This window comes from Aethalodelphis obliquidens, unplaced genomic scaffold (assembly GCF_003676395.1).
Source record: "Aethalodelphis obliquidens isolate GAN/ISIS:26980383/991018 unplaced genomic scaffold, ASM367639v1 scaffold16, whole genome shotgun sequence".
NCBI lineage: Eukaryota > Metazoa > Chordata > Mammalia > Artiodactyla > Delphinidae > Aethalodelphis > Aethalodelphis obliquidens.
The window spans coordinates 5,852,706-5,924,794 of record NW_020837960.1 but is presented as its reverse complement, the minus strand read 5'-3'; positions in this window follow the sequence as shown (position 1 = coordinate 5,924,794).

The window sequence follows — 72,089 nt, the reverse complement described above, 5'->3', positions numbered from 1 at the left end:
CTATAAAACACATTGAGTACATCAAAAATAAATGGGAAGATATACCATGCTCAGGGATTGGAAGAATTGATATTATTAAAATGTCCATAGTACCTTAAAGCAGTCTACAGATTCAATGCAATCTTATCAAAATACCAATGGCATTTTTCACAGAACTAGAACAAATATTTCTAAAATTTGCATGGAACCACAAAAGATCACAAATAGCTAAAACAACCTTAAGAAAGAAGAACATAGCTGGAGGTATTACACTCCCTGATTTCAAACTATGCTGCAAAGCTACAGTAATCAAAACAGTATGGTACTGGCACAAAAACAGGCACATAGCTCAATGGAAAAGCATAGAGAGCCCAGAAGTAAACTCATAATTATAAGGTCAGTTCATTTATGACAAAGGGGCTGTAAATTACACAGTGGCAAAAAGACAGTCTCTTCAAAAATTTGCAATATGCAAAAGAATGAAAGTGGACAACTTTTTTTATTCCATATACAAAAATAAACTCAAAATGGAGTAAAGACTTAAATGTAAGACCTGAAATTATAAAACTCCTAGAAGAAAACATTGGTCTTAACAATAATTTTTGGGTCTGTCTCCTCAGGCAAGGGTAACAAAATAAAAAATACACAAATGAGGCTACATCAAACTAAAAAAAAAAAATGTACAGGGAAGGAAACCATCAACAAAGGGAAAAGGCAACCTAGTAAATGGGAGAAGATATTTGCAATTGATATATCTGATGTGGTGTTAGTATCCAAAATATATGAAGAGCTCACATAGCTCAATACCAAGAAAAGCAAACAATTGAATTAAAAAATGAACAGAGGGGGCTTCCCTGGTGGCACAGTGGTTGAGAGTCTGCCTGCCAATGCAGGGGACACAGGTTCATGCCCTGGTACTGGAAGATCCCACATGATGCAGAGCGGCTAGGCCCGTGAGCCATGGCTGCTAAGCCTGTGTGTCTGGAGCCTGTGTTTGCAACAGGAGAGGCCACAACAGTGAGAAGCCCGTGTACTTCAAAAAAGAAAAAAAATAAAAAATGAGCAGAGTACCTGAAAGACATTTTTCTTTTTCTTTTTTTAGGCATTTTTCAAAGGAGATATACAGATGGCCAACAGACACAGGAAAAGCTGCTCAACATCACTAATCATCAGGGAAATGTAAATCAAAACCACAATGAGATATCACTTCACACCTGTCAAAATATCTATTGTAAAAAAGACAACAAATAACAAGTGTTGGTGAAGATATGAAAACAATGAAACCCTCCTGCACTGTTGGTGGGAATGCAAATCCATGAAGCCACTATGGAAAACAGTAAGAAGATTCCCCCCAAAGTTAAAAAAATAGAACTACAATAAGATCCAGCAATTCTCTCTCCTCTGAGTACTTTTTCCAAGAAAACACAAACACTAATTTGAAAAGATATATGCATCCCTATGTTCATTGCAGCATTATTCACAATAGTCAAGGTTTGGAAACAACCTAAGTGCCCATGATGATGGATAAAGGAGATGTGGTATGTTTATACAATTGAATATTAATCAGCCATAAAAAAGAATATAATTTTGCCATTTGGGACAACATGGATCTACCTGGAGGGTATTATGCTAAGTGGAATAAGTCAGACAAAGACAAATACCATACGACTTAACTTATATATGGAGTCTAAAGTACAACACAGAAGAATGAAACAAAACAGAAACAGATTCACGGACATCAAAAATGAACTGGTGGTCACCAGTGGGGAGAGGGTGGGGGCTGGGCAAATAGGTGAAAGGGATTAAGAGGTACAAATTTCTAGTTACAAAATGAATAAGTCACAAGGATGAAATGTACTTCATGGGGAATACAGTCAAAAATATTTTAATAAACTTGTGTGGTGATACATGGAATCTAGACTTATTGTGGTGGTCATTTTGTAATGTATATAAATGTGGAATCGCTATGTTGTACACCTGAAACTAATATAATATTGTGTGTCAGCTATACTTCAATTTTTTTTAAGGAAAATAAATTAATAAATGACATTTTTTTTGTGTGAGGCTCTTTTTCTGAATGGAAAGGTGAAGAAAATGTAAATAATCAGATGTGTGATGCCTGAAAAGTAAAGTAAAGCATCTAAATCTTTAAAAGCTTTCAGATCATGATTAATCACTCAAAGCAAATATAATTGTTTTTACTTGTGCCATTTCTTAATAGTTCAAATACACACACACAGAGCAAATGTATACTCACCATATCTTATTGTCAAACATCATATTTTAAGCAAAATCCAATTACTTCATAAGCATCTTCATCCAGCTCAATAGTAGAATGCTGTCACATGTAAGTAGCAAAGAGCTGATCAGAAGCTACAACACTATTCTAGAAGTGGCAATCTCTTCAAAAGATTTTTCTAGAACAGAAAAGCCTAAAGAAATGACACTACTAATTTTATAACGGATTTGCTGGCTAATAATAATTTATATTAAATATGCATTTTAGTTTCCCTTAGTTTTTCATTTTAATGGAAAACATCATATAACATTTTACATGAGCAAATTGTCATAAGCAAGATTAATGTCCTTATTTCTGGAATGTATATTCTAGAAGTTCACTTTTAAAAAGAAACTAACTTGATCACCTTGATTCATTTTATCATTTTCTTTTTCTTTTTTTTGTTATTTAATTCACAAAACAGAAAACATGGTGAAAATTTTATACTAATATACATTAGACATATAAAGTTTTTAAAATTTCATGAGATAAATGCATTAAGATAGTGTACATATAATAATAACTCTAGATAACAAGGAAGAAAAATCCTTACCCAACAGGAAAGTATAAGCAGAATTTTCATTACTGAGAGAGGAAAAAAAAAAAAGGAGAGAGGAAGAGAGTAAAAGAGGAAGAAAAAGTGAGAGAAAGTTAGAAAAAGAGACTGTGTGGAGGAAGGGGCCAGTATCAATTTCCCAGGTAAAAACTTACATTTAGGTGAAGACTTTAAATATCTATTTGGATATCTATTATAGAGAGAGGATTACATTTGCAAAAAATAAACAACTACAACAACAAACACACACATTATCATTAATCTAACCTAAATTATCCCCATTAGTTTTGGATCATACACTTTTATAAAATTTTATAAAATTGAAATAAAATAAAAATAAAGTTAATTGAGTATATCAAAATTAAAGTATAGCCAATGGTTCCTCAATAAAAATACGATAAAAATAATTATTATTCCTTTAATAGTTTTTAAAACTTGGTATCTAAATAAATACAAGTCATTAATGAAGGGCCTCAGTTACTAATAAACCAAAGTGGAGAGGTGGTCATTTACACTACCTCTAGGTACTCACTTCAACAGCATCTGAATTACCAAAATTGTTAAAATAATTTTATTGAAGATGAAATTGCAAGGAAAAAGGAAGAGATTCAGTAGCTTGACAATAATCCAACATTCAAAAATACAAATATAAATATTATATTGTTATAATTGTTCTATTTTATTATTAGTTATTTTTGTTGATCTCTTACATGCCTAAAATATAGATCAAACTTTATTGTAGGTATGTATGTATAGGAAAAAACACAGTATATATAGGGTTTGACATTCTCCATTGTGCCAGGCATCCACTATAGTTCTTGCAAAATATTCTCCACAGATAAGGGGGGACATTACATATATTTCAAAATACATGTGAAGAAATATTTTGTTGTTGAAAATGTTTCATACCAAAAAAGTATTGTGCATATGATTTGTAATTAAATAATATATTTATTATTTAATAAATTATTTAATAAATAAATAAATAATATATATATTATTAAATAAATAATAATTAAACAGTACAAACAATTTTGTGAGCCATCTTCCCACTCAAAAGTGGTGTTATTTTGACTTAAAAATTTAGAAAATGCTAAAAGTTAGCCAATTATGTATGCACTCTTCCCACATCAAAATCTGTTTAAATGGTTCTCAAAGGGTGGTTTGTGGAAACTTGGTGATCCATGGACCTTTCTGGAGGGTTTGTGGTGTCAAATATTTTTATTCTAATAATAAGATGCCTTTTTTAGTGTTTTGCAAACTATGCACAAAATTGCAGGTGACTTAGCACAAACAAACTATGGAAATAAACTGTATTTAGTCATATTTATTTTATTCTGTACCACTATGCATTCATTATAAGTAAAATGTGTTTTGCATGTCTTTGAGGTGAAAGTAAAAATTACTAATTAAATAATAATTACAATTAAAATTATTGACCCTTTCTTATTCGTCTTTTTAGTATTCTATGTAGTAAAATGAAAAGTACACATATCACTTATACTGCTTTATTTAAGTGGAATTATTCTGTTGAGGAAAAATATTTGTGAGCTTAATTAAAAACTGAACTAAGTGACTCTTTTCCAAATATAATGTATATGTGAAAATTTGAACTGTCTTAAACATTTTTTAAGAAAATTAATGCTTCAAATGTGAGCTTTCCAACATCACATTACATGGATTTTCTGCTGGGATTGGTGATGATATTAATCTTTGATTTTTAATATTATATGATAAAATGTGCCAAAATTTGAAAAATTTGTATCACTCTGTAAACCAATATTTTCCAAATGAGCAACGTATATTTGACAAAACCATAATAGGTAAAAGTTCCATTCAAGGTATAGAATAACACAATTGATATTAATAATTTTTGCATATAACTTTATAAGGGGTATTAATCATTAGCTTTCTTTTCAGGTAATGTATTTGGCTGTTCTTTATATCAAGGTTATTGGCATTATAGAATTAATTATGTATATCCTCATATTCAATTTTCTGGAAGATTTTACATAGAATTAGTATTATTTTTTCTTAAATGTTTTCAAAGAATTCATCAGAAAAGCAGCTGAGTTTACTTTTAAAAAGGTTTTAAACTAGAAATTCAGGCTATTCTGATGACTTTTTTTCTTAATTTAGCATTGGTAATTTGTGTGTTTAAAGCAATTTGTCCATTTAATCTGTGGGGTCAAGATTACTAGCATAAATTTATTAATAACATTCCCTGATTATATATTTAATAACTGTAGGATTCAGTGATTTCCCTTAATTCCTAATATTGGTAATTTGTGTCTTTTCTCTTTCTTTTCTAGATCAAACTAGATAGAGTTTTATCAATTTAATTGATCTTAGAAATACAGATTTGATTTGATTTTCTTTATATTTTTTCAATTTTCTGTTTCAGATTTTTCTATTTTGTCTTTATTGTTTTCTTTCTTCTTTTTACTTTTGTTTAATTTTCTCTTCTTCTTCTACTTTCTTATGGTAGAAACCTAGACAATTGATTTGGGAACTTTCTTCTTTTCAATGTTGGTATTTAGTGTTATAAATTTCCCTCCATGTAGTTTACTAGCTCTATTGCCCACAATTTTAATATGTTTTGTTTTCATTTACACTTTCAGAATATTTCTAATTTCCCTTTTGACATCTTTTTTGACTCATGGGTTTTTTAAAAGTGTGTTTTTGTATGTGGTGTTTTGGTGTCTGTTTCTATTGACTGATTTTCTCCTTAAAGGGCATTTTTTCTGTTTTTTTGCATACCTTCTGAGCTTTAATAGAATGCCAGCCATTATAATTTTTTTTTTTTTTTTTTTTACGATATACGGGCCTCTCACCTCAGCAGTCATGGCTCATGGGTCTAGCTGCTCAACGGCATGTGGAATCTTCCCAGACCGGGGTACGAACCCACATCCCCTCCATTGGCAGGCGGACTCTCAACCACTGTGCCACCAGGGATGCCCCAGCCATTATAATTTATAACTTGTTGGAGGCTGGTTATTTTTATGTTCCTTTACATGTTCTTGAGATTGTGTGGGATGCAGTTAAGTAACTTAAAAACTTTAGTCTTATCAATATTTGCTTTTACTTTTTGTTAGATTGGATCAGAACAGCTTTTCATCTAAGGCCAATTCCCTTTCATTCTTTTTTTTTTTTTTTTTTTTTTTTTTAAACCTTAAATTTTGAAATTTATTTTTGTTAAAAGACATCTTTAAAAGAGAAAACAAGGCAAATAATGGAAGAAGATACTAGCAATACATGTAACTCACAAACTTTGGTATCCATCATATGTAAAGTGTTCCTACTAATAATTAATAAGAATAAGACGGCCCAATAGAAAAATGGGCTACCAACTTGAACAGGCATTGCACACAACAGAAAATTTAAATGGGCAATAAACATTTTAAATGCCCAAATTTATTAGTAACCTAGGAAATGCAAACTAAATTCACAACGAGATGCCACTATACCAGGTTGTCAAAAATCTTGAAGCTTGATAATACCAAGTGTTGGCTTGGATATGAGGCAACTAGGACTTTCCTACACTGCTGATGGGACAGCAAACCAAGAGCAGGACGTTGTGGAAGATAAAAGCAGAGGGAGGTTTGAGACGACCTTTCTAAAAAACTTTAGCTGAGACTGAAGAATGGGGAGTTGGTCAGACCAAGTGACTCCAGGCAGAGAGAACACTTTGTACAAAGATCTGAATCGGAAAAGGACTTGGTGTGTTTGAGGACCTGAAGGACACGCAGCATGGCCAAGGCAGGAGCAAGGGGCACAGGACCAGAGCAGCACGGGATTAAGGCTGAAGGGGCAGCAGGAGACCCATGTCCCTTCAGGCCACCCTAAGGATTCTGATTATTATCCTGAGCCATCGGAGGTCATCAAAGGCTTTAAGCAAAGGAATAATGTTCTCAGATTTGCATTTTTTCAGGGATCTCTCTCTCTCAATACTAGGAAATGGGTTGAGTGTATGTGTGGGTACGAGTGGATACAGGAAAACCACTTGGCCTTTTGCAATAATGCAGGCAATCAATAGTGATGACAGGGGCTGGGGGGAGGTAATCAGATTGTGAATATTTAGTAAGTGAAATTAGCAGGTCTTGGTGATGGCTTGGATGTGGTGGTGAGGAAGGAGGGAGACGTAAAGGGTGACTTGTGATGTCTGGGGTCTGACTTGCATGTGGTGCTGTGCACGCACTCAGAGAGGAAACCCTGGCAGAAAGCCAGCTGGGTGTGGGGCAGAGAGGTCATTAGTCCAGTTCTGCACATGCTGTTTTGAGATGCTCATCTTGCCTCGAGGTAAAGATGTAAAGGGTGCATCTGACACATAAATCTGGACCCAGTGGTGTCCTGGAGTGGGCTCACACGTGCTCTGCGTCTCTTACCAACTCTGCAATCACTGATACTGTGTCAGTACCTTGATCTTGGCCGTGGTGAGAATACTTACACCATGGAAATTGGCAAATGCTACGATTCCGGGTTTTTCCCCTCTGGAGAATCGGCTGTTAACCATTTACCCGCACCCACTCTTTGCACCAGAGCAGAAGCCTGGTCTGAAATATAAAACTTTCAGGGAGGCCTCAGGGGCTCTCAGCTGGGCTTCATTAGCAGCAGCTCATTTTCCGCACGGAGCCCAGAGTCCAAGCAGGGAATGTGCTCCCGCCATCCCCGTAAAACTGCCTGCTGTTGACACACGAATGGCTTCCAGACAATTTGGACAGGTTGGGGATAGTTTTATAAGAAAAGGAGTGAAAAAGAAATATTTGTCCATGAAACCCAACTCCCCTCCTGGCTTTGGCCTGGTAGTGTGGCAAGGCACGTGGAAACAGTGTTATGGGTTTGCGTGCACGTTCCCCTTACCACTTTGGGGACCATCTGGGCCTGCTTCCTTAGGAGCCTCTGTGGCCTGATGCCAGCCCTATGGACACCAGCACCAGGCCTCGTGCACACCTAGCCCACCCGATCGCCCACCCAGGCCTAAGAGCCCGGCCAGCAGCCCATCTCCAACCACACAGCCTGCCCGCCAGCCAGCGGCACGGGGAAACACGGTGGCCGAGGCTCTGCCTCCTGGGGCGAGACGTGTGGCTCAGAGAAAGGCTCCCAGGGCTGCAGGGCAGCTGTCGGACATGGCTGGGATGGCAGCCCTGCCTGCGGGAAGTCGCAGGGCACCTCCAGAGATGCAGCCCTAAGACGTGACCGTAGCCGGCACCTGCCTCCAGGCTGGGACTCGCCGGCTTCCCCAGCATGGTCACATGCAGTCTCTCATCTCTGTTTTCTACGACAGCTCTGCTGCTGTTCACCGGCATGGTCCCTGCCACACGGAGCAGGATATTCCAGAAGTGACAGGTCGTGATTCCAAAGGCTGGATAATAAAAACACCACGGCTTCCTCCTTGCTCTCTGGGATCACTCCCTCCGAGGCAATCAGCCACCACGTTGTGAGGACCTGGAAAGTTACTTCAGGCTCCCACAGCATCAGCATCCAGGGACGTGGCTCCCTCCAGCGCACAATCCGTGTGGTCGCGCACAGATGCAGTAATAACCGGTTATGATGGGCTGAGCTGGGGAGAAGGTAGGGGACATTCCCCGGTTGACAGTCATCGGCTCATGGGTCTCGATGGCAAAAGAAGTTGTCACTTGACTGAGTGGTGGCTCCGTGGGGCAGTGTCAGCAAGATCTACAGCTTAGTTCTATCCCTTTACTTCTCTGAATCAGCTCAGCCTGCTGACCACCATCTTCAAATCTCATTCCTCAGCTGTGACAATACTCCACTTCTTCTGGACCTTAAATTGTGTGGGGCTCAGCTCCGGCCGCGGTCGGAAGCGCCGCCTGAGGCCCCGCGATTCAAGATGGTGGCGGCGGCGGGCCGTGTGCAGAGACCTCTCCCTTTCATTCTTAAGGCAATAGCATACTGAATACTTTAACCAATGCCCCATGTAGTATGATATTTTTACACTTTGACTGATGGCACACAAACAATTCTGGGCCTTGTGTGAACTCCTGAGATTTTTCTGCCTGCTAATCTCCCGTGAGACTTTCCCAGGCTCAGGAATTATCCTCATATGAATTTTCTGGTCTGTATTCTGTAAAGATTCTAGGGAACCCTCACCAGATGTCTGGTACTCTTTCCCTGTGTAGCTTTCTCTTCTTTGGTACTCTGCTTTATGGGGGAAGTCTTCTCAGACAGCAAGCTTGTGTAGGCAGTGAGTTGCCTTGTTTGTTTCCATTCACTCAAAGATCACTGTCTTCTGCTGCCTCTTTTCAAACACATGAAAACTTGTTTTATACTAAATGCGATCTTAGTGAAACAGAGTGATATATTGTATTTTGCAACTAATCCTGAAAAAAATATAAAAACAAAAGCTGTGTGTCTATTTTCTGTGTATTTGCAAGGAAAAATACCACCCTGCTTGTCCAGTTGGGTGTATTAACAAAGAATATTCACAATTTGCTAAAGAGTCTGTTGGAATACTGCTATCCTTTCAGTAAAAGACCACATTTCCCCCCATACTTCAACCAAAACGACAAACCTTAGCAGATTGACTCCAAAGGCAGAAAGAATAATTCAGATATCTTTTATCAAGCTAGATATTTTTTTTTAAAAGGGAAGAATGTAAAACAATTCCACTCATCACTATTCTGGGGAGAAAATATATTTTAATCTGCCAGTTTTGTGAGTATAATGGGCTTAGTATTGTTCGTAATAATTTCACAAATAAATAATTTTAAATATAATATTTTATTCACTAATGTGGTAGATATTATTACCTATAAACTAAATGAACAATATATCTTTAGGTTTCCAAGTATTAAAAGAAGTTAAATATTCCTATAACCAAGATTTTGAGAATTATTGATCTATTTTATTTTCTTAGACATAATTATCATTTTTACTCATTTGAAGCAAACTCATGACACTAATTTTGTTTTTTGTTTTTTTTTTTTTTGGTTCTCAATGTAAATGAGTTAAACATTAGGTTCAACTAAAAAAAAATTATATGAGAATTGTGTTAGTGCCAATATTTGAAGATATTTGCTCATTCTTTAAGTAAGTGATTCAACGAAAAGGCTAAAAATCATATGAGACAGAAACATTTTTGTAACTTCTCCCTTGGACTACTAAAATGGCTTCTTGTCAGTTAGGTTGTGTGTGTGGAATATGAGGGTGTGGTGACAGAGTTGTACAGGGAATCCCATTCATTCATACCTATCCTGAAAAACTCAAGGTTCTGCTTGTGTTTGAGACAGTTAGAGACACCTATACATGACACTCACCTATAACACCGTCTCTTTCTGAGCTTTATGTAAAAGCATCATAAAGGGGATATCCACTCACGACAAATGCTCAGGGGCCTGCACAAACCCTTATACCACTTAAAAGACCTGGCAATAGAATGTGGAACCATTACTCTATTCTTATTCCTAACAGCATTGCAATTTATCACTCTCCTATCTGTACTTCTTCAGGAAAGAAATATACGAATTTCACCTTGGAGGAATTAGCTGAGCTGCTTTCTGTGCATCTGTAATATATGCATGCATTCTGACTCTGCAGTTTTATTAGTGTGAATCATGAACAGTCATTTCTTTATTTCTTAGTCTTCTACATCTTCCACTCAAAAAAGACATTTAAAAGTCACGTAAAACGGCCGTGGGTCCCTTGAGACTAGTAAATCTCTACTCCTTAACTGATTTGCTACAACGTTAAAATCTTTTCCTGACATGCCTAATACTCTATATAAGAAAATTTTGTCCTTTTTTAAAAGTCTTTCATCAGGATGAGGATTTAAGTTGTATTAATTTAAAATATACCAAAACTTGATGTCATCTAAGATTTTTTAAAAATTGATTAGCTTTATATTAAATTTCTATAATGTAATTGCATATGATAAAATCATTTGTATCTTTGGTGAAAATGGTCTTAATTTATTGGCTTTACAAGAAAATCTAGTTACTGTTTAATTATTCTTTTCCTTGCTATTACAATCTTAGAAACTCATGCAAAGATACCATTTTCTAAATGTTAAATGAATCAAAAATATTTCTTGCAATGAGAAATGTAAATCAACTTAAGCAGTATTTTTAATCCCCTAAATATAAATTAATATATCTACTGTAAATAGCATAGAAGAACATGTTAAAAATGTATTACTTAACGTATTTTATCTTTAGTTTTATGGGAGTACCATACACAAATTTCTCTTTGTGTGTATATGTGTTGTGTGTTTAGGTAGATAGGTTGGTAGATATTCAGTCAACTCAACTCACCTAACCATAACTTCATGAGAAAAGGACAGAAATTATGTATTATGACACTTGTATCCTTTATATCACTAACCAACATATACTGTAAATAGTAGATGATTTGATTGATTATAAGAATAATAGGGCTTCTCTGGTGGCACAGTGGTTGAGAGTCCGCCTGCCGATGCAGGGGACATGGGTTTGTGCCCCAGTCCGGGAAGTTCCCACATGCCATGGAGCGGCTGGGCCCATGAGCCATGGTCACTGAGCCTGCTCATCCGGAGCCTGTGCTCCTCAACGGGAGAGGCCACAGCAGTGAGAGGCCCACTTACCACAAAAAAAAAAAAAAAAAAAAGATAAACTTATTAATACATTTTAAAAATAAATTTATTTAGTTTTGGCTGCATTGGGTCTTCTTTGCTGTGCGCGGGCTTTCTCTAGTTTTGGCAAATGGGGGTTACTCTTTGTTGTGGTGTATGGGCTTCTCATTGTGGTGGCTTCTCTTGTTGCAGAGCATGGGCTCTAGGCTCACAAGCTTCAGTAGTTGTGGCATGTGGGCTCAGTAGTTGTGGCTCGCGGGCTCTAGAGCACAGGTTCAGTAGTTGTGGCACACAGGCTTAGTTGCTCTGCGGCATGTGCGATCTTCCCGGACCAAGGATCAAACCCACGTCCCCTGCATTGACAGGCAAATTCTTAACCACTGTGCCACCAGGCATGTCCCCTATTAATACATTTTAATTTTATTCGAGTTTCCTAACTATAAGATTGAAGATTTCATATATGGATAAGCTAGAACCATTGCTCACTTCCAAAGTTTAGAATTTTTATACATTTAGAATGTTTTGATTACATTTATATTACTTTTACTAGGAAAAAAACAAGAAATATAAAAAATATTAAAGATAGTAAAATACTTGTCTGTTATGAAAAATATATATTATTTTCCCATCCAAAAATGTATTGAAACATAATAAAATTTTGAATAGAGTTTCTGCGAAAGTGGCAGTCTAGAAACCATAAAACCTCTCCCAAGACAAGTGACTAAAAAAGTACAATAAACATCTGTTTCAATGCACAAACGTGAATAAATAAATACATTTCCAGGAAATGTTAACAAAGAAATTAACAAAGAAAGAAGTGAAAATGAGAGCAGGAACATATGTACAATCACATCTAATATGATTCACATAAAACAAAATAGATGAAGGAGGCAATGTGCAAAAGGTAATGACTACAAATTTCTCAGAATTGATGAAAACAAGAATCCTTAGATACTGAAATAAATGCACCTAAGCAGGATAAATAAAATGTAACTCACAAACACATAATAATACACATGTTAAAAAAAAAAAACCTAAGGAGTCATAAATTAAACTATACATATATATATTAAGCTGATCAAATTTTCAACAAAAAATTTAGATTTGCAGATGATTTCATATTAGCAAAAATAGACATCACAAAATATTGAGAAAATATTATTTTTTAAAAGGGAAGAATGGGATATCATTAAATATTGAGAAAATATTATTTGTCCATATGAATGAAATATCATTACATTTATAATGAAATCCAGATCAAGTTACTTCCTCCTCATTTTTTATCGAGAGAAAATTATTCTAACATCAATGATCATGTCTACAAAGTGTATATCTGTGCTATACTATATATGTATTTACCCATGAAATGTTTGTTTCTTCATGCATATATCCTTTGGCATTTTTCATTATTTATTGTTAAAATCTATCCCATCCACATATATGGGATGTAATATTTATATGTTATGTAATGTTTATATTTATACGTTAATAGAGCAAATTGTTCTATATACATTACTATTGATAAAGTTTTATAAATTTATGAATAAGATTCTCACAAGTTTTTAGTAGATTTATTCCCCATACTTAACAGTTTGTTCCCTCTGAAATGGCTTCCTTAAATTATATTTTCCAAACTGTTGTTGCTAATGTATAAGAATGCTATTGATACACATATCACACACACACACACAAAAACATATATGAAAGCTAGCCCAAATTTGTTATTATAATCAATTCTCTGTAAATGTATTCTTTCTTGATAAATTATATCATGTGAAAACAATAGTTTGTTTCTTCCCTTTTATATCCTCATATAATGTATTATTTTCTTTTCTAATTTTCCTCACTAGAATTTTAAATTAAAATGAAAAGCATTCATCATTTCCCTTATTTTAAATATAATAATTTTATATTTCTTAAATATTATTTTCAGTAAGTTTTTGGTGGACAAACTTTATCAGATTAAAGCAGACCTCCTGTATTACTGGGCTGCAAAGATATATTATGAATAGACAAATTTTATAAAATTCACTTTTAACATTAATTGAAATAATTTAAAGCTATTCCTATTTTAATCTGTAAATGTTATAAATTACTTTGATAAATATTTTTATTGATAAACCTTATGCTTCTGGGATAAACATAATTTGTTTATTGTATACCATTGTAGACTTTGTTGCTTAAAATTTTACTTTGATAGTCATCTATGGTTTTTCTTACCTGTGCTATCCTCATTTAATTTATTAAAAAGTAATTCTAGTTTCATAAGGTGATTTAGAAAGTCTCTCTCCTTTCTAAAATAATGGAAATTATCTCTTTCTGGATTTATTTTTAGAATCCTCTTTTAAAACAATCTGAGCTCTTTGTGTGTGTGTATGTGTATGTGTTACTTGCCCAATATGTTTTTGTTGTGGAGTGGGAAGACACATTTTTCTCTTTACATACCAAAAACTGTACATAATTAATGTACACAACTTGATGAGTTTGGAGTTAAGTATACACCTATGAAGGTATCACCACAAATCTATGCCATAAACCTGTCCATCACCTCCAAAAGATTCTTCCTGTCATTTTTAACCTAACACTTCTGATATCACTTTCAGTACACTACATCTTCTTGAAATAATTTTTCTAATATATATATTGTTTCTATAGAAATTATTCATTGCATTTTCTTTCACATTTGTCATGGCATATAGCTGTCAATAGTCTTCATATATATTTTTAAATTGTTATTTTCTCTGTAATTGCATCCTCTTTCTCAGTCCTGACTTTACTTGGATGGTGTCCCTTTTTTTTTTTTTTTTTTTTGGTGAACAATATTTCCAATTTTATTTTATACATGCTTGATTTTGGTTAAATAAATATATTGAATTGTTACTTTAATATTATTTCACTAATTTATGCACTTTTGGGGATACTTTCTTGCAGCTACTTCCAGGTGCAGGTACTTGGTTAAACTTTTTCAAGGTTCCCCATGTGGATAATGATTTTCTTTTTCTTTTACATTTTTTCTTTCCTAAGATATGCATAGAGATAATAAAATTTCCATTTATATATTTATTGGCATCTCACAAAATGATGAAGTTTCCTCTTTTAGCAATGAATAAAGCTTAAAATGTGATTGGAGGTATTGTAATAGTAAAATCAACTGATCTTACTGTGTCCTGTAGATGCCAAGAAAGTATGAGACTCCCCAGAAGGGAGATAGGAAGGGGGTTTTTCACACTTACATGAAAATATATTTACTTTTCCCTTTACCTTGAATAATATTTTAGCAGTTATTTCCTTCTGCATTTTAAAGATAGAGATATATTGTCTCCTGACATATTTTCTTCTCCCTCGTTGTTTTTTAAGATTATTTTACTTGTGCATTATGTACAAAGAAAGATATAGGTACCAAGTGTGTTTATAGTTTCAGTTTTTCTTTCCCCCCAACAAGTACCAGAACAAATATTGTGTTCCTTGTTGATAATGTTTTGTGGATGGAGTTGTGGTTCTCTTTTACTCTTTTCAGTGCAATTATATTTTATAATTAGCATTTTGTTAACTGTTTTGGAGTTGTTTTGTAGTTCTTTTTTCTCCTTTCTTCTTCTTGTGTTATTTTTTCTTGTGATTGTATGACTATCTTTAGTGTTATCTTTGGATTCCTTTCTTTTTTTTGTATGTATCTATTATATATTTTTGGTTTGTGGCTACCATGAGGTTCATATATAGCAATATATATGTACTCATTTTAAATTGCTGATCTCATAATTTCAAACACATTTTAACAAGCCTGCATTTTTACTCTCCTCCCTTCATGATTACTGTTTTTGACATAATATTTTACATCTATTTGTTTTGTGTATCCCTTAACTGCTTATTGTCAATACAGATGACTTTACCACTTGTGTCTTTTAACCTTCCTGCTAGCTTTGTATATCGTTTATTTACTACCTTTACTGTATATTTGCTTTTACTGATGAGCTTTTTCCTTTCATAATTTTTATGTTTCTAGTTCTGGCATTTTTGTTTTCTCTTAGAGAAGTCCATTTAACTTTTCTTGTAAAGCTGATTTGGTGGTGCAGAACTCTTTTAGCTCTTGCTTGTCTGTAAAACTTTTGATCTCTCCATCAACTCTGAATGAGAGCCTTACCAGGTAGAATATTCTTGGTTGTACATTTTTCCCTTTTATCACTTTAAATATATAGTGTCACTCCCTTCTGGCCTGCAGAGTTTCTGCTGAAAAGTCAGCTGATAGCCTTAGGGCTGTTCCCTTGTATGTAACTTGTTGGTTTTCCTATATTGTTTTTAATATTCTCTCTTCATCTTTAATTTTTACCATTTTAATAACAATGTGTGTTTGTGTGGTCCTCCTTGGATTGATCCTGGGTGGAACTCTGTGCTTTCTGGACTGAGATGTCTGTGTTCTTTCCCAGGTTAGAGAAATTTTGGCTATTTTGTCTTCAAATATGTTCACTCCCCCTTTCTCTCCCTCTTCTCCTTCTGGGCCCCCTATAATGTGAATGTTAGTACACTTGATGTTGTCCCTGAGTTCTCTTAAACTCCCCTGATTTCTTTTTATCCCTTTTTTTCTGTTCAGCTTCAGTGATTTCCACTACTCTGCCTTTCAGTTTGCTGATCCATTTCTCTGTAACTTTTTCATTTCAGTTATTGTATTCTTCATTTTTTTTGATTGTTCTTTATACTTTTTTAGCTCCTTGCTAAATATTTTAACTTCTAGCTCTGTGCATCCATTTTTCTTTCAAGTTCTTCAATAATCTTTGGATCATTACCTTGAACTCTTTCTCAAGAGATTGCCTATTTCCACTTCACTTAGCTCTTATGGGGTTTTATCTTGTTTGGAACATGTTCCTCTGTTACCTCATTTTGCCTAACTTGCTGTTATCACTTCTATATATTTGGTAGTTTGGTTATGTTTCCCAGTCTTTGAGAAATGGCCTTTTGTGGGAGAGTTCCTAGGTGTCCCAACAGCACACCCTTCTCTGGTCACCATTCTCTGGTCACCAGAGCTGTATGCTCTAGGGGTGCCCAGTGTGTGGGTTGCATGGACTCTTCTGTTATGACAGGTTGACCACTGTGGTGGGTCTGGTAGGTCTGCTTGGCACCCAGTCCATTTGGTTGCCAGGCCCTGCCTTGTGTGGAGGTCACTTGTTGGTGGTGTTGGGTCATGAGGCAGCTGGATATGGAACCCTGGGGGGTCATGGAGCTAGTGCTGGCTCACTATTGGGTGGAATCATGGTCCAGAAGATCTAGGGCCTGGTGCCCAATGACTGGTGGGTGAAGACAGGTCCTAGGGCTAGTACTAGCCCACTAACTGACAGACCCCAATGCTGGGGTCTGGCTTCAAGGCTTAGGGCCCCATACCTGGTGACCAGGTCAATTCCTGAAAAAGTTCACTGAGGGGTCTAGGATGTCCTGAGGCTTATACTGGTCTGCTGGTGTTTAGGGAGGTTCCTGCCATGGCAGGCTGCAGGGCTGCGGTTGTCCTGGGGCTAGTGTCCACCCTCTGGTGGGTGAGGCTGGCCCCAAGTCAAGAGGATACTTGATGGTGGGCAAGGCCAGGGACCAGGGAGTCTTGGGCTGGTGCCTGCCCACTAGTGGTCAGACCTGGTTCTGAGGTCTCTGGTTGCAGGGCTCTGGGTGTCCTGGTTCTAGTGCCTGAACACTGGTATGTGGGGCTGGGTCCTGGTCCCTCTGTTGGGTAGGACCATGTCCAGTGGTGGCTGTGGGCTCAGAGGGTTTTAAGACAGCCTATCTGCTGGTAGGTGGCGGGGGGGGGGCTATGTCCCTATCCATCTAGTTGCTTGCTCTGAGGGGTCCCAGTACTGGTACCTACAGGATGGTGGGCTGGGGTAGAGCTGGGTCCTGAGGCTAGCAAGCTGGATGGAGCATTCCAAAATGGCACATACCAGCACCAATGTCTGTGTGGTAGAAGAGGTTCCCCCAAATGGCTGCCATCTGTGTCTACCTCCCCAGGGTGAACTGTAGTTTCCTCCTGCCTCTCCAGGGGATTCTCCAAGATCAGCAGTTAGATCTGACCCAGGATCCTTTCAAATTACTGCTTCTTCCCTTGGTCCTGGAGTGTGTGAGATTCTGTGTGTGCCCTTTAAGGGTGAAGTCTCCGTTTTCCACAGCCCTGTGGGTCTCCCAAATGTAAGTCCTGATGCCCTTCAAAGCCAAATGTTCTGGGGGCTCATCTTCCCAGCACAGGACCTTAGGGCTGGCGAACCTGATGTGGGGCTCAGACCTCTTGCTCCTTTTGGAAAAACTCTGCAATTGTAATTATCCTCCTGTTTGTGGATCACCCACAAATGGGGGGTATGAGTCTTGGCTATACTGCAACTCTGCCTCTCCTACCTATCTCATTGTGTTTCTTTGTTTATATCTTCAGTTGTAGAAGATCTTTTCTGATAAGTTATTTTCCTTTTCATCAATAGTTGTTCTGTAAATAGTTGTAATTTTCATGTGGCTGCAAGAGAAGCTGAGCTCAGGGCCTTTCTACTTCACCATCTTGGGAACGCCTCCTGAAGTATCTTCCTCGACAGAAATTTTTCTACTGGTTAAGAATTGGGATTCAGAAAATTTCTTAAAAGGTTGCCATTAGAGGAATGAGGAAAACATGTTATTTCTGCAGACCATTTTGAGAGAAAATAAATTAAATTATTAACTTAATTAATAGAGATTATGGCATAAAATGAAACCTTTTAACTTTTATATAAGCTTCCATTATTTTGATCAGATAATTTGCAGAGAGATGTAAAAATAACACAATTCAAAATGGTCAGTCCTTTAATTCATCCCAAAATTTTATATTTGTAGACCTACATGTTCTGGTTAACAAAATAAATATACTAAATTTAAAAAAATCTAGTTATATTAAGTCTGTTCTCAGACCACAATGGTAATAAATTAAAAATCAATTATAGAAATGTCTCTGAAAAACCCTGAAATATTTGGAAACAAAATAACACAGTGCATGGTTTGGAAAGTTGTCTATCTGGAGGTCAGTAAACTGCCTATGCCTTGAAATTTGAGGCCACTGACTTATCTGGCTGTCATCCTTCATGAGCTCTCCTAGTCTGAGCTTCAGTGTCCAGCATAATGCATTCTTGTACTGTTCCTTGAAGAGAGTAGCAATTGTTGACTGTCTTCTTTTCCTCAATTAACTAGACTTAGAGAAAGAAAACTCTTTCATTATATTATATTTTTCCTGAAAGGACACTCTAAAGAGTTTCTTTTTTTTTTAATTGAATTTTATTTTTTTATACAGCAGGTTCTTATTACTTATCTTATACATATTAGTGTATATATGTCAATCCCAATCTCCCAATTCATACCACCACCACCACCCCCCAAAGAGTTTCTGTGGTAACTTAATTAGATCTATTCTGCTTTTCCCTTCTTCATTTAATATTACCCATCTCTACTATTTTTGGCTTGGTATCATTATAACACTAATATCAATCAAGTGATATATGCTTCTTTATGGTGCTTAATTAAAACTCTGAAGTTTTAATCCCCTCTCCTCAATATACAATTGTACACATATTTAGGTACTGTTATTCTGATGCACATGAAATTGTAAACTATTGATGACTTTTAGATGATGGCTTCAGAGGCTTCATAACAGTTTACTTTACCTATCCGCACCTGACTCCTTTCATATATACATTTTTGCATCTCTTTGTGGTAATCCATCTACTATTTTAAGTCTTCAATTCTGAATCAGTCTCTGGCACTTCCTGAAGCTGTCCCCAGCAATTCTCTTGGGTATAAGCTCTACTATGCTTAAATGCTCTAACATATGAGACCTCATCTTTTCCGAATCAGTGTTACCCAAGACAAGATTGTGACCTCTGATATATGCAGACATAACTTTTTGACGTTGGTTTGCATGATAACTCAAACTATTCTATTGCCTGCAACATAAGGGAGGAAATCCTAGGACATATACAATCTCAAAAGTTTTTAGAATATTGATAATATTTTCTGTCTGAAATTTAAAGGTTGAAAATGCAATCTCAATTCCAAAATGATTTCCAATATTCACCCGTGAATATGCAGTAATGTTACAAAAATGAGTCACATATTATTTTTATTATTTCTTTAAAAGTAGGCATAGTGAAGATTCACACATGACTGTCTCAATTATTTAGATAATCAGTGAAGATTCACACATGACTGCCTTAATTACTTAGATAATAATTGGTTCAAGATACAGACTGTGCTGCATGTGGACTCATAAGAACTTCAAAGCTATCCAACAAAAGTACTTCAGAATGGTATTTCTGATTACTCTTATCTTTGATGAGAAAAATGTCTAGACTCTCTTATTATACTTTTCTCTGAAGCCTGGTGCTTCTTCCACGAACACTGCAATTCTAGGGGAGACAGGGAGAAGATTTGGAGCAAAGTTTATCTTTTCATCTTTTTTTTTTTTTTTTGCGGTACACGGGCCTCTCACTGTTGTGGCCTCTCCCATTGCAGAGCACAGGCTCTGGACACACAGGCTCAGCGGCCATGGCTCACGGGCCCAGCCGCTCCACGGCATGTGGGATCTTCCTGGACCGGGGCACGAACCCATGTCCCCTGCATCGGCAGGCGGACTGTCAACCACTGCGCCACCAGGGAAGCCCCAAAGTTTATCTTTTATTCCAGTATAGGGATGAGATGAATATAGAACAGTTTATATGTAATCTTTCCAATGTCCCTTTCTCTATGAATTTTGACATATGACTTTGTAGTTTTTCTTAAAATGAAGGAGATATTTGTCCCACATTTGAATCTGGGATTAATCTTTTCATTTGCTTTGACCAGTAAGATAATGAAGAGATGGAAGTGATGATATGCCAGTTTCATCCCTACACTTCAAGAGTTATTGCATGCTTTTTATTCCTCTCTTGCATTTTTGCCATCCTGAAGAATATGTCCAAACGTGCTCACTGATCCAGGAGAAGGATGAAAAATACCTGGAAAATAGCCAATTAAGTCTGGATCAGCTAATCACTGCTTATATATGAGAAGCAAATATTCATTTCTGTATGCCACTGAGATTCTATTGCTGTTTTTAATTGACAATTTTGTGACAATATTTAATTGGATTAATTGAGTTAACTACTCAAAACTAGCCAAGGAACGTAGCCCCTTTTAATTGAGTTTTCTTACACAACACTCACAAAAAACATTTACGTGCATATATTATATTTTGCTAAAGGTTTTAGGGGAATATACTGGATGTATACATGATTTCCAACATCAAAACCTTTACAACTGAAACTATTATGTAGTCCTTTAGTCATCTTGCAAATGAGTTCTCATTATCCATTTTCCTAGGATTTCACCTCCTGACATGGCTCCACCATTGAATAAGAGATTAATTTGCCTCTAAGTTCTCCAACGCTCAGTGGCTCCAGCTCCTCTGTTTATTTCATCATATAGATGAATTAAATCTCCCTCTTACTCCTCAGCTCTGGGTTTATTTTTTCATGTAGAAGGTATTTTTAATGGAGTTTGCTGAACAGAATCATTTAATCAGTGTCTCATCACTTCATATGTAAAAGACATGGCAAAGTTTAGAAATATAAAATTTTCTCTCTCCCTTTCCTGGTTCTTATAGAGAAAAGTGAGCAAAAAAAATATTTATTTTCCCACTGATCTAAAACTATGTAAGATCTTTAGATGAAAGAAGTATCTGTAATCATTTTTATCACAACAATATCACAGTAAGTTTTCATTCTATGACACTTATTTGTATAACACTGATGGTTACATGAATACTGTAATACACACACACCCTCACAGAAGTAATCTGTATTTGCCAATTTATTATTGAAAAGTTATTTGAGATATTATGAAAATTACACATATCAAAATTATGGTAAAGGAAAGTCTTCTGATAAAATTATGTTTTATTATAAATTCATTCCCATTAACTTAGAAATGCTAAAGTGATATCTAAAGATAGAAAAATATTAGAAGTAGAATATATGCATCTGGGGCTTAGAAAACAACTATGCTTAGAGTATTAATGTGGTCATGATTAGTATATGGTATAATTTAAAGAAGGTAGATTGATGTGCTATCTTGGTCAAATTCTATTTTTAAAAAATTAGTAGCAACATGAAAACTAATTTGGAAGGGATACAGGAAGACTCATTGGATGTCTACTATATTTATCTAAAAAATAAGATGGCTGTTGTAACGAATATAGATGAGTTAAATTTCATCCTTACTCCTCAGATCTGGGTTTAATTGAAAAATATATAGACTACATTAGGAAGAAATTTAGAAAGCAAAATTCATGGAAATTGGATATGGATTAGATGTTACTTGTGAGGAGGAAAGACTAGAAAAAGATTTCTCATGGTTCACACTTAAGTGTGAACTGATGGATAGATTATGATAATTTCTATGTTTCCCATAGATTCAAAATACAGTCAATGCTCTTTCATTGAATTAGGAACCTGGTGGTTATCATAGTAGGTCACCTATTCCTGAGAGGGAAAATATGGTGGTCCCACTCAAGATGGGTAATATGCTTGACAACAAATGGGACTTCCTGGAGGTACTAAATCTCATTACCCTGAAGCACTACCCAATATAAGATGAGAAGGTCAATGGCCTGCTAACTCATAAATTTCATCTATCAGATGATGACTCATATCAGTTACCAGAGTAACTTCTTAAGAAATTTTTTTTTTTATTAAACTAGAGCTAAGAGAAAAAAAAAATATATATATATATCTCCATCTCTGCTGAACTGTTAGATTTACAGCTCAAGGGCTGTCAGTAGTCAAAGGACAAAATCTGGCTGATATTGAAACCAACAGTCAGAAATAGACAGTAAAAGAGAAAGGGGAGAGCTGTTTCTGGTGTTATTCTTGTGTATGGATTGGGTTAAATCTACAACTTTAGTGCCATACATGACCGTGGGATCAATGAATTCCCATTTTTGGCCAAGCTAATTTCAGCTGGGCTTCTGAGCTCAAAGCCAACAGTTATGTTGAATGCTATGTGTACAAATAATTTGCAATTTTTAAAAGAGGGATAACATTCTGCTTATGAAATTAAAGTATATTTCAAATGCTTTGCCAAATCAATATATGCTGATATCTCAAGTATTTAAAACTGTTTTAAGTTTCTTCTATGGTTATCATTACCCTATATTTCACTGCTCCATATGTCTACAACACGAGTGTAGAATTTTAAATGCCACTAGTCGTGCCTGGTATTTATATAGCTGTATTTTAGAAAATTTCATAAAAATTGCAATAAAATGTAGAATTCATAACTACTCTATAGAGCAAAATTCCAAGCAATATAATCACGTCTCACTATAAGCCAGAGAATAAAGACAAGATTTGCAGTGAACAATAAATTTAGAATCAAGCTATTGAATCAATAGAAAAAAATTCAAAGTATTTTATTTGTGTGACCTAAAAGAACTTTTGGAATTATAAGGTAATATACAAAATATGATTAATCCATTATAATCTCAGTCTAAACGTATACTTTTTTGAATGGCGCTTAAGTGCTGGCTACATCAAAGCAGTTAATCAAGGGTCAAAGAGAGAAAGTCTGAAATACATAAAGAATGTTTTTACATTTTAAAGACTACATTTTTCAAATAATTATTTAAACATCAAAATGTTTAGTTTTGTGACTACTAATGCCAGTAGTATTCTTTCAGTAATATTTCCACCACTTTCATGAAGGAATTTAATTAAACACACACAGAGACACACACAATACCATGAATTGAGCATAAAAAAAAGAAAAAGTTGTGTGGAGCTTTGTGAATAGTTAAAAAAAGTCTTGGGCTTCTCTGGTGGGGCAGTGGTTGAGAGTCCGCCTGCCGATGCAGGGGACACGGGTTCGTGCCCCGGTCCGGGAGGATCCCACATGCCCCGGAGCAGCTGGGACCTTGAGCCATGGCCGCTGGGCCTGCGCGTCCGGAGCCTGTGCTCCGCGGCGGGAGAGGCCACGGCAGTGAGAGGCCCGCGTACCGCAAAAATAAATAAATTTAAAAAAAAAAATTAAAAAAGTCTTACACTATCATGTTAATAAATTTAAAAAGAAAAGAAAAGAAAATTATTTAATTATAAGTTCCAAAAATATTATTCGGTTTGAATTTTTCTTTTGGAAATATTAAGCATTTTTAAAATTTCAAACCCCTCAAAATACAGGTTACCATTCAAGAACACTTAAATATTACTTAAAAGTTTGAAGGAATCCAGAGTCAAGCCTTATGACTTTGTATTTATAACACTATACCATAATTAAATCTCTACCATTATATAGTGAGATCCTTAACAGGAGTACCCTATCTTATTGAGATAACATTGCAATTCCTATCATTCTGTTTAAAATTATTAGATAATGATCTTATCACTTGGCAGATGGTTGTAATGTCTGTACCAAACTTTTAGTAATGATGTAAAATGGGACAAGCATCCCCGTTTGTTCTGTAACAGTCTGCAAGTTGTGAATCAGTTTGCCAGTGAATAAAACCAGACTGATACTCTTCTTGTAATCTATTTGGCATTCAGTCTTTTTTAAATGTAAATTAATTAACAACACTAAAAATCAAGCTATTTCACACAAAAAAACATGCATTTTTGTTTCTCTCCAGAAGTTGGAGTATTTGACAAACATGGACTCACATTCCCAGAGAGTTAATAGTGCACTTGAGCAGAGTAGCAGAGCTGCCTGTTTACACAATGCACCACAATTTCCTATTTTTATTTCTTATACCATTTCCTTTGTTAATTTCTATCATGGAATGGCCCTTATAGTTCTTAGTATGTGATCTCTATTCCATAATAACTCATACAAGTCATGATGGTTTCTTAGATACAATAATAAAAATGTAATATAATATGGAAATATAACAGGCTAGCTTTTTGAACCACAAAAGTGGAGCTGACACCTTAACGTTGTAAAGACTGCTGATATTATGAGTTTCTAATAAGAAAAATAAATTCGGAGCACAAGATATTTTCATGGGGAACAGAAGATTGTCATAAAATAAACAATATTCATAAACTTAAATGACTGAAAGTGGAAAGCCAGCCATGTCTATTTCTTTGAGTAGACAGAATCATAGTTTTCCTTTTTAATACAGGATCTTATATTATACCTATGAAGTATTGATCCCTAGATATGAAATGCTATTAGAGCTCTTATTGGTGAAACTCAAAGAATACTTGAATTGCAATCAGAATATATATGCAATACAAGGAAATAACAGTATATTTTCATACAAGTTTTACTTATCACCTTAGAGTTTTATTTTGGCAACTTCAAGAAAGAGTATGTAAACCTATTATTATATTGTTTATCATATGATGAATTGATTTTGAAAAGCCTTTGTAAATAGTAAAATATGTGGAAAATAATGTCTTTTTAAAATCACCTTTAATCTTTATTGTACTCAAAGACTTTGGTGTATGTATGAAATTGAAACATTATATATATTTTAAAAAACTGAGAGCTTCTGACAATTATAATGATAAATACTATATCAAAGCACCACAAATTTTTTCTTATACTTTTACAGTTCTCATTAGATCATATTAGGATCAATCTTAAGATACAAAATCTGTATCAATATATTATGTTATTTTCCAATTTTCAGGGAATAGTTTTTCCCTGAATATCCTGTTAGTAATTCAAAGTTTTTCATACTTATAAAAATTTAAAATAATTTCACTGATCATTTAGATTTTAAAAAATATTATGTGCCAAAGCACAGAACTATCTATAGAACCTTAAAGAGGTCAAACATACAGATATTCTCATGAGATTGCTTCTGAGTGTAAATCTGTCCAGATCTTCTGGAAAGTAAGATATTAAAACTGAGTACCTTAAACATTTCCGGATATTTGAATAGAGTAATTTCACTTTCAGGAAACTATCCTATGGATTTTTTTATCATAGGCTAAACAAATCATGTATATCATTTTATAATAGAATAAAACTGGAAAATTAATTGTAAATAATTGCTAAGTAATCTATACCTAGTGATATATATATATATATATATATATATATATATATAAACAGTATGCCATAAAACAAAATAGATTTTCAAATATGTTTTGAACTTTTTCATGATATAATGTTAATGAAATGTCATTATTAGAAATATACACTTTTAAATTTGATTCACAAATATTTGCTAAGAATTTCTCATATGCCAGATACGTTTTGGGGATATATCAGCAAACAAAATAGAGTTTAAAAAGGTCTTTATTTTAATGGAAATTTCTATCTAACAAGCATTTACATTCAATATAAAAATTAAGGAAATTATGTAGCATTTTTGAAGAAAGAATGATATATTAATACCTAAATAGGATGGCCAGAAAAGCCTTCAATGAGAATTATAACAAACACGTGAAAGACATAAGATATAAACAATAAATATAACCAAAAAACTTACTTATGGTAAGAAGGAACCATTTTCAAAATCCCTGAGTAGTAGCCAGCATATCATGTTCCAGAAACAAAAAGGAGACCCCTGCTCTTAAGTGCATGGAGAGAGGAGGAGTCAGATCTTGACTGGGATAAGCTTGAGGAAAAGCAAATAAGATGGGAATTGGAGACAGAGGAAGAAGTGATCTTTTTGAGGAGTTTTGGATAAAGGGCAGAGAGAATTTGGAGGGAATTGTGGAATCACAGGAGGTTTTTATAAAAAGTGGGAGAATTACAGAAAAACAAAAAGAAAAAAAGCTGAAAAGAGAAGGGAATTTTGTTTAAGTGTTGTCTTTGAATGGGCAAATAAATTTATATCTAGTATAGAAATGAAAGAGATGGACTTATAAATATAGGTAGGTTAAATCTGGAAGACCTGGGGAGAAGTGACTTACTGTTTTACCCACTGAGTCCCATTTATGATGCAAAGACACAAAAATAAATAAAAATAGAAAACAGGCTTTTAACCTATCTACCCCCAGAAATAATCTTTATCCCTCCACTAATTGACTCCATATTTATTGATCAAATGTACTTATCCTTGATTTATGAAATAATATAAGCTAGCTTGTATATCTTAAAATGGATCTGATTGTTTTCTTGGTCAACTAACTGAAGACTAGAAACAATAGTGGCTTATTAATGAAGCATACATGCTAGGACTTTTCTGATGAAATTCAAAGTTTTATGATAAGATTGATTGCACAGGTTTATTAAATACAAACTACACCCCATCCCTGCAAACTATATCCCTTAAGGGCCAGGAAACACATTCAAGAAGGCAATGAAAAATATATCGGCAAGGGGACCACAAGCATCCTTGGAAATCTCAATGATAAATGTTTTTAGATGCTAGGGATAATGACAATGAAGTGGATAGCATATTTTCCATGTAAATTATCGAATACAAGATAGATAGAGTTCAGTTTGTAACATTCACCAGCAGAGGCAAAATGCATGCAATGACCATAACAGGGATCAGGAATGGAGTGGAAACAAGAGTATTTTGAGCCAGGATCTGTGGTAGTGACTAATTAATCATGAGGACACCAGGAATTAAAAGTTTTGATTATCTACTATTTCTTAATCTATATAACAGTAAAGCGTTCTGGTGAACAGAATTCTGACATTAGAGAACACAACAAAGATTCTTAGCCTCTCAGTTAGTTCTGAAACCTAAGCTAACTCTATACACCAAGATCCCATGATTGAAGTGTCTTCCTTGAGAAAATACCCTGTGCCACTGCTAAGTGTTAATACTGTAAATATTTCTCCAAGTATTTTCCAAAGGCCTCTATGAGCAGCTTCACAGATGAACGAGCACTGGGAAAACAAAAATACCTAGAATGTTTCAGGGATTATATGACAGAGGATATAAATTGATGCCAATACCTAGAGAACCTAAATACTACTATTGTCCTGTGGTCAGAAAGGAGATTTAGGGAGGTAAAATAGGAAATTAACTTTCAGCCCAAGTTAATCTCACAATATCCCCAATGGACATGCTGAATCATCTGGCAATAATTTATCCAGTTCCTGACAACATTGAACTAGATAATTATTTTCTGGCAACTGAAAATATCCCCATACTGGTATCCTGATCTGTATACTAAAAGCTATTATATTTGCAAGTATCAAATGGAAACTCTTTGATCTGCCTTACTCAACCAAAATAGAGAACCTAAAGCAGAACCACATCCATTGAGTAATTGCAAAGATTAGGGTGACCATTAAATATTTAAAAGATGCAAGGTGATGGGTTCTATCAATTTTTTTAATCTCATATCTAAGAGTAGTGTAAAAAACAACTAGTTATTGGAGAATTATTGCACACATAATCAGATGGTCTCAAACTGCAGTTGACATTCCATATGTGGTACCCTGTTGGAGCAAATAATCATATTCTCGGGTACTGGCATGTAGCTATTGATCTGGAAAGTGCTCTTTTCTCCAGATCGATTAGTGAAAATGATCAGTAACAGTTTGCCGTTATGGAACAAAGACAGTGTCTTAACCTAGAAATATATTAATTTTCTTTCTCTGTATTACAACATAATACAGAAATGATCTGTTATACTGATGACAGGATATGGTGAGTTATACAGTTGACAGAGGTATGATATAAGCCCTTTGAAAATTAAAGGACTTACCATATTAGTAAATTTCTAAAGGTTCAATTGTTTACAGCTTGCCTAAGATGAAAAGCAAGTTACTGTACCTCAAACCACAAGCAATACAAAGTAGCACAGTGGTTGCTGGCCTCTTCTGATTTTAATGGTAACCTGTTAAATATGTCAGTGAACTATTCTAATTCAATAACTTAAAAAAAATTAAGGCTGCTAGTTGTAGGTTGGGTCCAGAATAAGAGAAAGTTTAGCCTCAGGTCCAGCTGTGTCCGCAAGTATCCTGCAACCTTGTTTTTTGTTTGTTTGTTTGTTTTGTTGTTGTTTTTTAAGTATAGCCCCTCTCTCTCTCTCTCTCTCTCTCTCATTGTAGAAAAAGCATTTTACATGAGATCTACTTTCCTAAAAATGTTTTCAGTGTACCATACAATATTGTTAAATATGGGCAGGCTCATCCATTCTGCATAATTTAAACTTTATAACCATTGAATAGCAACTCTGCATATCCCCTTTCCCCAGCCCCTGACAACCACAATTCGTCTCTCTGCTTTTAGGAGTTTGAATGTTTTGTATGCTTGATATATCTTGATATGATTTCCTGTGACTGACTTATTTCACTTAGCACAATGCCCTGCAATTTCATCTTTTTGTTTCATATTGCAGGCTTTCCTTCTTTTTAAAGGCTGAATAAAATTCTGTTGCAGGTATATACCACATTTTACCCATTCATCTGTTGATGGACTTTTAGGTTATTTCCACATCTTGGTTACTGTGAATAATGCTGCAGTGAACATGGGTGTGCAAATATCTCAAGATCCTGATTTCAATTATTTTGGTTAAACACCGAGAAATGGAATAACTGGATTGTATGGTAGTTCTATTTTTAATTTTTTGGGTAATCTCCAAAGTGTTTTCCATAATGACTGCAATGTTGCACACTCCTTCAAGAATATATAAGGGTTCCCATATTTCCACACCCTTGTCAACACTTGTTGTCTTTGGTTTTGTTTTGTTTTTGATAATAGCCATTCTTCAAGCATGAGGTGATATGTCATTGTGTTTTAGATATACATTTCCCTGATGATTAGTGATGTTGACTACGTTTTCATATACCTGCTGGCCAATTCTATCACTTCTTATTTTAACTGAGTTTTTGTTTTTTAATTTGCTATTGAGTCATGAGTTTTTAAATATATTTTGGGTATTAACCCTGTTTCAAATTGATGTTTTACAAGTATTTTCTCCCATTCCATAAATTGCCTTTTTTTTTTGCAGTACATGGGCCTCTCACTGTTGTGGCCTCTCCCGTTGTGGAGCACAGGCTCCAGACATGCAGGCCCAGTGGTCGTGGCTCACAGGCCCAGCCGCTACACAGCATGACTGGGGCACGAACCCATGTCCTCCTGGACTGGGGCACGAACCCATGTCCCCTGCATCGGCAGGCGGACTCTCAACAACTGCACCACCAGGGAAGCCCCATAAATTGCCTTTTGACTCTACTGTTTGTTTTCTTTGCTGTGCAGAAGGGTTTTTTTGTTTTGTTTTATTGATTTTGTTTTTTCTTTTTGATACAATCTCAGTTATCTATTTTTGCTTTTGTTCACTGTGCTTTGATGTCATATCCAAAAATAAAAGAATCATTACCAAGACCAATGTTATAAAGCTTTTCTACTGTGTTTTCTTCAAAGAAGTTTACAGTTTCAGGCCTTAACATTTAAGCCTTTAATCCATTTTGAGTTGTTTTTTTGTATATGGTGTAAGAAATGGGACCAGTTTCATTCTTTTACATGTGGATATCCAGTTTGATATCTTCACCATTTGATGAAGAGACTGTCTTTCTCCCATTGTGTATTCTTAGCATCCTTTTAATTAATTGGTGTTCCTTGTGGTTCCAAATGAATTTTAGAATTGTTTATGCTATTTCTTAAAAAAAAAAAAATGCCAGTGGGATTTAAATAGGAATTGCACTGAATCTGTAGTATGGACATTTTAATAATATTAAAACTTCTAATCCATCAACATGAATGTCCTTCCATTTATTTGTCTCTTCTTTAATTACTTTCATCGATGACTGGATCTTATTTTTTTGTTTTGTTTTGTTTTTGAATTTTATTTTATTTTTATACACAGTTTCTTATTAGTTATCTATTTTATACACATTAGTATATGTCAATGCCAATCTCCCAACTCATCCCACCATCACCACCCACTGCCCTGCTTCCCCACCTTGGTGTCCATAAGTTTGTTCTCTACATCTGTGCCTCTATTTCTGCCTTGCAAACGAGTTCATTTGTACTATTTTTCTAGATTCCACGTATATGCATTAATATGCTATATATGTTTTTCTCTTTCTGACTTATTTCCCTCTGTATGACAGGCTTTATGTCCATCCATGTCTCTACAAATGACCCAATTTCATTCCTTTTCATGGCTGAGTAATATTCCATTGTATATATGTACCACATATTCTTTATCCTTTCATTTGTTGATGGGCATTTAGGTTGATTTTGAGATCTGGCTATTGTAAATAGTGCTGCAATGAACATTGGGGTGCATGTGTCTTTTTGAATTATGGTTTTCTCTGGGTATATGCCCAGTAGTGGGATTGCTGGGTCATATGGTAATTCTATTTTTAGTTTTTTAAGGAACCTCCATACTGTTCTCCATAGTGGCTGTATCAATTTACATTCCCACCAACAGTGCAAGAGGGTTCCCTTTTCTCCACAGCCTCTCCAGCATTTGTTGTTTGTAGATTTTCTGATGATGCTCATTCTAACTGGTGTGAGGTGAAACCTCATTGTAGTTTTGATTTGCATTTCTCTAATAGTTTGTGATGTTGAGCAGCTTTTCATATGCCTGTTGAATGCCTGGGCCTTATGATGCATCAGTTTCAACACTGTTTATTAGGTGGTCATAATTAAAAAACAAATAACCAAATAATATTCAGCAGACATCTTTATATTTTGAGGCAAAGCCAAGAACTCTGTTCATGTTGTTTTTCTAACCCATCTCCTTTGGAAAAGTTGAGGCTTCTTTGTACTGTGTAATGGAAAAAACAAACAAAAACAGAATGCTTGGTGTAGGACAACAAAACATATGTAACCTGAGTTGTGCATTATAAATATAGTATTATCTGTTCCAATAAGCCATGAAATTGAGTAGCCTATCAGTAATTTATTATAAAATCTTAGTATTATATATGAGATCAAACACAAACAATTGTAAAAAACATGAGCGTATTCTATAAGCAAGAAGCTCAGACTTCCAATGTATCTACTCATCCTTCTTAATCCACAAATATGGTCATATGTATAATTTCTTATAACTAGTTGATGATAAAATAATAAAACTTGGGAACAGTTTCCAAATGTCCTGTGCAAAATATTAGCCTTTACTAAAAGTAAAGTGCTAAAAGAATTACAGCTTCACTTATGGATGGCCAAGAAAGAGAATAAAAAAGGGGAACTATTTTAGTGCACATAACTTTAGGAAATACTCTTGGTTGCCACTCTGTGTGGTTGGCCAGTGGTATGGATCTATACCTATTCATAAATAATGAAACATGATTTGGGTAGAAATATGTAGGATTCTGCATCCAGTTCTAACTTGTTGTTTTTTTTTTTTTCCCACACCACCAAGCAATTCTTTGGGATACCAGCTGGGAGTCTCACAATTTAATTCAATTTTAACACTATCTACCTGGATCCTATAGGTAAATGCTCAGCCCTTCAAGACTACCTCCCACTTCAGTTGCCAATTTTAAGTACAGGTTGTCACCTGTGATTCTGACTAACTGACTATAGATTGGGAGTTCCAGTGACCCCTCCCTCCTTGGGTTCAATTAATTTGCTAGAGTAGCTCACAGAACACAGAAACATTTTACTTACTTGAGTACCAGTTTATTATATTAATACAAGGATATAACTTAGATGGAAGAGATGAATAAGGAAGAGTGGGGAGCTTCCATGACATCTCTGAGTATGCCACTCTCCCTAAAACTCCATGTGTTCACCAATATGGAAGATCTCCAAACCCTGTCCTTTTGTGTTTATATAGGCTTCATTACATAGGCATGACTGATTAAATCATAAAATGTCATCTTAGCTCCTCACCTCTCCCTGAAGGTCAGGTGGTGAAGTTAAAAGTCTCAACCTTCAAATGTGGCACATATATACAATGGAATATTACTCAGCCATAAAAATAAACAAAATTGAGTTATTTGTAGTGAGGTGGATGAACCTAGAGACTGTCATACAGAGTGAAGTAAGTCAGTAAGAGAAAAACAAATACCATATGCTAACACATATATATGGAATCTAAAAAAAAGAATAATAAAGGTCTGTAGAACCTAGGGGCAGGACAGGAATAAAGACACAGATGTAGAGAATGGACTTGAGGACATAGGGAGGGGGAAGGGTAAGCTGGGACGAAGTGAGAGAGTGCATGGACACATATACACTACCAAATGTAAAATAGATAGCTAGTGGGAAGCAGCTGCATAGCACAGGAAGATCAGCTCCTCAGTGCTTTGTGTCTAACTAGAGAGGTGGGATAGGGAGGGAGGGAGGGAGACACAAGAGGGAGGGGATATGGGGATATATGTATACATAGAGCTGATTCACTTTGTTATACAGCAGAAACTAACACACCATTGTAAAGCAATTATACTCCAATAAAGATGTTAAAAAAATAAAAATAAATAAAAAAAATAAAAGTCCCAACCTACTAATCACATGGTTGACTCCACTGGCAACAGTTCCCATCCTTAGGTGCTTTCCAAAAGTTATCTCATTTACAAAACAAAAGACACATTTATCACTCTCATCTCAAGAAATTCCAAGGGTTTTAAGAGCTCTGTGCCAGAGACAAGGATGAAGATCAAACATATATTTCTTATTATAAATAACTATATCACAGGTAAAGAGATCAGAGTGATGTTGAGGGATGAAGCAAATTTGGGGCTCATATTTCTTGAGGTCATCAATCATAATTTTTCATTCCATAATTTACGGTTCTACTCTGTCTCTCAGGACCTGGCTTTAACAAAGAGGACCTGTTAAAGCTGAACATGTCCTCTCTTTTGTCATTCTCCCACCTTCAAACTCACATAATAGTCCCAATTTTCAGCATAATTTTCTTTTTTTTAATTCATTTTTATTGGAGTGTAGTTGCTTTACAATGTTGTGTTAGTTTCTACTATACAGCAAAGTGAACCAGATGTACGTATACATATATCCCCTCTTTTTTGGATTTCCTTTCAATTTAGGTCACCAAAGAGCATTGAGTAGAGTTCCCTATGCTACACAATAGGCTTTAATTAGTTATCTATTTTATACATAGTATCAATAGTGTATATATGTCAATCCCAATCTCCCAATTTCTCCCATCCACCCCTTTTCCCCCTTGGTACCCATACATTTGCTCTGTACATCTCTGTCTCTACTTCTGCTTTGCAAATAAGATTATCTGTACCATTTTTCTATATTCCACATATATGCGTAAATATATCATATTTGTTTTTCTCTTTCTGAGTTACTTCACTTTGTATGATAGTTATTAGAAAAGTACAACCTTCCAAGACTAAACCAGGAAGAAATAGAAAATACGAACAGACCAATCACAAGTAATGAATTGAAACTGTGATTAAAAGTCTTCCAAAACACCAAAGTCCAGGACCAGATGGCTTCACAGGAAAATTCTATCAAACATTTAGATAAGAGCTAACACCTATTCTTCTCAAACTCTTCCTAAAAACTACAGAGGGAGGAACACACCCAAACTCTTTCTACAAGGTCACCATCACCGTGATACCAAAACCAGACAAAGATATGACCAAAAAAAAGAAAATTACAGGCCAATATCACTGATGAACATAGATGCAAACATCCTCAACAAAATACTAGCAAACCGAATCCAATAACACGTTAAAAGGATCATACATCATGATCAAGTGGGATTTATCCCAGGGATGCCAGTGTTCTTCAATATATGCAAATCAATGTGATATACCATATTAACAAACTGAAGCATAAAAACCATATGATAATCTCAATAGATGTAGAAAAATCTTCCAACAAAATTCAACACCGATTTGATAAAAACTCTCCAGAAAGTGGGCATAGAGGGAACCTACCTCAACTTAATAAAGTCCATATATAACAAACCCACAGCAAACATCATTCTCAATGGTGAAAAGAGAAAGCATTTCCTCTAAGATCAGGATCAAGACAAGGGTGTCCACTCTCACCACTATTATTCAACATAGTTTTGGAAGTCCTAGCAACAGCAATCAGAGAGGAAAAAGAAATAAAAGGAATCCAAATCAGAAAACAAGAAATAAAGCTCTCACTCTTTGCAGATGACATGACACTATACATGGAAAATCCTAAAGATGCCACCAGAAAATTACTAGAGCTAATCAATGAATTTATATACTAACAACAAAAGATCAGAAAGAGATATTAAGGAAACAATCCCATTCACCATTGCAACAAAAGAAAAAAAGTACCTAGGAATAAACTTACCTAATGAGGCAAAAGACCTGTACACAGAAAACTAAGATAGTGATGAATGAAATCAGACAACACAAACAGAGAGATATACCATGTTTTTAACTGGAGGAATCAACATTGTGAAAATGACTATACTACTCAAAGCAGCCTACAGATTCAATGCAATCCCTATCAAATTACCAATGGCACTTTTCACAGAACTGGAACAGAAAATTTTACAATTTGTATGGAAACACAAAAGACCCTGAATAGCCAAAGCAATCTTGAGAAAGAAAAATGGAGCTGGAGGAATCAGGCTATACTACAAACTACAGTAATCAAGACAGTATGGTACTGGCACAGAAACAGAAATATACTACAGACTATAGTACAAAGCTATGGAATTCAAGATAGTATGGTACTGGCACAAAAACAGAAATATAGATCAATGGAACAGGATAGAAAACCCAGAGATAAACCCATGCACATATGGACACCTAATCTATGACAAAGGAGGCAAGAATATACAATGGAGAAAAGACAACCTCTTCAATAAGTGGTGCTGGGAAAACTGGACAGCTATATGTAAAAGAATGAACTTAGAACACTCCTTAACACCATACACAAAAATAAATACAGAATGGATTAAAGACCTAAATGTAAGACCGGATACTATAAAACTCTTAGAGGAAAACATAGACAGAGCATTCTTATATAAATTGCAGCAATATCTTTTTTGACCCACCTCCTAGCGTAATGAGAATAAAAACAGAAATTAACAAATGGGACTTAATTAAAATTAAAAGCTTTTGCACAGCAAAGGAAACCATAAACAAGATGAAAAGTCAGCATAATTTTTCAATGTGACTTCAAGAAATGGTCTCTCCAACAACGATGCCAAAAAGGACCTCTGCCTATCACAGCATGTCTCAAGTTGTCATCTTGATGTCCTGAGTAACGCATAATTTCCTTATTACAAGGATTTCAGTGACACTAATCTAACCAGCCCACGTCACAATCCTTGTAATTATCACTGCATCTTTACCAAATAAAAATCATATACATTGTGCATCCCAGTACTCCACCTTCCATTTATACTCCAAACTAATTAACCACTGATGAAAACTGTAGTCACTCTGATGCTACTCCATACCAGAGAATACACCCCATCCCTTCCAATGAACATACTGACCATAAATAATAATGCCCCTATTGCCTTCAGCATAGTGGGGAATCTAAATCCACAAACAATTCCGTGTTCTGCTTTCTCAAGTTGCTCCTGTTGCTGGTAACTTTTTTGTTCAGAAACCCTAAACTATGTAGAAACATGAAACTGTTTTCTCTGAAAGTCCACAAATAAGAATCAGTTCATATTATATTTGGGTTTTAGTAAATGCAAATAAGTCTAGTATGCAATATTGAAAATTGCACATATACATGTATAATATAAATGAAAATAAAGGAAGAAAATTTCCAGTTTACATTAAAATATTAACAGAGTTTTGATTTTTTTTTCACTTGTACTTTTGGTGTCATTGCTAAAACCAATGTCACAAAGCTTCCCTCTATGTTTTCTTCTAGGAGTTTTATAGTTTTAAGTCTTACATGTAAGCCTTTAATCCCTTTTGAGTTTTTCCCTTTCTATAAAACTAAACTTTCTTTTCTTTCTTTCTCTTTCTTTCTTTCTTTCTTTTTTTTTGCTTTTAATTTATATGAGTATATAGTCATCCTTACATATATGTGGGGGATTTCTTCCAGGACCCACCACAGATAACAACATCCATGTATGCTCCAGTCCCTTATACAAAATGGCATAGTACACAACCCACAATCTGCAGCTGGTTGAATCTGTGAATATGGAACCCACAGATACAAAAAACTGACTGTACCGAAAAATATACATGTGTAAGTGGACCCATTCAGTTCAAATCTGTGTTGTTCAAGGTCCAACTGTATATAATTATAAATATCAGGATAAAAGACACAAAACCAAAATAATTTGGGAAAAAATATTATCCATACAATTTTTCTCCTATAATATCAAACATGGGAGCAGAAAAAATATTAAACTTGTTTTCTTAATATAAAAGTAGTGATCCTAATTTCCTTTATTTGTTAGCCTTTTGATTTTATTAGCCATAAAAATATTACTTGTTTCAGAGTTTACTAATAAATATAGACTGAAGACAAATGTTGTGTACCTCTAATTAACAGTCATCCCAGAAAACATTTCTTTACTAAGATAATTCTATTTACTAAGATGTTTTATATAGTGTAGAAATTAAAATATTTTATGATAAAGCTGAGGCAATGAAAGTTCCTTAAATCACAGGAATAAAGAATAAACATAAAGGAAAATTTTTGAAGGGGTTTCATTGTCAGATTTTCATTTCTACTATATCTTATAAAATGTCACATTCTTTTCTTGTGATAAGTATAAATTACCTCAATGTTATTGTGGAAAACTTTTATAGGTAGTCAAACTCTAAAAGTTTAATGATATCTCCTATGTATTGTAGCCATCAATTTTTCAGCAGTTCTAATTAATTGTTATATAAAACTCCTTTCAAACTTCTGTCTGTAAGCCACTTACATATATCTAATTTTTTTTCTTTTGCCTAAATGTTGTTTCATTTATCTATCTGCCTCCTCTTTTAAGTAGAGCATTATTAATAAAATCACTGACTCTAGCTGAATATATGTCTTAAATTAGCATTAGCCAGAAATTTTTTTCTATATCAAATGGTGGCAAAATCATCTTAAACTAATGACTGCATACCCTGTTGGCACATATTTTATTTATTCAGCTCCTCTGCACAAAGACACTGAGTATTCGTGACCAGAAATTATCAAACTAAGGAGTGAGAGAGAGAAAGAGACAGATTAAGAGTAGTAGAAGAACTTGCCTAAATTTTGAGACCTACTGTTACTTTGTCACTTAACTTTGAGATTTCTTTCCTTCTCTGTTATATGAGTATTTAAACTTCAAAGTCAAATTATAAACTCTAATTCTTAGCAATTAATTTATGAAAAAGTTTAGATGTAGTTGAGGGCAAGACAGAAATTTATAAATAACTAAAATCTTCACAGAAGATACTGACAAAATCTATTTCTTAGGGGCTTAATAGAAAGCATTGATTTGAAGAGGCTGTAATCTTACTTTTAATTGAATTATTTAATTTTCATTTGAATCCTAAATCCATTAATTCTTTTGAAATTTACTTGTAAAACCTATATGATTATGAACAATGTTTTAAAGATTCTGACACTATCAGATATCAAAAAGGAGAAAAAGAAAAGCATAGCATTTTTTAGTTTTTTCATAAATAAGACAGATGTCTCATTTATGAAAAGACATGAGAATCCAGCTCTACTCAGGAAGAGTAAATTTATTTTTGTGTTTATGTGTGTAGGTGTGTAAGTATGTATGTATGTATGTATTTTAGCTTCACAATCTGGTGAAGGCCCAGTGGGTTATAAGTTTAGGAAGACCACCTAAACTTGGCTCCGAAGGCTTCTCCAGGGGAGGTCAGCTCTCAGCTGCCTGTCTTTTGGGGTCCAAGAGTCAGGTTGGAAAGGTGCTGGAATCCCAACCTTGGGCTATGGAGTCATCACCTCCATGCAGGCTGGGACAGCGGGACAACCAAGTTGAGATAGGACAGGTCTTTGTAGTCTAGACTGGGGCATCACCTGGTTCTCAGGATCATTCTTCTCTGTGTTAGGCTTTGCCTATCTGCCTGTGGCACTGTGTCTTGCTGGTATGAGTGGTATTTGGGGGCTTCTTGGTAGAGTCCTGAGCCAGTCGGAGATGTATCCTCTTTACCTTTTGCGACTATGTGTGTGCAGTGATGCTGAGGAGATAAAAGACGATACTTGCTGGGAGAGCAGGGTCTCTGGACTTCCTGAGTAAGGCTCCTGTCAGCTTGTCCATGGACTAGTTCTACTTTTTGGACCTGTGCCCAGGACCTTTGTTTAGGTTGGAGCCATGGGAGTAGACAGCCCTCACAGATCAATGTCCTTGACTGTGGTCATGGTGACTATGTGGTTGGTATGGTCGTACTGCACTGACCCTGCATTCGCCATCGCCAGCCTGTACGGTTCATCTGCTTCAACCAGTGCCTCCTCTCTCTCCTTTAGCATCTTTAACTGAGGTAATAAAACCGGAGCTACTCAGAAATTTTTTAGATGATTCTGTCCTTCTGGTCGATATAATCAATCACACTACATTTTCCTTATACAAATAAAAGTATCATGAATTTTGCCATCATCTAGCTATCCAATTCTTTTGGAAGGAAAGTAGTTGAAGAGACATAAAATAATAAGGTACATGAAAAGAGTGAATCATATGCATTGCAAAGCTAAACTAAATTCACTACATGTTTCTACTAAACATATCATTATTTTTCCTTGGCATCCTAAATTAAGTTATATCATTATATCATTAATAAAGCTAAGTGAAACATAGCTGGTAACTTTTCCCTGAGAGCTGAAAACTCTATATACTTTCTGACCATGCTTCAGAAGAATAAGAATTACTGATAGCAATAATCATGGTAAGAAAAAGCATACAGGGCTTCCCTGGTGGCGCAGTGGTTGAGAATCTGCCTGCTAATGCAGGGGACACAGGTTCGAGCCCTGGTCTGGGAAGATCCATGGAGCAGCTAGGTCCATGAGCCACAACTACTGAGCCTGAGCATCTGGAACCTGTGCTCCGCAACAAGAGATGCCATGATAGGGAGAGGTCCACCCGCTGCAATGAAGAGTGACCCCCGCTTGCCACAACTAGAGAAAGCCCTCACACAGAAACAAAGACCCAACACAGCCAAAAGTAAAATAAAATAAATAAATAAATAAAAGAAGTGTATTTCCATTTTAAAAAAAAGTGTGCTCTGAAGGATTTATTAATTGTCGCTCATTTTATTTAGATGAAAGATTTTAATGTATTTTTAATCAGTTAAGTTTCCTTGAAAATGACAACCATGTGGGTGGTTTGATCACAGAGAAAAAATAAGGGCTTAATCAGAAAGTTGAAAATAATAGATATAAGGTGATCTTATATCAACAGTCTCTTTTATTTTACCTGAAAAGAGAGCCAATTTATAGGAGAGCTAAATGAATAGAGATTTTTTCTATTGAATCATTAAAATATAAAACATTTTGGGGCTTCCGTGGTGGTGCAGTGGTTGAGAGTCCGCCTGCCGATGCAGGGGACATGGGTTCGTGCCCCGGTCTCGGAGGACCCCACATGCCACGGAGAGGCTGGGCCCGTGAGTCATGGCCGCTGGGCCTGTGCGTCCGGAGCCTGTGCTCCACAGTGGGAGAAGCCACAAGAGTGAGAGGCCCGTGTACCGCAAAAATAAAATAAAATAAAATATAAAACATTTAAATGTAATACAAAATCGCTTTAAATTCTATTTGTTAATTCATAATTGATTAAATGATTAATATGAAAAAGTCAATTTTGTTTTTTTTTTTTTTTTTTTTTTTTGCAGTACACAGGCCTCTCACTGTTGTGGCCTCTCCCATTGCGGAGCAACAGGCTCCGGACGCACAGGCTCAGCGTCCATGGCTCACGGGCCCAGCCGCTCCGCGGCATGTGGGATCCTCCCGGACTGGGACACGAACCTGTGTCCCCTGCATTGGCAGGCAGACTCTCAACCACTGTGCCACCAGGGAAGCCCGAAAAAGTCAATTTTGTTAACAAATGCTAATGAACTTTTGAACTGCATCTTGGAAAAAAAAAATAACTTAAAAATAACCTGTTGTTGTCATTGATGTTATGTTTTTCAAAGCTTCCAACATAAAAGGTAAACATTGGTAATCTCAAAAATGTAACTTAATCAATTTTGATTATTTTTAAAAACTAATTTCAAGGATAGAAAGGGAAAAATGATTATATATATATATATATATATATAAAGAGAAATAAAGGGAGGTGTTCAAATGCTTTTTAATATGAAAACAACATTCAAAGAACTATTCCTTATATCTCTAAGATTTGAATAAGAAATGAGGCATATCCTTCAAAAACAAGAAGATATGTGGGAATAAATTTAACCAAAGAGGCAGAAGATCTGTATACTGAAATCTACAAAACATTTATGAACGATGTTGAAGATGACACATATAAATGGAAATATATCCAATTCTAATGGATTGGAAGAATTAATACCATTAAAATGACCATACTAGCGAAAGCAATCTGCAGAATCAGTGCAATCCCTATCAAAACACCAATGGCATTTTTCACAAATTTAGAAAAAAAATCCTAAAATTTGTAGGAACCACACAAATCCAGAATAGCCAAAGCAATCTTGAGAAAAAAGAGCAAAGTTGGAAGCATCCCACTTCCTGATTTCAATCTATATTACAAAGCTCTAGTAATCAAAACAGTATGGTATTAGCATAAGAACAGTCACATAGACCAGTGGAAGAGAATAGAAAGCCCAGAAGTAAACTGATCAATTAATTTATTACACAAGATCCATCATGTCTTCAAAAAATGGTGTTGAGAAAACTAGACAGCCACACGGAAAATAATGAAACTGGATCCCTATCTCACACAAAACAGAAAAAATCAACTCAAAATTGGTTAAAAACTTGAATGTAAGACTTGACACTGTAAAATTCCTAGAACATAGCTCCTTGACATCAATTTTGATTAGGCTTGGCAATTTTTTTTCAGAATTGATAAGAAAAAACTCAAGTAACAAAAGCAATGTAAACAAGTGGGACTATGTTTGATTAAAAAGACTCTGCACAGCAAAAGAAACCATCAACAAAATGAAAACGCAGCCTGGAGAATATGAGAAAATATTTGGAAATCATATGTTTGATAAGAGGTTAATTTCTGAAATATATAAGGAAGCCTTACAGATAATAATAATAACCCAATTTAAAAAATAGACTAAGGACCTTAATAGACATTTTCCCAAAGAAGACATACAAGTGGTCAACAAAACTATGAAAATGTGCTCAAAATTTTATTATGGCAATCCAAAATCAAAACCACAATGAGCCATAACCTCACACATGTTAAGATGGCTATTAAGAAAAAGCAAATGTAACAAGTGTTGGCAAGGATGTGGAACAAATCAATTGTATTTTATACTGATAAAATTCCTTTAACTTACTCTTATCAGAAGAACTAGTTTTTTTTATTTTCAGAGATAAAAAAGTAATGTTAATGAAATGAAAATGATTTAACAAATATTAGAAATAGAAAGAACTGTTTACGTGCATTTTAATTCATATTATGGGAAAAGTAAAATTTTGCTTTATTTTCAAAAAACTGTTTGCAATCTTCTAAGAATTCTACCTAAAGTACCTTGACATATCTCTTCTCTTTAATATAATTGGAATCTATTTTAAAGGTTGGCTTAGCTTATCTAAGTATAATGCAGGTCATCTTGGAAATACAGTGTGCTCTTCAGAAATTTTTAAATGTGATTTACTACTAAAAGAATACTGAAAAAATTTATTTAAACTAAATGTTTAAAATTTTTTAATTAATAATTTTAAAAATAATACAAAATAGTAAATGGGCCCAGAAACAGATATGTTTGAATCTTCATACTAACTCTCTAAATTGTTCAAAGTTATTCACATTATTATTTCTACAAGGAAGACCAACTTCCTGGTCAAGGATTAATACATTTGACAAACTATTGATTATTTTCAAAGTCTCTCTAAAGATAGTTTATCCAAGTATTCCAAGTTCCACTCTATTTGAGCCGAAGTATAGAACCATTGAAGACCAGTCTCAAAATTTAGGAGAGTTACTATAAAACGGATTAATGATCTATAGAACATTTCCTGTGTGTCTGAAGTGACACAGTGAAATCATATAGGGTTAAGTTTGTATTCGTTTTTATTTAAAAAAAATATTTTCTAAAGGTTTATCACATTAAAATTTTTCTCTCAGGAACCCTGCCTTTACCAATAAATATAGTTTGGAAAAATACAATTAGAGCTATATAGTCTTTTATAATTTAAAGAAATTCTATACCCAGTGTAATTCTAAAAGTAAAATTGAGAGGGTATGTACTTCATTTGGAACTTTACCTATCACTAGATAATAGTTTTATTGAGCTTTTTGAGAAAAATGTGGTGTTTTCATATTCTAAGAACAAAATATTGAGGTGTGAATTATTATTATTATTATAACTTACCATCAGAAACCCACTTAAACTAATCAGTTACTACTGAAATGCAGATTTCTTTCCATAAAGAAAGAAGCAGGATGTAGACCTCTGAGGACAATGTAGAGGTCAAAAATGCCATTTATAGTTTCAAGGTTTGTGTACTCTTCTGTTAAAAAAAAAAAAAGTCACACCTCCTATCATTTATACATATTTTCCACAAATATATTAATCACGTACTTATGTCTTTCTTCTGTGCAATGTTACAGTTGCTTTAGAAAAAAGATATCTATTCTACTTAGGATTTCAACTCTCCATAAATCTGGATTTTGTTTGATTTGATTATTCCGTAATGTGTTAAGCTGGGTGTAAACTTCTTTAATAATAATCTAGTTTTTGTGTAATCAATAATAATGATTTTACTAGGGAACTTTTGGTTCAGTTTTAATTTTTTCATAAGTGACTAATATACCACTGAGCATGCATGTTGCAAACAAAATAAGTCAGAATGTATGTGTGTTTTTCTTTTTTTTTCTAACCAATAATCAACTTTTCTGATGTACTTATTCCATTACCAATACATATGGAAAGATAGAAAACTGCTTACCATATCATCAGTTATAAACAAGAAACCCATTCTCCATTTACTCAGAGTGGGATTGGGGGAAATTTTCTAATCCATGTCCTTTACCAAGGATTAGGCTAAACCTCCAAATATGTAATCAGAAATCAACATCCTGTAAAGATGTAACCATATCTTATTTGTGGAGTGATGTACAAATATAAAACCCACAAGATCAACCACTCTTGAGACACGAAAATTTATTCCACAGATAAAATAAAGCATCTGGAATCCACAAATTTATTACTAAATGTGCTGCTTCCTGTTGTCGTATGGTCTTCAATATCTATGTTGCTGAATGGATTAGACTGTGTAGGGTATAATCAGAAAACAGCTTTACTTTCCCAGTTGCCTCCAACTGGCTCTGAGACACCTTTTTTCCCAGCACTGATGGGACAGTTTTCTGGGGTTAAGAAGCCAGTCTCCACAGATCATGCCTATCACTTCCTTTAACGTGTTTTTCTGCTAGCGATCTCATCTAACGTAAATGGAAGAGGAAATATATTCATCTTCACAGCGAGTTCTCTCTTTGTATAAGTTTCCTTTAAAAAATCTCAATGAGGGCTTCCCTGGTGGCGCAGTGGTTGAGAGTTCGCCTGCCGATGCAGGGGATACGGGTTCATGCCCCGGTCTGGGAAGATCCCACATGCTGCGGAACAGCTGGGCCTGTGAGCCATGGCCGCTGAGCTTGCGCGTCCGGAGCCTGTGCTCTGCAATGGGAGAGGCCACAACAGTGAGAGGCCCTCGTACCGCAAAAAAAAAAAAAAACCTCAGTGAACCTCTTGCTTCCCTTACATGTAGGTTGGAAAGAAAAGGGTGCTGGTGTAGCACAGAGGGAGGGGCAATGGAGTAGTTGGGTAAAAGTCCAGATGGGCCATCTCTGAACAAGTCCTGCAGAGGCAGTTCAGCCTCTCTTAGCAAAAAGTACAGGCTTGTGGCACTCATTTTCTCATCCTTGGAGCCTTTTTCATAACTTTGGGAAAGGAGAGAAAATATTGTTTATCATTTTTTACATTACCATTCTAGAATGAGTTATAAGCTTGAATCCAGGTAGAAAACTAAGAAGGATAAAGGACAGAAAATATTTTGCTTTTCCAAAAGAATCAGGGTATGGTGTTCCTTTAGGTGATCAGAATATTCCAGTTCCAAATATTACTGTTTCCTTTTACCACTTCTGCCTTCAATAAGCAGAAATCATTTTTTAACTTAATACATAATGCATATTATTGGTTCTAATATTAATTCTCTTTGATCTTAATACTTCACTTTCAAAAGATTTTACTCCTTTATAACAGAAGCAAACTACACCTGAGGTATAGGAAGAGTAATATCTAAAATGTTACTTGACAAACTTTGTTTAGCCAAGTTCCTGTTTGAGAAGAATTTGTTTTTGCAGAGTTGTTGAGGAAAATCAGTGCTGCTTATAAAAAATAAGAAGGCCTTTCATTTAGGGGAAAAATATGTTTTATCTTTCACGTCCCCAATAAACAAAAAAAATAAGCACAGATATTGCATTATTACTTCCCTTATCAAAGGATTCAAATTAAAAGGATCTGGTGCAGATTAAAAGACAATTTTAACAACTAAATGGAATGCTTTATTATTCCCAATATCAAGTATACTACATATTGATAGGCACTGTGATTGTCCAAACAATTGTGGAGCATAATCTTTGGTTTCCAGAAAATTGTAATTTGGTTACAAGTTGGGGAAATAAGATATGAAAATAATAATAATATTAAAAATCAAATGTGTCAAATGATGGTTACATACTTACCTTGATTTTGCAATCTCAAATGGATAAGATCCTCAGGGAAGATATATAGTGATGATAGAATTTAAGTTGAGTGAAAGGGTGGGTAGAATTTAAAACAAGTTTTGAATTTAAAAAGTAATGAAAATTTGCAGAGGCAGGGGAGCATAAAAGATGTTGTTACACAAATCACTGTCATCGCATATGAAATCCTTCTATTGGATATGAAATCATCAGTAGACAATATGTAAACCAGTGAATGTGGGGGTGTTCCAATTTTATTTATAGACTGAACTGTTAAATTCACATAATGTTCATGTATTATAATATTTTATACTTCTTTTGATATTTTTCAACTACATAAAAATGTAAAAACTACCTCATGGACCATACAAATATGGGTGGTGGCCTGTATTTTGCCAATGGCTATACATTGCATTCTCTGTTTCAGGAAAGAGACTAAGCCAGTAAAAGTATTAATATAAAGTTGTTAATTTTTGATTTTACATGCATTTCTCAAGTAGATTTACAGAAAATTTAACAGCTGAAAATGAATGTATGACACATAGATTAGCTTTATTTTGCTGTATAATAAATTACCACAAAAATTAGTGGTTTTAAAAAGAAAAAGTACCTTTTCATTATCCATAGTTTTGTAGGTCTGAAGTCCAGCATGGCTTAACTGGATTGTTTGCTTAGTAGTTCACAAGGCCAATATCAAGGTTTTGGAACTTATGCTGGGGCTTTGGTTAAAAATCCACTTCCAGGTTATTCATGTTGAGAGAATCCAGTTCCTTGCTGATATAGGAAGTAGTTCCCTATTTTCTTCCTGGCTGTCAGCCAGGGGCTGGTCTCTGCTCCTAGGTGTCACCTGCATTCCTTCTTCTGTGGCTCTTTCCATCTTCAAATCAGCAAAGCTGTGTCAAGTCCTTCTTCTGCTTTGAATCTACCTCCTCTTTTGCCAAAAACTGTAAGAAAAATGTTCTGCTTTTTAAGGCTTATGTGATTAGTTTAGACCAAGCAGCATAATCTCCCTATTTTAAGGTTAACTGTATCATGTAGCTTACCATGGGAGTGATATGTCATTATATTTACAGGTTCTGAGGATTAGGGTGTAAAATCTCAGGAAAGAGTATATTTTTACAATTCTGCCTACAAGAAAATATTTCATATTTGAGAGACTTAAACAAAGGGAATATTAAGTAGGCAGACTAACTGAGTGGAAAGATTAACACATGGAAAAGCTGAATTGTACCATTAACCCAAAGGATGCTACACATTTTCATGTCAACTTTCTAAGAGCAAAAATAAAATAAAATAAAATAAAAGGAAAGAAATAAATGTATGAGCAGGTGAAAAGTTATTAGTGTCTAGAAATTAACACAAAATTGTGATTCCCTTTGTTAGAACTATAAAACTTACTGGTATAAAACAATCTATTCATGCTCTTGGATTCTTTGGGTCTGGAATCCTGACAGAATGCTGTGTTTCTGTTCTGTGATATCTGAGGCCTCAGCTGGAAGATTTGAAGATGAATTTACAATCACTTGAAGGTATTTTTCCCTGGTGTGTTTAATGTTTGATGCTGGTTGCCAGCTGGTATTGTTGACTAGAACACCTTCATGCATTCTCTCCATTTGGTCTGGGCTTCCTTAAAACATAGCAACTAGGTTTCAAGGGTAAGCATTTATATATATATATATATATATATATATATATATATATATATATATAATCTTTATAGGAGTATAATTGCTTTACAATGTTGTGTTATTTTCTGCTGTACAACAAAGTGAATCAGCTATATGTATACATATATCCCCATATCTTCTCCCTCTTGAGCCTCCCTCCCACCCTCCCTCTCCCACCCTCTAGGTCGTCACAAAGCATTGAGCTAATCTCCCTGTGCTATGCAGCAGCTTCCCTCTAGCCAACCATTTTACATTTGGTAGTGTATATATGTCAGTGTTACTCTCTCACTTCCTCCCATCTTCCCCTTCACCCATCCCCGTGACCTCAAGTCCATTCTCTACGTCTGTGTCTTTATTCCTGCCCTGCCACTAGGTTCATCAGTACCATTTTTTTTAGATTAAGAGTAAGCATCTTGAGAGAAAAAGAACTAGCTAAAATTCACATTGCCTTTATTAAATAATAAGTTTAATTATTTTTAAAAGTTTAAGTATAGTTGGTTTACAATATTATATTAGTGATTAGAGCATAGTGATTCAGTATTTTTACAGATTATACTCCTTTAAAAGTTATTACAGGAAAATGGCTATAACTCCTTGTGCTATACAATATATCCTTATTGTTTATCTATTTTATACATAGTAGTTTGTATCTCTTAAATCCATACCCTAATTTGCCCCTCCTCCCTTTTCTCTCCCTTTTGGTAACCACTAGTTTGGTTTCTATATCAACAACTTTTTCTCTTTTGCATATACATTCATTTGCATTATTTTTTGAGATTCTACATGCAAGTGATATCATAAAGTACTTGTCTTTATCTGACTTATTTCACTGAGCATGATACCCTCTAGGTCCATCCACATTGCCTTTTATATCTAGATTTAGTAGTCACATTGTGTCACTTCTGCTGCAGTGGAAAAGAGCTGCCTGTTCAGTACAAGGGAAGGCAATTGTATCTATTTTTTGAAAGGTGAGTGACAAAGTTAGGGAAGAGCTTGAGGGACCAGATATATTGCAGTGGGCATTTTGGAAAATAAAATGTGCTGCACTCATTGCTCAGGAAGAAGTAGCATTCTATATTATGTTACTATAATTAAAAAATAAGACTGGGGGCTTCCCTGATGGCACAGTGGTTGAGAGTCTGCCTGCCGATGCACGGGACACGGGTTTGTGCCCCGGCCCGGGAAGGTCCCACATGCCGCGGAGCAGCTGGGCCCAGGAGCCATGGCCACTGAGCCTGCGCTTAAAAAAAAAAAAAGACTAATAAGAACATAAATATTAATTAAAATAACTATGTTTACAACAAAAGAGAATGGTAAAGATATTCAAAGTTTTTTGAATTGTGTATGTACACCAGAGCATTTTGTACAACTCAGAGTTGTCCACATTGGGCCTCTAGCTATTTGTCAATTACAGTTCAGGTTTTCCTACTCCAATTCTGGTTCTCTTGGTGGTTTCAGCTCATGAGTTTCTGCTCTAGTACACCACGACTCTGTATGTGTCTGTTTCTCCCACTTGGAGGGCAGCAGTTTGCTGCCCCTCTCTTACAGATCCAAGAACGGTTGTTAATTTTTCAGTCTTTTCAGCTTTGTATTTGTAAGGACATAGTGGCAACTTTCAAACTTCTTACATGCAGACCCAGAAACCGTCTCCATCATTTAAAAAATTCTTTCCATTTATTTATTTTCCTCCATAGCACTGGTCTACACTGACATATTAGACATGTTGCCTTTTTAAAAAAATATTTTTCCTCTGCTATCTAAGTATGAAAGTTCAATGAAAGCAGATATTTTGACATTTATAATCACTACTATTTCTATAATACCTATTAACAGTGGCTAGCAATCAGTAAGAGTTCAATAAATATTTGAAGAAGGAAGGAAGGAAAAAACAAATCTATGCCCCAATGTTATGGGAAAAATAACAAATAAGTACCACATTTTCAAAGAAATGCTGTAATATATAATATATATAATATAAACATATAGTAAGTATACAGATATGTTTGCAATGTGTATAGGGAGTTGGAATTTTTTAAAAGATTAATTTATGTGTAATTCTAGACTCTAGTTACATAGCTGCCCTTTGTACTACATAGACATGTAATCAGTCTGAAACAAGAAATAGAAACCTATTCAAACCAGACTAACATTCGTGGAATGGGAAACAAGATTCTATTGGGAAGATACATGGATATTTCACAAAAACCTAAACCAAAGCAAAAAGAACAGCCAGTTTCACAAGATGCTGAAACTGAGAACTGGAAAGTCAAGAACCAACATAGTAAAAGGTATAGTTAGGACTCCCCTGGTGGCATAGTGGTTGAGAGTCCGCCTGCCAAGGCAGGGGACATGGGTTCGTGCCCCGGTCCGCGAAGATCCCACATGCTGTGGAGCGGCTGGGCCCGTGAGCCATGGCCGCTGAGCCTGCACGTCCGGAGCCTGTGCTCCCAACGGGAGAGGTCACAACAGTGAGAGGCCCGCATACCGCTACATACAGGAACATGTTTCACTTTGTTTTTATATTTAATTATGTTTTCTTACACAGTTTGGAGTTTTACTTGTTTCAACATAATTTTTTTTTTTTTTTTTTTGCAATTATGGTTCCATCTGATCTGTCTGGGGCAACATCACATAGGTTTATTTTCCTACTTCTGTAGGAAAATAAATTTGTTACACCTCAGTAGGCAGATAGAATAAAATTGTCCCAGAGAATGGCCCTGACTGATTCAGCCCAGACTATAGTTATTCACATGGCTACCTACTAAGATGGAACAGAGAATTTTATGGACTATAGCAGAAGTTGCATTTATGCTGGGACAAGTTTACTTTTATGTGTTATATTACAGTGAATTATAAAGATTGGTTTATTCCATTCTCTATGTACTGTAAATTCTCTTGTCTGAAGAGTCCCTTTCATATGATTGCATTCTTGGATCTTATCTACCCACAAAAGATAGTTTTCCATATTTTCAAATTTTGTAAAAAAATACTCTTAGCTTCTCAAAAATACCTTCAAATATCTATTTTGATTTATCCCCAGGTTAGGCAAAGTGATTTTTACATACCTCATCTCACCCACACATGAAAATGATGAAATCACTGACTACCAACTTTCTCCTTGAAATGTCTTGCCAGTTTGTCAGAACAGCAATACAGGAGAGAAAATAAATCAATTAAAAAATACAAGTAAAAAAAAAATAAAGGTTGGATTTTATTTTCTTTGAAAATTTGAATAAAATTCTCTAAGACTCTCATCTTCTTATACTTAAAATGAAGATAATAATATTAATTCTACCTGCTTGAGGTTTGGAAACCATGATGTGTTAAATAAATGTAAGGTATAGTTACTATTATTCATTTTGTTAATAATCAAACATTACTGCTATGTTATTTTGATGTCTTTTTATTTTCATAAATAAATATGGGAGAGATAAAGCTTTATAACCTTTTTTTTTTTAAGGAAGATGACAAAACGTCCAAAACTCATGTGGTTTCACCTAACCACAACTACAAGTTGGACTTTGTTCAGTAGTATATTATGTGTAATGTATTTTAGTTACAAAAGCTATTTCTTTCATTAGTAAAAACTTGACAAGAACAATCACATTAATTGGTGACTTTTAAGCACTAACTATGAGCTAGCTACCTCTCTCTTTAGCGTATTCAAGGTATCCATTTGCTTTTAATTATTAGAACCACCCAAGTAACTATTAAAGCCTTTGTACCAGTCTCCTATCAGACAGATAGTCCTAGTCATATTATTTCCAGGAAGAGAAATTCAAATTCCATTATCTCCCATTATCTTACAAAGCATTTTACTTCTGCTAGCTTTAATTAAATTAAAATCTGCTTCACTTGCATTGCTGATTAAAACTAATTGAGTTTGTTGTTTAATCCTATCTAGAAAGTCTTCCCTTACTTAAATAGGTTTACTTACAAATGGAATTGCTTTGGAGGGGAAGTCTCCATAATATCTGGACTAGATTTTATTTTGTCAAATTTATTAATATATTCTCTGAATTTATCTCATTTGGAAAATTTCTCAAATTCTGGAGAATGTAGTTTTTGCATGTTTAGGCAGTGAGAATTGTTTAACAGTGATAAAACTTAATCTTTGCATTTTGATGAAGAAATTGGCAAAAATGAAAAAGCATCAGTTTTCATCTATTTCAATTTGGAGAATAAAAATTGATTTAATTTATCTTTTATTCATTTATTATTTTAAAATATATTACTATTACTTAAAACCAATTATTAACAAATGTTTAAGATTTTAAATTGTAAAATATTACTAAGATGTTAAATATCTTATACTAAATTTTCATAAATGTGTCTATTAGTAAACTTTGTAAGAACCAAGAAAGAGACAAAATAAAGTATTTTTTTGCTTATTCTGAGTTATAAAAAAATAAGACCCCAAAACCAACAAATGTTGTTCTAAATTTACAATTGATGCTGTTTTACAAATTTTTCAGCTCATGTAGTTCAACCATTGTACTGTAGCCAAATCTCACAGGAGCTCTTTTAATCTTCTGCATCCACTGAGAAGATGGCAAAAACATAATCCTCAAAACAGAGAAGAGCTAGGATAAAACACAACTACCAAACTCACTGGTCCACGGTTCACAGTAGGCTGAAATCAACAGATGGTCAGTGCTTGGGCAGTTAATGGTGGGCTTCTTTTGCCTTCAGCTCTGTTGGTCTGTTCCACCTCTGGAAGAAAATATAATTTAGAAATAGTCAAGGAGGAATAAGATCTAATTTAAATCTTTGCAAGCTAATACTGGTTTAATTTTCCTTCCATGGCTATGGTAGTGTGAATATTATCATAAGATATAGATATAATGATATCTGGGCAGTTTGGGATTGAATACTCAGTTTCACACTCACTTTTCATGACCCCAAATGATCATAGCTTACTGTTATTTGGGATGTTACTGAGAGATGAATGTAAGTCTTGTGCAAGCTTGATATTTAAGTATATGTAACTAACTATATAGCTTACATAATGCAATGAAGTTATATTCAGTTCTGCATTCACCTTGATCTTTTTAATGTAAGAAAAACTGAGTTTCTTTAGTTTAAATGTATTCTCTCAAAGAAAGATCATTAACAATCTTGGTCATGAACATGAAGAATATGTAACAGAAAAATTAAAGAATGGCATCTTAAATTTGGAAGAGTGTAGCATGTATAATTATGCCTACCCTGTGCTCAACAGGGGCACACGAAAAAGTGTCTTATAAAAATGTTTTAGAGAATGTTGTATAGCAATACACTCAAGTGTGGCTGTTTGTAAAAATATCAGATTTTATCTCTTGAGAAGGTAAAGGACTTCCTTTTATACTTGGACATGGGAAAGCAGTAGACTAAATGTAGTGTTGAGTTGGTACATTGCTCTTACTTCTCAAATTCAATGACATTTGATATAAATGAATATTTTACAGTATATATTGCTATCAGTTATTGGAAATACCAATGATATATCAAGACTGATAGTAGTGATATTATCAGGAAAAAGGTAATATTAAAATTTCAAAATGTCATCTAAGGAGAAATGAAGCAGTAACAGGGACTTTTCAGTTATCATTGCTATTTTATTTTATTTTTTTAATGAGAGAAATCCAGTGCACTAAAAGGAAGAATTACTTTTGATGGAAGATGATATTTTCCATCCCAAGAAGTTAAGAAAACAACGATAAAGGAGGAGGAGAAGTGGTCCACATGCAACACTTTAGTCAAGTGACAAAACTTGAGCTTGAAAGCTATCTGTAAGCAAAGACTTTTCAGAGTTTAATTATTTTCAAAAAGCATTGCTTCTCATATAATTAGTTCAAAAGGTACTTTTACATATAATGATTGTTAGTGATAAAAAAATTAAATATGCAATGTGTTATTTAAGCATATAAAATTATGTGAATAAGTATAACCATTAAGCAAAATCATTCTTTGTTTTAGAATGTTTATGGCTCACCTTTCTGAATATTTTAAGAAATACATTTTCAGACTTTGAAGACATTACTAAAAATGTAGAAAATTAAAATTGGATTATTAAAAGGTAATTTTCAGCAAGTCAACAATGTAAATAAATCTTTGCAAACAATTGTTCAAATGTTACTTCCTGTATTAAATCTATGTTCTGATTAGTCATTTTGCATTCTACTGTAGCTTGATTTGAAATATTTAATTTATTTTTAAGTAATACAGACACTATAGATATAAGTACATCTCTAAAATCAGCTTAAAATATCATTATTAATATGTAGATATTAAAAAAATGTAGTCTTTGTCTGTAGAACTTCATTTCCTGCATTTCTCATGAAATTCTTTGTTAGATCAAGTAGTGCTCTGATGTTCACTTTGTATTTCTCAGAGCCAATCACAGCTAGATAATTCCCTATGTATCAGTGAATGATGAAAATCCTGTGTTGAATTTTAATATCTCCAGTTCTAAGTAATTCAGTGGAGAGTAAAGATCTATCCTAGAAGTACTTTCCTTCAAGCAATGCCACACACTACAGTCATTCAAAAACCTCAGAGGCCAATGGTTCAGCAGTATATGTTTCAAACTGGCAACATGCAAGCAGCAGCATTAACTTTTGATTTTTGCGGGTGCTTGTTTTCTATTTTTAATATTGCACGTGAGTGTCAGAATTCAGACTGTCATAGAATGGCAAGACCCAAATGCAACGAGATCTGTGGCTCTCCTACAATCTGTCTTCATTTCCCCTTCCCCTCCTTAAGCACGTAACTTATCTCTAATAACTATGATCAGAACTTATGATTCCTACACATTTTGAAAGGATGATGAAAATAAGGAGGGAAAAACACCTTGAAAGGATGATTTGCAGTAAATAAAAGTGCTATGTGGCTTTGTGCCTGTGGCTCTTATCTACCTGTGCTTGTTGACTGAAGACCAGTTCTAATACTCCTGAGGATTTTGCTGTGCATCCAAAAGTAAATCAAAATATGAGAACACTCATAATGGATCCTTGATAATCTCAGTAATGAAAAGATAAGGAAATGTAAACATCCCTGCAAAAGCTATTTACTTTTTATTAAGCGGGTTAAACTAGAGATAAACTAATAATTTATACTAGCACTGAGAGGAATAGTTCCTGGAATGGTAAGCAGAGAGTTATATCATTAGATATATTTGAATGTACATAGTTATATGAGACATGAAATGTAGCAACATGTCACCCACATGAACTCAGCTTAAAAAAAAATTCTGAAAGATCAAAATAATTGTCTTAATACTGATTTACTAAAGCATAAACAGTTTTATCATACCATTATTCCTTAATTTTTCACTTAAAGCTTATTTACTTTTAACTTAAAGATAATTCTAATTAGTTTAGTAATTCAGTTTCCAGTCACATAAACATGATACTAAGGAAAATAACAAGGGGAAGGAAGAAATTTGGAGAGAAAACAAACTATACACAATTAGGAAATGGTTACTGACAAGAAAAAGAGGGGGACACAAAATGCAAAAAGCAACAATCTGAGATGATTTTGCACAAGGCTAAGTGGTCCCACATTGCACAGTCAACCTCAAGGCTCTTACTGCAGAAATTTCAGCACAATTGCATAATTGCTTCTCAGAACAACAAACCTGAATATTCAAGAAAGACTTCAACATTTCCCTGAAAAATTTAGAGGAATATACAGCTCTCTTTATATATGCATATATGTGTATAATTTATAAAATTGAAATAGGATTTTTATGAATATCATCTAAATTTGAACCTAAATATTGAAGCTCCTAGATGAATAATGGATATTAAATGGAAAATTATCCAAAGGGAAAAATAGAAGGAAGGTCTGTCCAAAATTCTCTTAAAATTCATTTGTAGAAAAATGGTAGATTTGGAAAAGAACTTTTCCAATTTATACACAATAATCTATAAATAACTCCCACACTTCTGTACTTAGAATATTAGAATAATTCATAAAAATATTGTGTTCAAAAGTACCTCAATGGTTGAGGCAAGCATATTCTAAATTTATTGAGTACCTAGGCCTTGCCCATTTGAGCACTGGAAAGATGGTTGAGTGGATGTCTCTGTAGGACAGAAGAATTTGCCACCCTAAAATAGGGCTCTTTGGCATATATTGTTTTAAGCTGGTTACTTTCTGAGAAACAGCAGACAGGGAAGGGCTCTGAAAACCAAGAAGGACTTGCCTTTCTGTAAGAAACATTTACATTTGTAACAGAAATCTCCATAAACATGGAGTGTCTCAATCTCTGTACCTAAAGCAGGAGGATGACCAAATATCTAGAAACTCTTATCAGTGGAGAAGACAATGACTTAAACCTGCAATACAATCATCCTTGTTTACTGTGCCTTTCCTGGTAACCTCCCATAAATGACTATCTTCACTCTCAACATCCTATTCTGTCTTTAGTTGAGGATGGTATTTAAGGTGAAGGCTTTGGCCATTTTGATGAGTTACTCAGTTTTTTCGAGTCTCTCTCATATATACATGTTATTAAATTTTATTTGATTGTCTCCTATTAATCTGTCTCATGCCAATTTAATTATTAGACAAGCCAGAAGAACCTAGAAGTGTAGTGGAAAATTTCTTTCTCCCCAACATCTCATAATTTAACCCTCTGGGAAGAAAACATCCCAGGATGAGGGTATTTTCAGGGGACCTGTTTACTCTTTTGATATTAAAGCAGAAGAGAGGAAGAATGAACACAGATAGAGTTATTAACTGTAGGGCAAGACACTGGAGAAAGGTGATTGCTTGGGAAATTTCAGTGTTTTGATAGAAATCTCTGCAGCAGAAATCTACCTCAAGATTACCTCATACATCTAAGATGCCTGAGGCTGACTTCAGGCACTGTTCAACTGAAAGGAACAAACAATATGATCACAGTGGAAGATAACAAAGTGGAAGATAACAGTGGAAGATAACAGAGACTCTCACCCTTCCCCAAATGATTCTCCCTTTAAAAACTTTAGTAATTGAGTAGAGTCTTCAGAGTCGGTTTTTGGACATGAGTCCACATTCTCCCCATGTTGCTGACCTACTGAGTAAAGCAAACTTTCCTTTTCCAACCAACACTTGCTGCTCTAGTATTGGCTTCCAAGCATGAGCAGCTGAACCTGAGTTCAGTAACAACACCATTAGACAGTCTTGAGTAAAACGCTCACTCTTTGAATGTGTTAAGGAACTGAGCAGCATGACTGACAGCTCCACCAGGTCCACATAAGAGAGAGAAGCAATTCTCCAAAAGAAGAAATGCCAGGCAGATACAAGTTTTGTGCAGTTCATGCTCTCTTGGAACAGTGGTCCTCAAGGGAAAAATAAATGTTTCACATAGAAGAGAGGATATTTGGCACTTTACAAGAGACCAAAAACCCATTTCCTATGAAAACTACTGAGAGATGAACCATGTAAGTCTAAACATGTATGAGAAAACAGAATTAAAAACAAATAAAACTGTTGTTTTTTGTAATGGAATCTCTAATAACCAAATTTTACTACAACTGAAACTGAGCAGGATCCTGTGGGGCCCTCCAGGGTACAAAAACCTTTCCATGTCCCCCGTTTCTTGTTTGTAGGGAAAGACTTCAGCCTCCTAGACCTTCCCTTAGTTCCAAAGGACAGATTCTAAACTTACTAATTAGGGAAGGAACAAAGGAGGAACAGTCAAGAAACAATATGCAGTGATAAAGCAGGGTCCTGATTCTTCCTCAAGGGATATACAAAACAATATATATTTGAGTCTTTCTGAAAGAACTAAGGCCCCTTCCCAGGTGGAGGATGGTAACTTCAGGCTGAGCACAAGATTCCTAGAAAACCACCCTGTTACCTAACCACCAACCAATCAAAAGAAAGTCACACACCATGAAACCCTCCCTCCACATTTTGTCTATAAAATCTCTTCCCTGAAAAACCATTGGGTCTTTTGAGCAGGAGCTGCCCATTCTCTTTGCTTGACCCTGCAGTAAGTGTTTCTTTGCTCCAAACTCTGACGGTTTGGTCTGTTTGGCCTCACTGTGTGCTGGGCACACGAACTTGCAATTGGCAACAAAATGACAACCACATTACTTCTGACTGATATTTATTAAGCACCCTTGCTATGCCCAGCATACTGTATAGTTTATCTCATTCAATTTTGAACAGAAGCTCAATGAGATAAATGTTATTATTACCCCTATATAACAAATGGGGAATCAAACATTTCTAGTTTTATTAACTTGGTTTCACACCCAGTTAAAAAAGAAAAAGAGAGTGTGCAGATTCACAGTCAGATTTTATTCCAAATGTCATGTTCTTAACTAAATAGCCGGTTACATTTTTAGTTCCTCAATGGAGGAATTGTGCTTTTAAAATCTGTATGCTCAGTGCCTATAATTTCATCTGGCACACCATATGTGAATTTATGCTTGTTTAATGACTACATAAATGTGGATGTATCTTCTACCTTGGAAGCCTCAAACTTCCCCTTTTGAACTATTCTCAGCATGAAGCTTCCTAAGGAGTAAAGCAATTTCCTTCTAACTTACTTATAAACCCATAGAAAGATAGCACAGCTGATATTTTCCCTTAAAATAATACTAGATTCACTTGTCCCTTCTTTCCAAACTATGAATAGAGGGACTTCTACAAGGGGCTAGTACTGCTTTGGCCTTTAAGACCAAAGAAAAATCTGACTGAGGAGTTTATATTCTAGTAGAATGAAGGAGACAAATAATAAACAGTGAACATAGTATAGAGATAATTTACCTACTGTATTAGAAAACAAGTGAATTGGGGAAAAAACAAACAAACAAACAAACATGGACAGCATTAGGGGAACCAGGCATGCAGGAGGTTAGAGAAGAGAAGGAAAGTGGTGATATACAAATAGGCTGTACCACATGAACATGTCTCAGTAATTGCCATGAAAGAGTCAATTCTTATAAAAATATGTGAATTTTCTTAACTTTTATTTTTAAAAGTCCTTTTAATTGTCCCACTTTAGTTTATATTTGAATTTTAACTCATTTTATTATATTGATGCAAGCATAATAACATGTCATGAAAATCTTATGAACTGGAAAATAATTATCATGAACTTAGATTGTAGTACACATAAAAATAAGAATTCCACCTAACATTTACATAGTAGTGACTGAGATTTGAACTGTTTAAGTAAACTCAGTTTAAATGTTATGACAATGGAGAGAAAAAAATGTGAATTTTAAACATTTTTTAATGTTGGATTCCTACTGACCTAATAGAAAGGAAAAAGCATTAATTTTATTTGCATCAAAAAAAGTAAAGTAGGTATTTTATTGTCTCGTTCTGCAGGACTATATACTGATTTAAGGAAAGGATTAATATTTTCATTTATTTGGGGAATATAGAAACATCACATCATTCATTTATTAAAGAAAACACATTTGGTCCAGGAAAACACAAATTGATTTAATTAAAAAATCTGGTTATAGCATCACCAGGTGGCCGTGCATTGTAACAAAATAGCTTCGACAGAGGAGGTCAACGGAAGGCCCACACAAGTAATCTCGGTTCCACGAAAGCAAGCGAAGAATTACAAACTACCACGTTAAGCTTAAGCAAAAAGCAAAGTTTATTTAAGCATAAGTACACTCTCAGAGACAGAGAGAAAGAGAGAGAGAGAGAGAGCAAAGTGAAGCAAGCCCAAAGCAAAGTTTATCAAAGCAAAGGTACACTCTCAGAGAGAGAGAGAGAGAGAGAGAGAGAGAGAGGGAGAGCCGGCTCTTGCTTGCTACTAATGTCTAACTACCTAACAAATAGGAATGTTCTTTTGTTATTTTCTCAAAGGATAGTAACTGAGAGAGCTCCTTAGTGGTTTATGGTTTAGAAACTGTTGAGAACAAATTTGTGATTAGCACATAATGATTTTATAAATACAGGTGCAATCACAATGTTTGAGATGATTGAAAATATAGCTCTCTTAAATATTTACATCTTGTCTGGCAAACTGATTTACTTCATTTAGTTAAATCACAGAAAATCTAAGGAAACTTCAGTCTGATGCTCTGATGCTCTGTGACTTCTGAGTTAGTGAAAGTTAAATGAATTCTTCTTTTGTGATTTATTACCACGGTCATCATTTTAAACCTACCTGCCAAGTTGTTTTTATTTTTAATGACTTTTCATATTTGAATATGTGCTCAATATCTAGCCTACCATCACATAAGAAAATTCATGTTAGAATTACAGTTCATATAATTTGGTATCTCTTCACAATTCTAACCATGCCCTCATTATAAAGAGCTCTTAATAAAATTTGTAAGGAATATCTGAATGAGGAAATTTATACTTTAAAATCCCTATATTTTTCAAAAATAAATATGAATAAGAATAGCATTAAATTTGGGAACTCTGAATTCAAAGATCATCTCCATCATTTACTCATGACTTTTTCAACTCATTGAGCTTCATTTTCTTGGCCTAGAAAAGAGCAAAATAATACCTAACTCACAAGGGTGTCCTGAGAATTAAATAGGCAATGTAGCTGAAATTTGCTTTGTAAATTTCTAGGTATATTATGACCGAATGGAACTATTATTTTCCCAACCATGAAGCAGAGTTTTTTGTTTGTTTGTTTGTTTGTTTCCTCAAAAAACCTAGCTCCTGGCATATAGGTGGCATGTTATAAATTTTTTTTAAATGTTGAATAAAAGTCCTCTGGCAGAATAAATTTTAAATGAAACTCTTCGATAAATGTTTATCACACACACACATTGTTTTTTTTTTTTTAACAATCCATGCATGACAGTACTCTAAGTATAAGATCTAAATGGAAAACCAGCATTTAACCTTAAAGGTTAAAGGGAAAAAAAATTGAAAAAAAAAAAAGTTTACTACAGAGGAGTTGATCCATTCTGTCAAAAGGCCAGATATCTCTTACTCTTTGCTTCCTTAAAGCTTGCTTCCAGGCATCTGTCTATCTCTTCCTCATTTTCCTTCTCTCTCTTTGTCCCAGACAACTTGTTGGCTGCATTGCTCAATTACTGGAAAAATGTAACTTCCTGTCCTCTGCTCATCTACTTTTTAACAGCACTAACAGATGCTATCATTAAGACCCTCTGTGGTAAATCATGAAGTAAGTATATTCTTTGCCCTTCTTGTTTTTCATTCTTCTTTAAAAAGATAAGCCATCTGTTTTAACCCTCTTAAAATTGCAAGTTTCTTTATAACATCAATCTTGCATTTATCTTAATAACAAATAGATATTTAAACCCCAAGTTAGGAAGCTTAATTTGCATAGAGCTATTTGTTGGTACTGAAATAAATTAAATTTGAGCATCATAGGCTATATCTCATTTTCTGGTCATAATATCATATTTTAATCATATAAATATAAACAATAAGGATCATGCTTACCAAATTTTACCATATGTAATTTTAGCAAAACTACCCTCTAAAAATATATTGTGGAATGATTCTGAAAACACTAAATAAATATTATGTTTATGAAAACTTCAGGCATAATAACATTACATGGGCAATTGGAAATACTAATTATCTTTATATTCACATATACAAAATATCAGTGCTAGTCTATTAGAACTAAAATATCAAGCTGAACTAAAATATAGGAACATGGAACTTAAATATACATAGTAGATTATTTTAAAAAAGGAAAACCTCATTAATTCAGAATTTTTGATATGCATTAACACTTGTATTTTGTACTCTTTTAATGCCATTAATATACAAAAATAACTTTAAAAGAAAAGATCGTATTATTCCTTCACATTAATGCTGTGGGTCCGGAAAACGATAGTACTTTTTCTATGAAAATGAGCTAAGAGCTTTGAGGGATGGGTATAGAAAGAAGAGAAATTACCAACTGTTCCTACACTTTTTATTACTGTAACCAACCATGAAATAGCTCCAACAAAATGAGAAACTTGAATATATTTCTTTCAGCAGTAATAAAAACAATTTTACTCATATTATCCACTCTTACGATGGTAAAAAATCTCAGTTCCCCTCTGCCTCTCCTTTCACTGCCTTCTCTCTGTCACTTCTTCCTTTTCTTTTGAAACTCTAAATCTGAGAGGGCCCCAGGGTTTCTTTACAACCTAGGACTGACCCAGGGCTATGGCAGTTCCTAGGCTTTTGGCTTTAAGCATAATAATAATTCAAAAAATTTTATCCCCAGGCACTGTTTCTCTGCTTCCAAAACCCACTCGTTTTGCTCTTGTATGCCTTCATAAAATATAACTTTACTGGGGCTTCACCCGTGGCGCAGTGGTTGAGAGTCCGCCTGCCGATGCAGGGGACACGGGTTCGTGCCCCAGTCCAGGAAGATCCCACATGCCGCGGAGCGGCTAGGCCCATGAGCCATGCCGCTGAGCCTGCGCGTCCGGAACCTGCGCGTCCGGAGCCTGTGCTCCGCAACGGGAGAGGCCGCAACAGTGAGAGGCCCGCGTACAGGAAAAAAAAAAAAAATATATATATATATATATATATATATATATATAAAACTTTACAATTTTCATGTTATTTTGTTTTAATATTCTTCAGAGCTATTATCACCTGATATATTACACATTTGTATGTTGGTTTGCCCATCTCCACTATAGCCCTGAGTCTAGAAGGGAGTTTAATGCACATTTCTAGAATGAATAGAAAATGAGAAAAAGAACGAATGAGTGCTAATTACACAGAAGTCAATAAAATACAGTACTGTATCATTTTTCTATGCCACTGTAACAAATTATCACAAATTTAGAAGCTTAAAGAGGACCTTTTTTGTTTTGATTTTGGATCTTGTATAGCAGTTCTATAGGATAGAACTGATTCTCATCTTCCACCTCTTTTTTCTTCACTTTTAATGTCTCTTGTGACCACATTGGACACACTTGATGCCAAAAACTCAGCCTCTGTGCACCGTGTCGAATCAAATCTTAGAGACAGAGTTTCGGGTGAAGTAGAAAAAAATAGTTTTATTGCTTTGCCAGGCCAAGGGGAGGATGTGGTGAGGAGTTTTATAGCAATAGTTCTAGAGCAGGGGTGCCAATAAGATTAGGGTGTGTACAGTGCCAGCTCTCCTTTAATCTGGTCCCAAGAAATCTCTTGATGAGTTTCTCTGGTTCCTTTAATCTGGCCTCCAGTGGTCTTCTCTGGAATGAAGAATGATCACTCCATTTGTTGGGGGTTTTGGTTCTGTAAAGAGCTCAAAGATATTGTTATGTGTATTCTCTGAGGCAGAACCAGGAAGGTTCTGCCCCAAGGCTGCACTATTTTTTCTTGGCTGCTCCTCCAGGGTCTCTGCATCCCCTCCCCTTCTTGATTAGCAACTGTTTGAACCTGCCCTTTGGAACTCAGGAAAGATCACAAAGGTTGAACAGAAAGTTTTCCTTCCCAGGAGTCCCACAATGCTCTGCTCAGTTTCACACCTGTCTAATAAGGAATGATCACCCTATTTGCAAACTTAATTCCATCTACAGCTTTCATTCTCCTTTACTGTGAAACCTAGAATAGTCACATGTTCTGGGATTAGAATGTGGACATTTTTCAGAGAGACATTTCTGCTTACCACAAATATCCAAGAACCTGATCTCAGTAGGGCATATAAAATTTAGTGAATAAGAGAGTTGGATTTTAAACAAAATTTGGGGGCAAGTTGTTCTCACTAATAGGAAAATAGTACAAGTCAGATTATTACTAAATGCAAGATCTCAAAATAAATACCAGACTAGAATTATACGGGAAAAGGGGAAAAATGGAAAAATCATTCAAGAGTATATTTACAATACTTGGAGTTTAACAGACTATTAAAAACATAAAAATTAGTGGATGAATCATAAAGAGAAACTTATAGAATGCATAAAATAGAAATTTAAGCAACCACAAGTATATACATAATTAAAAGGCACAATCACAAATGGGAAATATAGCTTTAGACAAGATGTTGAAAACTTTAATTTATAAAGAATTCTTGAAGTTTACAGGAAAAATACTAAGAAGAGAAAACATGTACCAAAAAGGAAAAAAATAAGTTATAGAAAAATAAATTAAAAACAAAATTAAATGAATAAGTTTATCATCAAGGCAATCAATTTATTTATTTATTTTTTAAATCTGACTTCTTTATGGCCTTTAAATTATCAACAGTTTAAATATGACAATACTACATACTCATTAGTACAACAAAACCCAGGAATTTAATGTGGAATTTTTAGTAGAATTTCATGAAATATAAAAACATTATAAAACAAGTTTTTCAAACCAGCTGTATTTTTTTTATACCACTTGTTAAATTGTTATCATTATGGTAACTATGGTTGCCATAAAGTTCTAACAAATATCTCAGATGGTGCAGGGGTGAGGATGGTTTTGGATTAGTATTTATGCTTTGCTCTAATCTGGGAATTGCTCTCAGAAAAGAATCATAAAATTCATTACTATGATAATTCTTAGAACTGTAAGAACAAGAAGTAACTGAAAGGAAGATGGAAAGAGAAGGAGTGTGGAGACAGGGGGTATTACCAAGAGCCTTGGGCTCTGGGGCTACTTTGGGATTCTTTCTCCAGCTGCAGTATCAAAGCAGCCAGCTTACAGAGAATGATAGGCTTATGTTACTTCCTGCTAAATACCAAAATAAATAAACAAATATAATTATTTTTAAATAACAAAAAGATCTAAAATGCATGTAAATGTCATCATTGAATCCAGAATAATGTCTCTTAAAATTTTTAAGAAGATTCTTTTATACTTAAAAATAAATTAAACTGACTTTCCTCACTTTCATCAAATGTGTTTCAAAGTCTACATATTCTGCTATAGTATTTGGGGTTTTATTGGCCAAAAACCCAATAAACCTCATTTAAATCCAATTTTATCTCTATAAAAATAATATCATGTTGAGAAAAAAATATAATTTTCCCTAATTTAAATTCATTGTAGAAACTTCGTAAAATGTAAATGATTATGGAAAAGAAAGACTTTTTCATTCAAGTGAGACATGACCTGAAAATATTGTTAACAAATGTCAATTACCTTAATAATATCTGTCCAGTTCCTCTTGCTTGCTTTCTTCCTTCTCTGTCTAGTACAATTTATTCTAATTATGAAATCTACATTTCCAGGATCACTTTTTTTCTGTGGCACCTGTGAAGAACTGAAATTCATTTTGAGAGCTAAGAATGCCTAGTAGTCATAGACAGATTTAGATAACAAGTTGGGTATTTTGTCATTTTCCATGTTATTTATTATTTTGCCTTTATCTTCCTTAGTAAAATAAAGTGCATTGCTTGAAGTTTTTTCAACCACAGTGAGAATGGATAAAGATTTCTAAATAGTATGTTCCCTAGTAATTATGTTAGAAGAGATTTGGGGGGTTTTTGTTTATTTATTTGGGGGAATTATTACTGTTATTTTATGTTTGTTGAGAAAAACATGAGATGAAAATGGCAAGAACCAGAAACAAATTGAATTTTTGGACTTTAAGAGGTACACCCAGTCAAAGTAGTTATAGTTGGGAAACTTCTGAATTCATCCAAGCATAATCAGTTGTCTATGATATGCCTATATGTGATACATATCTGTCGATATATTTTATACATATATTATCTAATAACTTCTTAGTAATTAGGTAGATAATTATTTATGATGCAGGAAAGGAAAATTTTCTATTCCTCCTTCCTTTCTTTCTGGTTCTTATGACTGGCTGAATAATTAATATGACACGAAACAAATTAACAGAGGAAAAACGTATTTAATTCCTTATGTATGGGAAACCAACATAATTGAGTGGTTCCAAGACAGAATGTAAAATGAAGTATATATGGCAGCTTCTTCTAAGAAATAGAATAGGGGCCTGGAATTTCCAAGGACAGGAGGGTCATTCATAGAATGATAAAAAGAAGCGAAGATGTTTGGTAGGTATATGTTTGCCCTGCCATACAGGTGGGGCCATTTAGTTAAAATTTATCTCTGGCAGTAATTATTTTTCTGGGAAAAATGTCTTCTTTAAATTCTTCCAGGTATTTAAGGGAGGGGCAATAGTTTCTCTTGAGCCTCTGGGGTCTCCATTGCCTTTAGCTTAAAATAATTTACATGCCAAAGTGGTACATCTTGGGGAGACCTGTTCTGAACCCCTACAATATTTGCTACTAACTTACTTTTGTTCCATCTTTATACTAGAATATGTGGATTAGTACTAAACTAACTGAACACTTCAATCTTTCACTTTTCTGGGCCTTTCTAAGATGCAAAATTATGAATGAGACCAAGAGAAATTCAGAGAGTACTAGGTATGTGAAAGAGGCAAGTGTCCTTAGAGAGGAATGTCCCACAGTCCAGGGCAGTTCTGTTTGTACCTCTGGCACAAGTGACTTTCCTTTGTATTTGTAACCGAGAAAGATGTCAGTGAACTTCTATTTTTTCTTACAAATGCAAAATAATTCTTCGGTTTTATTTCCTTTTTATTCCAAAAGGAAACTTTGTTTTTTTTTTTTCATATTACACATATCTACGAAAGCAACTTTTAAAGAAAAGCTACTGATGAGTGTTTTCATATAATGTTTTTTGTCTGAAAGTGCTTTATAGGTAGTAGAGATAATGATCAGATAGGTGGATTTTTGCACACTCCCTGGGTGACTGTTCCCTGATGTTTGGAGTGCTATGACACTCCTAACCAATTCATCCTGAGGTAGTTGACTTATGAACCAGCATCTTTCCCCTCATTAGCCTTCTACCCTGCAGGCTTATCACCCCCACCCAAGAGGGCTAAAATAATCATTATTACACATCACACTGACTATGTCACACATGCCTTTAAACTGGCTTGTATTCTCCCTTCAAATCAGATTTGAATTTGTCACCAGGAAGGCTAGGACATCCCCAGTGATTGTTTCTGCCTATCTCATCTTTCCCCATGAGTTTCTCAAAGAATGAAAGAATGTTTTACAGTTACTAGCAGACTTGTTCTCCAAATTATTTTATAATCTTTGTTACTTTCAGGGAATTGCATTCACTCTTCAAAGAAGAGATAATAATACTGTTCATTCTTTGTCTTAATATAACATTTATTAAAATATTTTTCTCCAAAATACTTAGTATAATAGTCTTTTTATGTGATGAACATGGTTTAGCATATTGTTCTCAGAGGGCACACACAGGTACCCTACTCATAGGCCAAGAGATGCCTTTTCTTTGAAAAGCCAAATTCACTCTGTGCTACTACAGATAATCTTTTTGGGTCATTTAGAAGCAGTTAAAATGTCAACTTTCCTAAAAAAAAAAAGCTTCAGTTATGCAAAGGTCAAGTTACCTCTGCATTTAGACAGAATAAATAAAACATTGTACCCATTAAGTTTATACTGCTGAAACATTCAGCCTCTGAAAACATTCAGTTAAGGAAAGGAAAAGGTACAGAAGACCCTAATGAAATAATAACTATTTATTAAGGATTTCTTTCACTAAAGTATAAAGTATATAAAGGTGAATGCTATAGATAAAGATGAGATAAATATTATAAATTATTTACAGTGATACAGCTGTAAGTATACAAATATAGTAAAACAATGGCATACATATGCATATAGACATAGGTGTATATTGAAAGGGTGAATAAGTTAGAATTACACAGGGATATTTTAGAGCTATAAAGAAAAAGGGGAATAATAAAGAGCAAAAAGGAGAGGAAAAGAACAACAACAAAATGTGTGTGTTAAACTAAACTTTGTAGAGGTAGAAAAAAATTTTTTTTCTCTATTTTCCTAAGTTCCATGCTGGAACCTCTCTTATTCAAAGATTAATAAGAAGAAAAAGCAGAAGTTGATTAACATGTGTACCCCCTGTATGCATGGGAGATACCCAGAAAAACTGAGTAAAACTCCCTGAAAGGGCCCAAACCACCACCTTAAATACCATCTTCAGCTAAAGATGAAAGAAAGATGTTGGAGACCAGTTAAGGGAAGGTATATCAGGAAAAGGACAGTGAACAGAGGTAAGGCAGGTATACAGATTTAAGGCTGAGCCTTCTCTGTTGATGAGTTTCTTATGATTTAGAGTCATCCTATTACCAAACTGGTCAACCAGATCCCCACCAGGGTCCCAGTCTGACCAGACACCTCCTGTCTTAAATAGGGAGGTTCTTTTTACAATTGGATTCATGCAGCCAATAATGAAACCAATGCTGAGACAGGAACAGCAGAAGCTTTATTCAATGGCCAAGAATGGAGAAGCTGGAACCTAGTTGGTAAATCAACTGCTCAAACCAATTTGGGTGGAAACACCAAATATATAGGAGGGTCGAAATAAAATGAAGGGCTTTGAAAAGAGTGGGAGGAATATTCATGAGTTATCTGAGAAGAGGGGTGTGGTTTGCACCTGGAACTGATGTAGCTTTTCTTTTCAGTCCTTGTATGGGCTTTTCTGGTTGTTGCCATGGCAATCGTCAACTGTCATGGTGCTGGTGTGTGTGTCATTTAGCTAATGTATTACAATGAGTTTGTAATGAGGCTCAAGGTCTACTGGAAGCCAAATCTTCTGCCATCTTAGGCCTAGTTGGTTTTAATCAGTTCTTGCTTTTTTTCTCTTTGCATCTTCTTCCTGAAACTTAGATAAGAGTAGTTGGTTTCTATTTGAGGAAGGGACAGGGGTATGATTGTGGGGCCTTAGTACAGTGAGGAAGACACCCTTACAAATGGAAATTTTCCTTACAAAAGGATAAGTTCTACTCTTTTTCCAGATTCTCCTGTGTCTGTAGTTTTACAAAAATTATCAGCTCAAAATAATCCTTATGCCGATACATACCAATCCTTATTTTGTGGTGACATGTTCTTCTATCTTTCAACCTTAAAATTTTATACATAAAAAAATACGGGCAAAAAGTGATGAGACTTGGTACAATCATGTCTAGGTAAAGGTCAGCAGGAGTACATTTCTGCAGCACACTGAGTGTGTTAAAAACAAAACAACACGACCAAAATGGAGTCACGTATGTTAAACCTCATGCCACCAAACTAAGACTTAATTATAGTTTCAACTTCTCCCAGTAATGGGAGTGAATCAGAAATCACCTGGTCAGCATTAGTGAGGTCATCTGCCTGATAGACCCCTGCCTTCCCCTAAAGGAAAGTGAGTTTGCCACAACCAACCCACTTTTTGCTAGTATAGCTTTCTTTTCCGGCTCCCTTCTGCCTATAGAAGTCTTTCAGTTTGTCCAGCTCCTTGGTGCTCTTTCTGTCTGCTAGATAGGATGCTGCCTGATTCATGACTTGTTGAATAAAACCAGTAAGATCTTTGAATTTTAGTCAATTGAATTTTGTTTTTTAACAAGTGTAGTGCAAGAGCAGCAATCCTGAAAGCCATCTGCTAGAGCTGGAATCATGACTGACTCCACTTAAAGCATACAATATTTGCTAATATAATTTTCAGCCAGTTACTTAACCCCTTTATGCTTCCTTTTCCTCATAGAATGGGCATTAGAGCAGCACTCTTCTTACACAGGAATATAAGGGAATTAAAGCTGTGAGATGCTGAGTGTTTCTGGCCTTGGGGGTACACCCTCAATACTGTCTGCATTAGTTCTCTGGACACCTGATTCCCAATCTACTCTTTATACCCCTTTAAGGAATACAGCTTCTCTATGTAGTTATATACTTTTTTCATCTGTAACCCTGCAGAGGATCAAAGTACTGAACTGAACAAAAATCACTAAAGGTTTGATTTAACATTAAGTAATATTAATCTTAAAATATGTAAAATAAACTCTTTTGAAATGACATTAAGAAAAATTACTATTTTCAATGAAATAAAATTTACATTAACAGTAAATCATATTTATATGTTGCTAATTTTATGTTATTATATCCCAAGTTGATAGTTTTCAAGTTTAATTTTTTCTATATTTTTCAGTGTTTGTTGGCAAAGGCTTAAAATGGTCAGAATCAGCATGAACTACTATCATATAGAGTGATAATCTGGGTTCAAACCTTCCTAAGTGTTTCTTTCCCCTTCTCTCTCTTTGCCAGCATATTTTAAGATGAATAATACTTTCTCTAAGGCACTATTTCTACATCTAAAGTCTAATAGACCTTTCTATTTCCTTTGTACTCTTTGTTAAAAGCCTTTATAATGGAGAGTACCTTTCTTTGTGTCCAGCATTTTCTCTTATTTGAAGAGAAGGCTGCCTGCAGGCATTCCCTTTGAGTTTTAGGAGGTTGCTATAACCTTCTTTGTGATTAGATTACCAGCAATCTGCTTCTTTCTTGCATAATGCATTTCTAAAACACTAATGAAAGAAAAATGAACCTAACAATGACTTTTCCTAGGTTGAGCTGGGGTGACAGGTGGATCTTTGTTCTGTTCTCAGAAAGAGAACAAAGAAAATATCTCACTTTTACTTCAGTATTATTTTGGAGTATTGTATGCAGTTTTACTTTATTTTAGTTTTTTTTTTTTCTTTTACTCTAGGAAATGCAGTGGACTAGTTTAAAAGGAATGCCAAATTAAAGCTAGAAGATTGTTAAAGTTGTTAAAGTTAATCTTTGATGGAATTTTTTTAGTTTGTGGATTTTCTCTAATATTTGTATCATCACTGCTTAGTCTTTTAAAAATTTTTTCTACTACTTGGTAAGAGTTAAAAAATGCAATAAAATACACAAATAATTTCATGGTACATAATTGTTCTACCAAAAATGTCAAAACCTAAATGTCACTGGTTTGTGGTGAAGGGGACATAATAACCCAAAATATGCCTCTTTGGCATAAGGATTATTTTGATCTGATTATTTTTAAGAAACAGCAAACATAGGAAAAGCTCTGAAAACAAAGTAGAAGTTAATCTTTTGTATGGAAAAAATATTGTATTTATAAGGGAAATCTTTATCTGGAAGGATGTCTCTCTCTTTGTACCCGGAAGAGAAGGGAGACCAAATTTCTAGAAACTGTTATCAATGGAGAAGGCAGCTACTTAAATCTGTATAACAATTTTACCCTTTACTCTGTTTGCCTGATAACCTCCTATAACTGGCTTCTCCCTCCCCGCTAGCCGTGACATCTTCTTTAGTCTTTAGCTGGAGATGGTACTTAAGTTGGTGGCTTTGGGCCACTGTGGGGGGAGTTACTCTTCCTGGGTATCTCCCATGAATACAGGAGGTATGTATCTTACTAAACCTGTGTTTGTTTTTCTCATGTTAATCTTTTTTATTATGTGGGGGTCTTAGCCAAGAACATAGAAGGGTAGAAGGAAAAATATTTTTTGCTCCCCTACTGTTGTATCATCAAGCTAATATACAAAATGTTAGTTTTCCAGTTGATACATTAATATTCAAATTCTGCATATGGAGGGTTGAGAAGTGAATGCTCACATGATGCATTTGGAGTGCAATTCCAGGAACAGTAATAGTGTCAGTTGTAAGAAAACAACTGGGAGAAAAAACTCAAAAACTAAAACTAAATTTTCTTGGGTCAGATATTGTAGGTTCCTTCTGAGTATGAAAAATAACTTGAATTATATGGGATAGAATATAGAGATGAAGAAATTTATAAATTGTTTATAAATATACTACTCTATTATGTAGAATGTATGTAATAAAGTTTAATTTACTTTATTGTTGCTGCTGTTGTCATTGTTTTACAAACAATGGTGAAACAATTTAGGTGAAGATGGCAATGGAATAGATAAGTATGGATTTGAAGTAGCACATAAGGTACAAAAAAAGAGCAAAATATTCAGATGATTATATTGTATATAATCACAAACAGTACAGATAGGCAACTCCCAATGGCATCCCAATTGCAGCAGTGTATTGGCTCTGTGTGTGTGTTATAAAGATGTATTGAACTCTCCCTCCTCCTTTACATTCATCACATCGTTTATCTTGGTTGATTCTCTATCCCTCAAACATATTTTTCATAGTGCCCTCTTGTAGACTTTTCAGACATTTATGTTTAGCCTTTCTGAACATCATGATATATCACTGAAAAATACTGGTAATAATTTTAATTGTCATTCAGACTATTTTCCAAATACTGCTGGTACTCTCCCTTTCCATGGACATGTGTTTCATGGATTCCTTTTGATTGTTTGAATATCTTAATAGTTGTGATAGGAAGAAACATTATTGTCTGGAAGGCTGAAGCATTTAGTCACTACTGTGATTCCCTACAAAACTCTTTTTTCTCTGATGTGGTAATAAGTAATATTATGCCCAGCCACAGGGGTCTCTGAGAAACCAAGATGAAAATAGCCCTCAAGGATGTGGTGTGAGGGAATCAATATTGAAAATGAGTTGTGTGTGTCTGTGTGTGTATGTATGTATATATATATATATATATATATATATACACATTACATATACATACGTAATGTATATTTATGTATAAAATATGTAATATGTGTGTAGAATATAATATGCATATATAATTTTATATAAATATTTATAAAATCAGTGGTGTCTTAGAAAATGAGTTTATGATTACACTGCTGCACACATTATCACTTTAAGTGAGTAAAATTAATTTCCTACAAATAAGCATATTCTACATAACTTCAGGTAACAGTGACTTTCTGTCACTATGTAACTAGAATCCATTGCCTTTAGTTTCAAATAAGATTTTTCTCATTATCCTGCTTAGCCTTTACATATAACATTTTCAAAGTTCAAAATTTTATGGTGTGTTCAATGCACTTAATGCTTTCATTAACACTCTCCTCAAAATTACAGCTTTTCCAGATTCTGACTGCAGCATGATTTCAAAGCTTACTCTCCCCATTTTAGTCATATCTTTTGGCAGTTCCCAACATTCAGGTGCCAAATTCTGTATTATTTATTCATTTCCGTGTAATAAATTGCATCAAAACTTAGTTTTATACATTTATTTTCTCACAGTTAATCAGTTATCTTGTTCAGCTTATCTGATTGCTTCTGGCTCAAGAAATCTGTCAATTTGGATTGTGGTCTCTTCTGAAAGTTCTACTGTAAGGATAGGAATCCTCTTCCAAGCTCATTTATGTAGTTATTTGCAGATCACAGTACTTTGTCACATGAATCTCCACAAGACTACCTTCCAACGTGGCAGCTGGTTTCTGCCAGGGTGAGTGACCCAGATAGAACTTGAGAGTATGTGCAAGCAGAAGCAAGACTCTTACTAACCTAACATCGGAAGGAGCATACAATATGACATCATTTCTATCATATTCTACTAGTTTCAAGTGTGTCAGTAAGTCTAGCCCATACTCAAAGGGAGCGGATTTCACTAATATGTAAAAATCAGGAGTACAGGATCATCAGGGGGCCACCTTAAAGGCTGTCTACTACAATCTTAATATAATTTTGATTAGAAACTTAATGTATAAACTAATTTGAGAAATACATCTTAAAAATATTGTTTTCTTCCACCTAAAGGTAAGGATTTGTAAATCATAGAAACATTTCCTAAATCTTCTGTGATT